Raw genomic sequence first — 72089 nt, 5'->3', positions numbered from 1 at the left:
ACTTGACGATCGGCTGAACTTCTCCGCTCACATCGCCGCAATGACCAGTTCCTGCAGATTCCTCCTGAGCAATGTCAGAAGGATCCGCCCCTTCCTGACAAAAGAAGCCACTCAACTCTTTGTCCAATCAACAGTCATGTCTCGCCTCGACTACTGCAATGCACTGCTCGCTGGTCTACCGGCCACCAAGCCTCTTCAACTCATCCAGAACGCAGCCCCCCGTCTGATCTCCACCTTACCAAAGTCAGCCCATGTTACCCCACTTCTTAGGGACCTGCTCCACATCGCGGCACAAATCCGCTTCAAGGTCCCCGACCTGGCATATCGCGCAGCGAAGGGAACGGCTCTCGCCTACCTCCAGTCAATGGTCTCTAACTACACATCCTCAAGACCCATCCACTCTACATCCTCTGGTCACCTCAGACACACTCATATCCAAGCTCTGGGAGGGTCATCAAAGAGAAGCCGTCTATTCTCGGTCCTCGCTCAACAATGGTGGAACAAACTTCTCACCAGTTAGGACAGCCGAAACCCGAGCTTGACTAAAAACACTCTTCTTCCATCTATATCTGAAAAAAATCCCAGCAACGACTGTATTTCCTAAGATAAGACGATTGAGAAAACTTGGCATGCCACCCAAAACTTGAGTGTCCTTACCAGCTCAATCACGGTCTGGTATGGAAACTGCACTGCTAAGGACAGGAAGGCACTCCAGCGAGTGATTAAAACTGCTCAGTACATACAGTATCAGTGACTCAACCGTACTTCTATAGAAGTTGCTGATAATTTTGGGTGGCATGCCAAGTTTTCTCAATCGTCTTATCTTAGGAAATACAGTCGTTGCTGGGATTTTTTTCAGATATAGATGGAAGAAGAGTGTTTTTAGTCAAGCTCGGGTTTCGGCTTGTATTTAAATTGTAAAACAAATTTGAATCACTCAGTATTGTGTGATTATGTGTGAAGGGCGGACTAGCAAAGTAAGATTTTCAATGTACGGCAAACTGTCTGTTTAACTGTGCACATGGCAATAAACCATCTTGAATCAAAGCAGGTGCAGGTGGTGAAAACCTTACTTACAGCAGCAGCGAAGAGAGTAGTGTGTCTGAATGTGGAGGTCTTCAAATAGAGCGCCAAATCAGTATACAATGTGATGATGGAGCATCAGCTGAACTGTCACGCAAGAGTGCTTCGCCCATTAATTGACAATATTCACAGGGCACCCATTTTGCTCTTATTTCATGCTCAGGTTGGAATTGACTGCATAATATGGTCAATTTCAGCTTTAGTGGACATTTCCTTCAAGAGACCCTGTTTTAAAACCAGAGCTGCAACATCTCCTTCCACGCTTGGTGTGGAAGGAGCCACAAAAAGGCCTCTCTGCATGCACCGGGTTTGCAAACCAAATGATTCAGCAGAAATCTTGTTTTATCATATCGCCCTCCAGTGGCTGTAGAGAGAACATGTGAAGGGTTTCACAATTTGCAATAGTGAAATGATTACAAAAATATATATATATATATATATATTTACAGTATATAATAAGGTTCGATTTTAGAAGATGTAATCAATTAAAACACTATGGAGTAAATATCTATATATATTATATATACATGTAAAGGTCTCAATTTAATCCAGTGTTTTAATTCCATGTTTTAATAATCAGTGATGCCACAGATTACTTGTAAAAATTATCTGATTACTCCTTTAAAAAAGTAATCTAGTTACTTTACTGATTACTTGATTATCGTAACTAGGTTACGAAGTCGTCGTCGTCGTCCCTGCTGCTGCCACAAGAATGACAACAGTTTTTATTTTTTTAAATAATGCTTTATTGAAAGTGCATAATGTCATAAATCATGATTGGCTGCTCAGACAGGTCATCATGAGACGTCATCAGCCATCAGGCCATACTCAGATCTAGCTGACTGTACCCCTGGCTCTCTTATCATCAGCATTATGAGATAGTAACTAAATAGTAACTCACAGCCACTTGTAAAAGTAACTGTAATCAGATTACTGGCTTGTAAAAAGTAACAAGTTAGATTACTATTTACTGAAAAAGTAATCAGATTACAGTAACTAGTTATGTTACAAAGGATCAGATTAAACCGAATATATATATTTATTGATTGATATATATTGCATAGTATTTGTATATCGTTTGATATGTCAAGATAGACTGCGCTCACAAATTATAACACTGGGTGCTGAAATCCCGTCGAGTATAATAGAAAGAAAGCAATACGCTTGGACCAGCACTCTCAGATTTTGGTAGATTTAATCGCAGCCTGAAACAAACATGTTTCGGAACTGTAATGTTCCTTCTTCAGCTAGCCATCAACACTGAAGAAGGAACATTACAGTTCCGAAACATGTTTGTTTCAGGCTGCGATTAAATCTACCAAAATCTGAGAGTGCTGGTCCAAGCGTATTGCTTTCTTTCTATTATATCGTTTGATATCCCTTGTATATTCCTTGTACATATACACGGAATATCCCTTTAGCCTAGTGCAGACCATGGTATTTCATTCTCCTATTGGACAGCGGTCCACAGGCGCCAGAGCCGTGCCTCCAGAGTCAGGTTCAAAGCCACCGTCAAGACATGTCTGTACATGCCCGGCCTTGCCCAGGGATACGAGACAGAAATGAGGTTGGCACTAGATTGTTCGCCGTGCATATAAATATGGCGCAGGTGAATACAGAAGTAGAGTTACCCAATAAGTTGAAGCCTCACCCACGATACAACGTGCGGTGAAGTATGGCCTGTTTGGCCCCGAATAGAGCATTGAGACCGCGTGCGAATTAATAACTGAATTGTCAGAGTTTGGCGCTATACCGTCGAGTGCAACATATTTCTATTAAGTCAGTAATAGTCTATTTGTGTATAGTGTATCGTGCGGCTAAAGTTCTACAGTGACCAGCATCACCAACGCTTCCTCGTATCAGCTAGAGTGCTTATCCAGGCTGGGCTGCTTTCATGGCGCTTTCACCCGAGGAGACCTAGACGAGAACCGTGTGGACATGTACACTGGATTAATCTACCCGACGACTACATAGCCCTTTGCGGCTGGATTATATTTGTTTTGGTCCTGTGATTTATGGAGCGGAGAATCGCCGACGCCTACACGTGTTGGATTTACCCTGTGAGGAGACCAGTCGAGTCTGCGCCTCAGAGAGCCTGAGGCCGGCTAGCTTTCTTCACTGTGGAGCTACAGTCTACGGAGAACAGCTGTATTCGTCTGTGGATCAAGAGACTATTGCACCGTCTCCTATACTTGGAGTCTCCTTAGTCATCGTTGACCAGACTCTCTACTACCGACAGATCCTCTACCCCTGCTGGCTTACAACCGGGGGGACCCTTCCAGTATCTCCCGCTATATATTACTAGTGTACCATAGATATAATTCCCTAAGATTCAGGTTGTATAATTACCTCCTGCGTAACCAGAGAATGGACATTCATTATTGATTTGCCTACGCACATTCCTTTGCCTTATAAGCGCATCCAAAGTATAATAGAGAAGTATATTATGTACCTTTTGCTGCAATAAATACTTGATTACACCTTGGTGTGGAACCGATTCATTGTGGGAAGTGTTCATCATATTTATATATCATGTACTGTATGGCCAGTAATTAAAGTACATAAAGCGGTAGTGGTTTAATGATACCATACTTATCAATACAGTCAGGGAATTGTACCCCTCAGTTACAATTGGTCCTTCGAGCCGGAGGGTAACCAGTGTAATATTAATATAGTGGTATTAATAGTGACATGGCCTATGATGAACACTCCACAAAACGGTTCTCCTAAAGTAGATCGCCCGCAGCGTAGACGGCAGACACCTCAGTACTTGGAGGATTACGTTGCCAATATACTACCTAGCTTTCTACAGACGGTAAACGCGGAAAAAGTAGATAGTAAAATTATGTCCGACCCTATCGACCAGGCTACCCCGCCAATAGAGGCCCTAGTGGGTTCTAACGTAACTGACCAAGCTCACGGTAGGGACCAGGAGGGACCCGACATGACTTTACCCCCCGCCAAGACCGAAGAAGTAGTCCCCGGAGAGCTCCAGGATAAAGACAGCTCTCCAGGGATGGAACTCTACCCGCTACAAGAAGAGGAGAGCACCCCGGAGATGGATCTCCAGGACTCGCCACAGGAGAACAGATCTCCAACGAGTACTGCCAGGAGCGGATCACCTCAACCAGCGTCTTCCCCCAGCGAGGCGGACAAGATGCTGGCACAGGCATTCCTCGCCAGCCTAGCAGCCTCAACAGAGCGCGATCAACTCCAAGCACAGACGCTTAGTGAGCGCGAACATTCTTCCATGGAAAGAGAACGCCTTCAAGCGCAGCAACGGAGCGACGAAGATCGTATACATCTAGAGATTAGACGCCTTCAGACGGAAGAGAATATGGTAAGGGACCGGGCCGAAGCCCAGCGCGCCGCCGCCGAAGCCCAGCGCGCCGCTGCCGGTGCCCAAAGAGAAGCAGAGCGCGACCTCGCTCTCACCAAGCGCGAAGCCGAGCGCGACCGATTACAAGCGCAGATAATGGAGCAGCTGATCACCAGGGCAACACCCCCTCCCTCCGCACGGGGTTCCAGGGCCTCGTCAAGACAAGGGTCAAGGGCACCCTCCCCTACCCGATCAAGCGACCCTGAGCCCGACCACCAGAGAGAGCCTATACCCCCCTCCGAACCCCTTCCCCGACCGGCCCAAGTGAGACCCAGCTACAAGGAAGAAACGGTCTACACCGCGGAGAGGCTAAATAGACGACTACAGGATCTAGAGGACCTGCCAGAGGAAGAAGAAGAGGGAGAGGAGGAGAGTCAAGCCCGACAGCAGCACAGTACTCCACAGGACCAGGAGGTCCAGTACAGCCCAGGCTCTACCCCCGCGGCTCTGCGCTACAGACCCCCGACTCAATTCACGGGTGAGCTTGACGCACGACCAGCCCCGAGGAACAGCACCTGGATACGCGGGCCATGGTACCCAGCAGGTACCAGCCCACCAAGAGGCGTAAGAGGAGACTCGCCTAGGAGGCCTCTCTTCCAACGCTCACCGATGTGCCAGCCATCCATGGCATCATACATTGGCACACCGACGTTTCCGGACTTCACCCACGAGAACAGAGCACAGTACACGGAGTTACGAATGTGCTTAGAGACAATGATGTCCGATGTAGCTGATGAACCGTACAAGTATGCTATCCTACTGAAGCACCTCAAGGTGCCCCGAGCGCACAATATAGCGCTGGCCTATGCCACCTCTACTACCCCATACACAGCGGCTCTAGCAGCACTCGACCAAAGATATGGACGCATATGGGACTACGTAATACAAGAGATAAGTCATATCGACCGCCTACCCCCAGCCACAGACAATCGCTCACTAGATGACCTGTCTATCAAGGTACAATCCCTGGTAGGGATGCTGGGGGCGCAAAGAGAAAAGGGTATGCACGAACTGTACGCGAACTCTAATGTCGAGAGGATTTTAGAGAAGCTTCCGCCCGCCCGACAAGAGCGCTTCAGGCGGCAAAGAGACCACCGTGATCCTAACGGTCCCGAGCCATCCCTCCTAGACCTAGCCGACTTCCTGGCGAGAGAAGTCAACAGCCTACGGTTGGATACGTTCATGCGGAGCACCCCAAGCTCCAGAGAGGGACCTAGGAGAGCAAACGATGGCCGAAGATTGGTGACCGTCATGCACCAATCAGAATCAGTACCGAGCAGCAAGAACCACAGTACCCCCTCGATGAAAGAGAAGTGGAAGATGGTGTGCCCGTACTGCGAAAAGGAACACTGGTTGTCACAATGTGACACGTTCAAGAAGATGACCGCCGACGAGGTGAGTCAATGGATAAAGTCCAACCGACGCTGTTACCGATGTGCGCGCAGTCACATGGCAGCCGATTGCCGCTTAAAGAAGAGGTGTAGTCGGTGTGACGGAGCCCACCTAGATGTCCTACACGACAGTAACAGAAGAAAGCCTGCACCCTCAAGCAGCACAAAGGCAAGTGTTATGTACATTGACCCCGCCAGCAGCGGGGGCGCCCGGGTGCTCTTAAAGGTGGTCCGCGTAACACTGAGTTACCAAGATAAGGTCATGGACACTTACGCCGTCCTTGACGACGGGTCAGAGAAGATCCTTCTCCTCGCGTCCGCTGCGGCCCAGCTGGGGCTGCGGGGGAGCGAAAACCAGATGACGATTCGGACAATAAGAAGAGATCTAAAGACGATAAAGGGCGAGAATGTCTCCTTCACTATCGCAGCAAGCGGGCAGCCAGAGAGACGGTATAGGATTACTAACGCTTTCACCAGCCAAGAAATAGGCCTGTCGCAGTACACCTACCCCATCGCCAAGCTGATGGATAAATATGTGCACCTGCGTCAACTACCTATACCGCTCATAGACGGTGCCACCCCGACCCTGCTGATAGGCTCCGACCATGCAGACCTCATCGTCCCGATTGACCGGGTCCACACAGGGCCCAGAGGCTGCCCTGCAGCAGTCGAGACCCGCCTAGGATGGACATTACAAGGCCCCCTCGCTAAGTCTCTTAACCGAACAGCAGCCACTAACTGCCTCCACTCCAGAGTGACAGAAGAAGACACCACCCTCCTACAGCATGTCGAGAAGCTATGGACACTAGAGACAATGCCCTTTAAGAACGAAAAGAAAGACATTCGTTCCAAGGAAGACATTTACGCTATAGCCCTCCTCGAGCAGGGGACAAAGAGAGTCAAAGTCAACGGAGTGATGAGATACGCAACTCCACTCCTGAGGCGAGAGGGTATGCCTACCTTCCACGCCCCAAAAGAAGCGACGGAGCGGTATCTATTGAACACAGAGCGGCGCCTAGCCAGAGACCCCGCTCAAGAGACTGTGTACCGCGCTGAGATTAACAAGCTAATCACAGCGGGACACATAAAGAAAATTGACATTAAAGAGGCCGATCAGACGACCGAATCATGGTACGTGCCGCACCACAAAGTCCACCACAACGGCAAGGATCGTATTGTGTTCAACTGCAGCTACCAGACCGGATCACAAAATCTGAATAAAGAGCTCTTGCCCGGCCCAACACTCGGCCCCTCTCTACTAGGCGTGTTACTACGTTTCCGCCAAGACAAGGTGGCCATCAGCGGCGACATCAAAGGGATGTTCCTGCAGGTGAGACTAGTGGAGGAGGACAAGCCCCTGCTGCGGTTCCTATGGAGAGAGAGGATCGGGGATGAGCAACCAGCCATCTATCAATGGGAAGTCCTCCCTTTCGGAACCACATGCAGCCCATGCTGTGCTACGTTTGCACTGCAAAAACACGTCGCAGAGGACCCAGCAGCTGATGAAGAGGTCCGACAAAGTGTAGGAAATAGTTTCTACGTGGACAACTGTCTGCAAAGCGTCTCGACGCCAGAAGAAGCCGAGGCCCTTCTACTCAAGCTCCGCGCCTCCCTGATCAAAGGCGGCTTTGATCTCAGGCAGTGGGCCAGCAGCGACCCGCAAGTATTGCGCAGCCTCTCCCCCGAGGACAAGGCAGCAAGCAGCGAGACCTGGATGGCGACCATCCCAGGAGAAGCCCAAGAAATGACATTAGGACTAGTCTGGCGCTTCAAAACAGACTCGCTCCATTATAAACACACACCCCTGACCAAGGAGCAGGGAAGGTCGACTGCACTACCGACCACCAGACGGAGTGTATACAGAACACTCGCCAGACAATATGACCCGTTGGGATGTATTCTACCTTACACCACCAGGGCAAAGATGATTGTAAGAGCGTTATGGGACAAGGACCAGGGCTGGGACGACCCCATACCCGAACACCTTGCATCCACATGGAGAGAGTGGGAGACGGAACTCAGCTCACTCCCAGGTGTCAACATACGCCGCAGCTACTTCCCACCCACAGTGAGGCCGGAGACGTGCCAGATGGACCTGCACGTCTTCAGCGACGCCTCCGAAGTAGCCTACGGTTCGGTGGCCTACTTGCGTGCCCGAGAGGAGGGAGGAGAAATACATACTGCTTTCATCCTGGCTCGCTCAAGAATAGCCCCACGAAAGCAACAATCTATCCCGCGTCTAGAGCTCTGCGCAGCCCTAGCAGGAGCGCAACTCGCCACGTTAATCCAACGTGAACTCACCATTCCGGTGCAAAGAACAATCTTGTGGTCAGACTCCACGACAGTACTCACATGGATCCGGTCTGATTCGTGCAGATACAAGGTCTTCGTGGGAGTCAGAGTCACAGAGATTCAAGATTTAACAGAAGTAGCAAGCTGGAGGTATGTGGACACAAAACACAACCCAGCTGACGTCATCACCCGGGGAATGTCCCTGGATGACCTCACCCGTCACAACCTATACAGTGACGGGCCAGAGTTCCTCAAGCTCCCGGAAGAAGAGTGGCCTACACCCACCCCACGGGAAGCGAGTAAAGAGGAGGCCGAAAACAAGAAATCTATGTTCTGTGGATTGAACACACTCGTCTCCACAGACCCCGACATAGACGATTGCCTCACCCTAGAGAGTGCGCAGCTAAAGACATTCCTGTGGCACCACCCAGAGGTTCAGCTCACTACTGACATTACAGCAGCTGACTACGAAGAAGCAGAACTTCTTCTACTACAACGAGCCCAGAGAGACTCGTTCCCCGATGAGCTAGACTGTCTACAGGGAGCAAAGCCCGTCCCATCAGACAGCAGACTGCTCCACCTAGCCCCCGAGAGCGACGCCCATGGTCTCATCAGAGTGGGTGGTCGTCTGCGGAGAGCTCCAGACTTACCGGATGACGTCAAGTACCCGATAGTCTTAAACAGCCGACACAAGGTCACAGAGCTGATCATAAAGAAATACGACGAGGATGTGCATCACGCCGGGGCAGAGAGAGTCTTCGCGGAGATCAGACGTCGTTATTGGATACTGCAAGGGAGAGAAGCAGTGCAGCGCTTCCAGCGAACCTGTCTAGACTGTCGTAAGTGGCGAGCGCAGCCCAGTATACCCCGGATGGCTGACCTACCTCCCTGTCGCCTCCGACTCGGCGACGAGCCTTTTCACTCCACCGGTATGGACTGTTTCGGCCCGCTGTATATAAAGAAAGGAAGAGGAACCGAGAAGCGGTGGGGTATTGTATTCAAATGCATGACCACCCGAGCGATGCATATAGAACTCCTTCCAACCATGAGCACAGACTCATTCCTTATGGCCTTCCGAAGATTCACATCGCGGAAAGGCAAACCGTCTATATTATTGTCTGATCACGGGACAAACTTCAAAGGCGGAGAAAGAGAGCTGAGAGAGAGCTTCCAAGCTATGGGCCCAGAACTTAAGACCCACCTCGCTCCATCCCAGATTGACTTCCAGTTTAATCCCCCGAACGCACCTCACTTCGGTGGAACTTGGGAACGAGAAGTACGTTCAATAAAGACAGCCCTGTACGCCGTGCTTGGGGCCCAGACCGTGGCGGAAGAAGTCCTAATGACAGTCCTCACGGAGATCGAGGGAGTATTGAACTCAAAGCCCCTCGGTTACGTCTCAAGTGATGTAGCAGATGTCGACCCAGTCACCCCCAACACACTCTTGATGGGGCGGCTGGACCCTGCGCTACCACAGACAATGTACAGGCCTGAAGAAGCGAACGGCCGAAGAATGTGGAGGTACAGTCAAGTATTGGCTGACAAGTTTTGGAACAGCTTCCTACTCCACTATCTACCGTCTCTACAGACCCGCCAGAAATGGGTGAAAGAGAGAGACAATTTGACAGAAGGAACAGTCGTCATGATTATCGACCAGTCACTACCCCGAGCTATGTGGCCGGCTGGCCACGTAAGCAAAGTGATCACCGGTGCCGACGGAAAGGTCCGAGCAGCCGAAGTGCTCGTCCAAGGACGGATCTACACCCGACCCGTGGCGAGGCTAATAGAACTGCCAAGGCTCCCCGATACTATCGATGACGACCATGACCCCATGACTTTGTGAACTGCCCGACCCCTCACAACAGACATTGAGTAGTGGACAGTGCGGTTAATCTGTCTCTGCTTAGCTAATTAGGTGGGACTAATTAGGAGGCGGCTGTTACAAAGGATCAGATTAAACCGAATATATATATTTATTGATTGATATATATTGCATAGTATTTGTATATCGTTTGATATCCCTTGTATATTCCTTGTACATATACACGGAATATCCCTTTAGCCTAGTGCAGACCATGGTATTTCATTCTCCTATTGGACAGCGGTCCACAGGCGCCAGAGCCGTGCCTCCAGAGTCAGGTTCAAAGCCACCGTCAAGACATGTCTGTACATGCCCGGCCTTGCCCAGGGATACGAGACAGAAATGAGGTTGGCACTAGATTGTTCGCCGTGCATATAAATATGGCGCAGGTGAATACAGAAGTAGAGTTACCCAATAAGTTGAAGCCTCACCCACGATACAACGTGCGGTGAAGTATGGCCTGTTTGGCCCCGAATAGAGCATTGAGACCGCGTGCGAATTAATAACTGAATTGTCAGAGTTTGGCGCTATACCGTCGAGTGCAACATATTTCTATTAAGTCAGTAATAGTCTATTTGTGTATAGTGTATCGTGCGGCTAAAGTTCTACAGTGACCAGCATCACCAACGCTTCCTCGTATCAGCTAGAGTGCTTATCCAGGCTGGGCTGCTTTCATGGCGCTTTCACCCGAGGAGACCTAGACGAGAACCGTGTGGACATGTACACTGGATTAATCTACCCGACGACTACATAGCCCTTTGCGGCTGGATTATATTTGTTTTGGTCCTGTGATTTATGGAGCGGAGAATCGCCGACGCCTACACGTGTTGGATTTACCCTGTGAGGAGACCAGTCGAGTCTGCGCCTCAGAGAGCCTGAGGCCGGCTAGCTTTCTTCACTGTGGAGCTACAGTCTACGGAGAACAGCTGTATTCGTCTGTGGATCAAGAGACTATTGCACCGTCTCCTGTACTTGGAGTCTCCTTAGTCATCGTTGACCAGACTCTCTACTACCGACAGATCCTCTACCCCTGCTGGCTTACAACCGGGGGGACCCTTCCAGTATCTCCCGCTATATATTACTAGTGTACCATAGATATAATTCCCTAAGATTCAGGTTGTATAATTACCTCCTGCGTAACCAGAGAATGGACATTCATTATTGATTTGCCTACGCACATTCCTTTGCCTTATAAGCGCATCCAAAGTATAATAGAGAAGTATATTATGTACCTTTTGCTGCAATAAATACTTGATTACACCTTGGTGTGGAACCGATTCATTGTGGGAAGTGTTCATCATATTTATATATCATGTACTGTATGGCCAGTAATTAAAGTACATAAAGCGGTAGTGGTTTAATGATACCATACTTATCAATACAGTCAGGGAATTGTACCCCTCAGTTACAAGTTACTTACTGGCATCACTGTTAATAATATATAATATATCCCTGTGACAGGGAATTTTACAAACACCTCTCTCTCTGTCTTTCTAAATGCACATGATACGTAGCCTTCACTCATATCTCTCCCCCTCTCTCTCTTTCTATCTACCACACACGCAGACATACTTTGTTAGGTCACCATTCTACAGAGGTCTAGGCTCCATTGTTGTATTAACAGTCTCTCCGTGTTGCAACATGTCATTCTGTCAGCAAACTCTATCCTTAATCAAAGACTCCATGGATAATCTGGTCAAATTATTCCAGTCAGTCTCAAATGGTGGATCTCTCATTTTGGAGTGAAAGTCTTCATGTCACACAGACAGGAATTTAACAAAAATTTGTCTTCTGCTGTGTGTCTATGTAGCGTATCTGCAAATCCAGGAAGTTATTCACAAGGTAAAAAGTAGAACGCTCGTCATGCTCTCATATAATGTATATGTAAAAAGCATATAATCATTTTTACATATCTGTAGATCATACTATATCTATATGCGTCTATGTTATGTATTATGTGATGTATTGTGATGTCATGTCTGTATGATGCATGTCTAAGCATTTCGTTCCCCTACCCCCCTACAAGGACCACAATGGAAATAAGCTGAGCTTTTTTTGTGTCCATCCTTGGCAGTATTTCCAGACTGTGCTTCTGCCACGTTATTTTATATATTGTCAAATAAAGTCATTCCTTCATTCATTATATCTGTACATATCCCTTAACTACTCTTACTAGTTGCGCTGCTGGCCAGTATGACTTACTACTAGGGGTGCTCGATATTGGCTTTTTTACCGATACCGATATACCGATATTGTCCAACTCTTAATTTCCGATACCGATATCAACCGATACCAATATATGCAGGGTTCCCCCCCCCCCCCCCCCCCAAAAAAACTGAATAATTTCAGGTAATTAACATTACATATCTCTTGTTGTGTAATTAACACAACATTATGCATACTTTGACAATAAATAAAATAATAATTTGTTCTTACTTGCCTGCCTGGGTAAATAAAGGTTAAATAAATGTAAAAAAAAAAAAAAAAAAAAATGAAAACCGATACCGATATTTTCCGATATCACATTTTTATGCCAATATCGGACGATAATATCGGTAGGCCGATAATATCGGACATCCCTACTTACTACCATAGTGTCTTTAATTTATACCTGTATTACTGTACATATTAATACTATACATCTGGTTAGCACTATTACTAGTAGTACTCATTTATATACGTTATACCCAGTTTAAAATACATGTATATATTGTATTGCACTTTATTTCCACATGCAAATCAATAAGAAAAATGTGCCAAGAACCAAAACTAAAATATTTGTGCATTTATTAGACAATGTAATCACTTGGTCACATACATCATGTTCTGTAGATGGAAGCATTAAGGAATGTCAAAATAATTTATAATTATTTCCAATTTTATCCAACCGTTTCTCAGTATATTAAATGTCACACTCAAAGACAACCCAACCAAATATACATAGAATTCAAGACATGGACAGGAATCAAACAACGCAAAAAACAAAGACAATAATTTCAAAATAAAAACCTCTTTGAATAAAGTGACAACATTTATGAAAGCAAGACCATCCTTTGACAGATATCAAGGTCATACGTACAGTAAATAAACATGTTTACTTTCAGTCGAGAGAATAGGTATTATGTTATGGAAGACAAACACTGATAGTCCAATACCACTGCCTTATGACAGCATAACATTTCATTTGACAGACCTATAAGATATCCTAACCACAAAACACTACACCTGGTCTTTGTCCTGTAAATAACACTTGCATTCACGTTTGGGCCACGCACACCAATAACTTTAAACCCCTTTCCTTTACACATAATTCTATTCAAACATTAAGCAGTGGGATAAGGATGAAAATACAGTACCCAACAGCAGAAAGCGAGGGATTGAGAAAAGATATGAATGTTTGTTAACCAACTGGAACAGACGCTGGGACGTATCAACCATTCTGACATGCAAAGATAATATATTACAGTTAGGGGAAATGTTGTTTATCACAGTTTATACGCAAGTAGAGGGATAGTAGGCAGTCGGAGGCTATTGACCACATTCACACGGCGGCCATTTTGCTCTTATGTCACGCTTGGGTTGGAATTTCGAACAGCGTGGAAAGAGATCCCAACCTGAGCACGACATAAGAGCAAAATGGCCACCGTGTGAATATGGTCAATTGGCTAGCTCCCTTCTTGGCTGTGAACAGTACAGTACAGTACAGTACAGTACATGGCCTCACAGGTATGCTCCATGTTAACAAGTCGTTTTCTGTCAAATTTTCTTTATACAAGTGAAAAAGATCTGCCCAAAACCAATGAGCATGTTTCAAGAATGTCCCTTAAAACATGGTAAATTATCTTGAAACAGGAGATACCTGCCTAATAGCAATCATCGACTTGTCTCAAGAAATTAGTGTATTTCTTGAATTACTCTCTTCTTTGTTGAAACAAGTTCCAAGTGAAATGAACTCACCTCATTAGCCGATTGTTAGGATGGAGATGTGTTTAGTTTGCAGTGTAAGGTATACAGTGGCCTGTGTTAACCTGGCCCGACCTCGCCACATGTGGTTGGTGCCAAGCTTGTTTATACCAGCTGGGAGCGAGAGCACAAACACTTTCAGCTGGCATGATGGTGTCATTTAGCGGAGATCAGTCACAGGACAAGACTTGCAGTACCCATGATACGAACACAGTACATGATCCATTCTGATACAAGAGGTAAAAGACAGACAGTCTATAGTTTGGAAATCCTGTGCACAGAATTGCAGTACATTGTCCATTCTAGCACTCCAGGAACAGTCCCACTGAAGTAAGGTGCCTTCTAATACCCACAACCACAATTTAGTCTTAAAGGGGAACTATCTTATAAATGGCCTTTTTGAGTGTTTAGCATTGTTTCCTAGCTATGTGAACTTATATTAATATGATCTATGTCTCAAAATTCTCATATTGGCGCATTCTTCCAATTCTCCTCTCACAATATTCACCCTCACTGAACTGAGTCGTTTGAAAATGTGCCCTATATGTGATGTCATATAGTCACTGCTGCATGTTAATGTTCAGGTGAACACGACGGTGCTGCGCAGTGGTTTAGGAGCCCAGGCTCAAAACAGCTCGAGATCTTGAGGTAGAAAAATGCTGTTTTTGAGGACTTGATTAGAAATACAAAACAATGAATAAAAAAAATATATATATTACAGAGGTGTTCCATAGACTCATAGGAATTGTGTAAAAGTGCCCAAATAGTGAAAGAAATAGTAAAATAGTTCCCCTTTAAGTTATTAGACCAGAATTTATTTAATGGAAAATAATCTAGGGCCCAGCTCCACAGACATTGGTTAGGCAAAAATAATCATTATATAAGATTCTCATTACTAGGACATTCCAAAGAGGTGTGGTGAATGTACAGTAGACATTGAGTTACTGTAGGTTCTAGGTACTAATTCAATACAGTATAATATATATAGTTTTTTTTAAAGTGTTTCGCTGCTGACAGTTCAGTGCCTTCTCCAATAACACAAGAGGGGGGGGGGGTAAAAAAGTAGATTGATGCATGACAAAATATGCATTACAAGTCCATAAACAAATAGCCTAATATCATGTATATATTTGTTTATATATATGAATATATTGAAAACGTTATTTGTACAACGTCCACATACTGTATATCTTGATGTTTCAAAAATAGGTTAAATAAAATAGGGAATGGTCACAATGTGTATTCAAAATACGGTCAATCTTAATACATTCTTGACATTTTCATTTTCGACTCTAATGTACGACTGCAACCCGGAGTGGAGTGAGTATTCAAGACCATGTCTTTGTTGTAAACATCTTCAGGACTGTAGAAGTCTTGGTTATATTCAGCTAGTTGCAATAGTACATCCACACATTGCAGAAAACAGGTGCCAGCTTCAAACAGCAGTATGGGATGAATGAGCTCAAAACATCCAACCAGTACTATGATGTGTACTTTTAATTGGACATTTTAGCTTATTTTTCTTCAACAGAAACCTGCCATATTGTGCAGCAAAAGGGGCTACATTTGTCCTTCCTTTTTGCTCGTTGGCCAGGACACTACCACAGCATGCCTGGAGAAGAGACATATCAAACTACATCCTAGGAACCAATCTAAGCCTTTGTTGAGTTCTCTACCAGATGCCCAAATCAAATGTAGCAACCAAGTTCATGTACATAAAGGACACCTGGTTATAGGTATGTTACGATTGATCTGTAGGTGTCACAGAATTGGAGATGAATACAGGATTTGTGGTCCGCCTACTTCGACACTCAAACCCAGGTTATTGAGGCAGAAAGGGCAACTCATTAGTTTAGGTATAAGATGTCCATCCAGTTCCACTCATATTAAAAACCCCATATGAGGCATAAAGAACATTTCTTCACACTAGGGCTGGTTTCGTGGACAAGATTTATCTTACCGTCTATATACTCCCTGGAAAATCCTAAAATGATGATTTCCCATCAAAGATGAGATTTGGTTGATGGCCTGTTTCTTGGGGCTGTTTTCCTGGACAAGTCAAAAGCAAGTGGGCACCCAAATAACAAAACCTCTCTACGGTGCTTGAGAATGAAGTGATATCTATAATCCGAATTAAACAATAGGATGATATGCAGATATGAATGAGATGTTGATGATGGAATACAATGATAAAATCATGCCATCTGGTTTTGGTATGTAGAAATCTTAGTCAATTTTGGAAAACTGAGATTTTGCACATGTCCTGGTATATATATGTATGTACATCCCTGTCAGGTTGGTACATTTGAGAGGGAAATGCACCACAGCCAATGCAAGGATTGTGTTAATTAACTCCCATGCGCACATCCATGCAGCGGTGGAAAGTAACCATTTAAGTGTTTTTACTCAAGTACTGTACTTAAGCTCAACTCTGAGGTACTTGTACTGTACTTGAGTATTTTCATTTTAAGGGAACTTTGTACTTTTACTCCACTACATTCATCTGAACCCATCAATTACTAGTTACTTTGAAGAAATGGATTTTGCATAGAAAACATGGCAAAATGTATGAAGATTATGTACTTTCAAATTTGATGCCTGACAACTTCAAGTGGATGTAATCAGAGCAGCATGTAGAATGCATACTTTTACTTTTGATACTTAAGTACATTCAACGTCAAACTGTGTACTTCCTCCACCACTGCATCCATGGCATGGCGAGTGCCATTGGAATTTCGGATGAATTTAGCATTTCGTTTTTGACGAACATTTGAAACAGATATGTTAGGATAGGATACCAACCACCAAATATTGGCTGTATTTTAGTAAGTGACCTCTATTTGAGGCATGACAGCTCCAGTGAGGGTAAAGTTAGAGTTAAGGCGAGGACATAAACAAACGTGTGTAAGATGTGGAGAATTTAATCAGATTAGGATATAAACCATCAAGTGTTCACTGTATCAGAGCCTTATTAACACAGCATTGGCCTCAGCAATCTCACATTTACCAACTTGAGGGGGAATGTGTATATATCGGGGGAAATGTGCAAAATCTGCGTATATCCACATTTACCATAACAGAAATACTTCAAAATATGAAATCATATTGCACAATCAGCAAATTACAGAATACATACAGTATAATACATAACAGCAGCTTGAAGGAAAAAAACAATCTTGCCCTAAGTATCTTTCGCTATCATGTTGGAAAAATACACAAGTTGTCTTGCGATTACAAAAGGCTTCTTTAGAACAAGATTTGCAGTGTTTAAGTAAAACTTTTCTTAAGGCATTGATATCAAACCAAAAGTAATTAAATCAATGAACAATTATTTTTTCCACGAACAGACTCTTTGAATCAATTATCACAAAACAGAAATAAATAAAAGCTTAACTAACTTTACTAAAACTGTGCCAAACATGACAAATAAACATAAAAAACACACATAATCACAGATTCCTTAAAAGGGAACAATGGCCATCTTTTGAAAATGTATATTATTTAGGGGGGGTAGTACCACATGTTAGAAAAAAGTCTGAAATGTAGTCATGCCTGTGCATTGATAGAGAAGGCGCTTGAAAGGGTAGAGCATACTTCATGCATGAGTACATTGCAGGCTTTCTTCTGACATGTTACATGTTACACTATCCCCTAAATAATACATCTAACTATAAAGGATAGAATCTCATTTCGTGTGCGAGTGTCTGTCCTTCGCATATCTCTAGAACCGCTCATCCCATCGACTCCACGTGTATTGCTGAGGACCCAAGGGAGTGCAGTGTCGAATTTGGTGGCATTTGGCCAGATGGTGGCGCTATAACAACAAACATTACGTTTGGTTGCAAGCGGCCATACGACAGGGCTCCACAACGCTGTAAGCAGTCATGTGGCAGGTCTCTACAAAGCTGCAGACATACCACAAAGCTACAAGGCTGCAAGCAACAATACTGCGAGCTAAGCAATTGGCCCCCTCCGAATGAGCACACGCTCCGAACGAGCACACGCTCCAAACGAGCACACGCTCCGAACGAGCACACGCTCCGAATGAGCACACGCTCCGAACGAGCACACGCTCCAAACGAGCACACGCTGCGAACGAGCACACGCTCCGAACGAGCACACGCTGCGAACGAGCACACGCTCCGAACGAGCACACGCTGCGAACGAGCACACGCTCCGAACGAGCACACGCTGCGAACGAGCACACGCTGCGAACGAGCACACGCTCCGAACGAGCACACGCTGCGAACGAGCACACGCTCCGAACGAGCACACGCTGCGAACGAGCACACGCTCCGAACGAGCACACGCTCCGAACGAGCACACGCTCCGAACGAGAACACGCTCCGAACAAGCACACGCTCCGAACGGGCATGGCCTATGTTCCCCTTTAAAGTGGTTTCACAAACATGGGGGCACCCAGGCCCGAATTAAACCTTCCATGACTTTTTGAAAGGCCTACTGTGACATTTAGAATTTTAGTTTTTGCTATTTTTCTTCACCAGCTACAGTAGTTGTGATGAAAATATTTCTGCACTGGCGCTTCATTTAACAAAAAAAACAGTTAGCTAGCATTGTTTCTACATCTAAGCCAAATCCAAGGTACAGCTAGCTAATGCTAATGAGCTAGCTCGCGTATGGCTCTACTCATTGGTTTGGATAGGGAAAGCTAACAACGCCCTTAGGGTAGCAGAAGGGCAAATGCTGAAACTTGAACAATAACAAACAACAATTCTAAACGTCAGGGTTTGCCTTTTAACGATGGATATCATGGAAACTGAATCCAGAAGAAAGACTGAATGGAATGATCACGCGTCGTATTCTTTTTAAACACAGGGAATTGCACGTAGCAGCTTTTGCCTTAGCGGCTAGCGGCTTCTTCCCGTCACTCACACTGTATGTTATTGGACAAGACGTGGTGGAGTGAGTGAGTGGTAACAGTTCATTCAATCCAGCCACACATGCATCCAAGAGTAATGTGACAAGACGATGAAAACCCCTTCCTGTTCCCTTTCCACAGCCTCCACCCACTACCCCCCCTAACCCCACCCTCCTCCCAAATACCTGCTACAGCTGCTTTTGGATGTACTGTCGTCTGTGTGAAGGTAGTGTGTTGTGTTCAGTGTTAAGAGGAAAAACGCTAAAACAATTAAAGTAAACCACAAATGTTGAAAACCAAAGCGTATAGGCACCACGATGTAATCGGAGGAGGAGTGGAGAGATGAGGAGTCCCTACTCTCGCAGTCGTCGGGTCATTCTGACATGAGATCGGCGCAAAGACTTAAAAATCCCTGATTGGACGGTTCTTAAAGCTCCTCGTAGTCCCCGCCCTCACCTTTCACAGAGCTGGCCCCGCCCCCCAGGAAGGACTCCAGGTCGTCCAAGTGGCTGGACCTCTTGGCCCTCGGCTTCCTCTTCTTCTTCTCTTTCTCGTCCCCGGTCCCAGACTCCTCTTTTTCTTTCTTCTTCGGTTTGTGCCGCTTTTTGCTGCTTTTCTCGTCCTCCTGGGGAGGGGAGGGGGGGGGGTAGGGATGGGCAAAACTCACTAAATTGCTATTCGATTGTCACGTTAACATGATTTAGTTTTTACATAGTGAACGTGAGGTAATGAAACAAGCGAGCTGGCTGGCTGCTGTCATTGATAACAGCTAATAATAATAATAATAATAATAATAATAACAGTGGCCCATGCTAGTGTTCTTTCCGGGAATAAAAGCATTCATTCTGAACGTTACAGCACTGATGCTTGAAATGTGTGAGCTTAGTGAAACATGGCAAATGTACAAAACATTGCTACAATGTAACATCTCCAGTCTCTCTTTCTTCATCTTTCTTTTCTGTTCTCCCAGCTGTTAAGACTGTTATGCTACCTGGCTAGCTAGCGAGCTGTACCCAGCATGCTGTTCAGCGGTGTAACAGTCAACAGGGTCCCCTCTCAATGAACTACACAGTGTAATTGCCGGTAAAAACAAGGGAAAATATAGATTTTTTTTGTTTAGACAAAACAATATAAACATTTTTTTAACACTTTGATCGCCATGGGATAAATTCATAATTTACCATCCCTCGCCAGCTCTATTTGTCTATGGAGAAGTTCCCCTTCTTTGCAGGGCTATAACTTTTTAAATTCTATTGCTACATTGCCATTATTATGGCCCATTCAATGTCCTATATGTATTGTTCAGGGTGTAGCAACGTTAAACTTTTTCATTCACATATTCATACTAAAATATGGTCTAAAGTATAAGTATGTTTTTATCGTTTTCTGCAGCTTTCTTCAGAACGTGATTTATAGCCCTAAATGCATTATATTGATGATGAAATACAGTTTGGTAGCGATCGGCGCGAGATGAAAAATTTCAACTGGACGTACTTCTAGAATGATCTACGTATGATCTGATGATGACCGGATGGGCGGGGGATCGTTTATAATTCCGTGGGCAACGTTAGATGATTCATCCAGAGTGGGTCATATGTTCATCATAGCAGTTTATATTGAACACGTTAGAATATAACGCTGAATCTTACCGTATGTTCCTCGCGCCGTTGGACGATCAGCGTGGAGTAGACCGTTTTCGATTATGGGATGTAGAAATGCCCGATCCATTTCCAGGTTGTATAATAGTATATACGTCCAAATAACGTTGTTTATTGAGTTAGGGCGAGCGATCTATTATCCAGTGTTTCAAGATGGAGTCGCGGGAGCTATAGAGAGTGGCCGGACCACATTTGCATGAGTACTACTGGTTCAAAGGTTAATATCCGGTTGGCGATCTGCCGATCGGTCACCAGATGGCGCTCTTGAACCGCTAGAGAGTTGAGAGGAGATCACACTTGTGTCTCAGGGCCCCGGAAAGGAAATATGATTTCGATGACAGATTTTTGAAATATTGACATCAAAGACAAGTTAAGGCGTCCTCGGCGGAATGAGCATGGCGGGGAATGACGAGTTCCGGCGTTTTCGGCGGTTAAAGTGTTAATATAATTTAACGACTATTGACATATTGGAAAATGGATGCCCATCCCTAGTAGGGAGGGCGGGTAGACGTGGTCTCATGTTACCCTCAGGAACGATGGGTATAGACAAGGTAACAAAGCGACTGACCTCTTTGCTCTTATTTTTCTTTTTCTTCTTCTCTTTTGTAGAGTGTCTGCTTTCTCCATCTGCAAGACCAAGTCCATGAAGAAGAATGTTTGAACAAAAAAACAAAACAACAAACTTTGGCCCAAGAAAGTCATACTAGAACATGAAAAGACTGGAAGGAAAGAAAGACACTAGAGATAGATATACACAAACTAAAACACACCACTTACTTTATAATACCATTATGTATGATACCAATATAGAGAGCCTGGAGATCAATAATAATAGAAATAATAATAATAAAATAATAAAGATTACAGATTGTTACAAATGTGTAAAAAAATCTAAATAAAGAGAATAGTGTGTTGCTTTCTTTTGTCCACTCAGATTCTGAACCTCACCGTCTTGGTCCTCGCTGCTGTCTTTGCTCTTGGGCACCACCTCCTGGTTTCCAAAGCCAAAAAGATCCAAGTCATTGTGCTGACCCTTGAAGGACAGGACGTTTGCCTTCAGAGGGTGTGGAGCCGCCCTCCTGGGTACAAAGCTATCGTCTGAGAGGTCGGACATATCCTCTGGTAATGCCGACGGCTCCTGTGGGTTGGAGAGAATTACGAAATTGGTTAAGATAAGATATTGCTTTATTGATCCCCTTGGGGAAATTCTGGCGTCATAGCAACATGGGGGAGGGGGGAGGGGAGGTACAGGTATGTGCAGGGTAATAGTAGATTAAATAAAAGGCAAAAAAAATTCATCTGAATATAAAAGAGAAAAAATAAACAGCGTAAATATATATAATTAACTCTGAATATAGAAATATGAGAAAAAAATATATAAAGGTGCAGATGATTCAGTAGTCCATATCAGATGCCCAAATAGAAACAGAAACGATCACATTAAACTAAAAACAGAGGTAGAAGAAACACTGAGCAGCCAACCTTCTTCTTCTTTGAGCAGCCAACCTTCTTCTTCTTGGGAGTATCAGACTCTTCTTCGCTTTCAAAGTCGTCCATGACAAAGGAGATCTGCTGTGGTACAGGGTCACTGTCCGAGGATCCGTCCCCTTTAGAGGCTCCCTTCTTCTTGCCCGTCCGCTTGGGCTGCACCGACACTGGGGGCGGATTCAGGAGAGACACAGGCTGCATCTTTAGGGCCGTGGGTTTCTTCATTTCAGCATTTCTTTTAGCCGGTTTCACCCCATTCGAAGTGGATCTATTCATGGACAAAAGTGTTAAATTAGAGAGGCAATTGGAGAGGCTACTGATTTACTGATTGATTGATTGGTTGCTTGGTTGATTGATTAATTAAATGTATCTGGATTTGTAAACGATTAATCTTTGGTGAGATAAGCAAACAGAATGTCATTATAACTACCAGGATAACAAGATGACAGTGAAGTCGCATCACTTATTTCAAAGGATAAATGATTGCAACAATTATATCATCTAATCATCATCCAATGTTCAAAATTGCAATTGGTTGTTGATAATTTAAATTCCATCAAGCACATCTGACCACGGCCACACCTGAAAGGCTACTGGTGAGAATTCCCTGTGTCTTTCCTGTAGGGCTGCAACTAATGATTATTTTGTTATCAATTAATCGGTTGATTCTTTTGTCGATTATCGATTTATCGATCGGTAGTTGATGAACCATGACGTTTATTTATGTCTGTAAATGCTGTGTAGTGTGTATTTCTACTGTACATGAGTAGGGTGAGTAACCTACATGACATTACTGCTTTTTATCTATTGACTCATTATAGCTACTTTATTATCTTGAAATAATATAACACCCTTGGGGCGCCCCAGTGGCGAACCACATAGCGTGCTCAGCCGCGACACGGCCGACCCGGGTTCGACTCCCGAACCCGTCGTTATTTGCCGAATGTCTTCCCCCCACTCTGTCTCCCATTCCTCCTCTGTCTCTCTCTACTGGACTGCCCAGTAGCAATAAAGCGATAAATGATTCCATGTTATTTTATTTTACCGTAATTGTCTGTCCGTTAACTCATTGAGTGCCTAGAGGTCGCTGTTTACCTTGTGGTAAGAAGGCCATCGCTTTAAATAATAGGGGTGGGTGCGGTGTTTGCAGGGCTAAAAACTATATTAAATATTATAGCTATGGATCTAATAAACACGTCGATTGTCAGTGAGTTTCTTCCGGTCAACATGCAAAAAACAGATAATTTTTTCATACATTTCCGTTTTATACCGTGGTGAATATGAATATAGTTTTAGAGTGATCCTGTCGAATCCCAATAAACTCCAGCAAACGGCGCTTCAATGCATTTCCTTAGAAATCGTGCCATTTGTCGCTTGATTTATGAATCGTTCTGATATAAACGCTAGATTATCGGTATTATGTTTCATCATGCACGCACGGAAGCGGGGGAGGAAAAGTCGCTCCTCCGTGCTTTGGTCGCAACCAACGGCAGGCACACACACACACACAGACACATTGTGTTCGCTGCGAAAAAAAACATCGAATCAACCCAAGATTGGTAACATAGAGTCCTTACCTCATATCTGATGTACTGCACAAAGAATAATCCAATTCCTGATCGCCATTCCAAATATTGATCGCGGTCGTCTTTCCAACGTTTATCAACCAAAACACATGAATCCACGGTGTCCAGTGTCCCCAAACTGTGTGTTATAACCGCTACCCATGCCCAAGAAGGAAAACCTGGACCGGACTTCGTAGATCGATGCACAGCCCAAACCATAGGGATTCCAATGATGTGCAATACCGGCCGCAAGGCGTTAGGCGGCAGTATTGGCCGTTTGCGATCTCAGAGCCATTCCCAATGATAACATCAGGCTGGATGGATGAATTATGAATGGATATAGCTAATAAAAGAAATAACGATTAAAACCCGACTTTTCTCGCGATTGGCGCTCAAGCGATGGCGAGTTAACCCGACTTATCTCGGGTCTGGCGTCCAATGTGTTAATGTCGCACCAAAAATGACCAAATCAAATTCCTTGTATGTGTAAACTACTTTCGGATTCTGAAATCATTGAACGTACAGAGAGAGAGAGAGAGAGAGAGAGAGCGAGAGAGAGGGGGGGAGAGAGAGAGAGAGGGGGGGGGGGCTCTCAGCGTATCAGGCTCAGCCCCACCCCTTCCTCACTGTTGCAGCTAGGGTTGACAAACACAGAAGTTATCAAATGCGAGCGAAACGCGCACCGTAGAGTCCTGGCTCTAAGCAGAATCACAAATAGTGGTTTAAGAGAAGTTATTCATAATTTGAACGTGATTAATTGTGCACTAGTTAGATTACACGTTGCGCAGGTTATGACTTTGAACGTCTGGCATTTCCACCGCAAAGCCGGCACATAAGTAACAAATGTATATGCACAACATTTCGTGGTCGACATCATCGGCGACGAATCGTTGCAGCCCTACATTCCTGTTACCTCAGTCCCAGGCCTCGACCCAGATCTCCATCATCCGTCGCTCCTTTAGAGGCCTTGGGCGGCTCCTCCTCTTCGTCACTGGTCAGGGTGATGCCCATACTGGGGACGATTGCTGCCTTGGTCTCAGACCGACACAGTTCCTCTGGGTCCAAGTCGTCCTGGAACCCAGACACCATTGGGTTCCCTCCTCTGCCCTCCCCGTCACTGGGGGACAAGAGGACATCATCTTGTCATATAATAATCTCACTTCCTATTGGTCCTCAGCAGTGGACTGAAGACTTACAACACTGTCACTCTTCATTCTCCCACTATCTTTGGTCAGTGTTCACATTCAGTCCCCCTGGGTGTTGAGCCCTGCTCGCCAGAACCCCAGGACTCAGTAAGCTAATAGCTTTACATCCACTACACTACTGGACAGTATTTCATACAACTTAATGTCCAAAAATCTGAACTATCCCTTTAAGTAATACACCTCTTTTATAAAGCAAAGTTTATGTCTGTATTGAATGTTTATATTAGCCCCCCCCCCATCCACAATGATGTCTCAAAATCCTCTATTAACTCTTGGTTTGACTAAATTACCCACAGGCCTGTGTGACATAAAGAGTTTTTTTTTTATCAGGTTTTCATTAACAATAATCTCACATGCGGCCCTCATCTGTGAGTTCACCTGTGAGTGCGCCACAAGGTCCTTCAGGCCCATTTCCTCCTGGGAAACGAAAAAAATATAACCCTTCATAATTCAATTGCATCTTCAACGTTCTATGTTCCATGTGGGCGATTCCCCTCGGTGCACATAGATTCCCTTCATCGCATGGGAAGGAAAAAATCTGTCAAATCCCTCATTGATATCCCCGGTCGCTCTTGACACTTCTATACCATACACTAAAATAAGGTGCAGTTATTTCCTTAAAGGGATACAGCCTTTAAGGATTCATTGAAGGGGCACTTGGCGCTCTGTTGTGAGGAGGACATGACGATATAGTGGGACATGTAGCTCACCAACGTGTTCCGTGTCTCGAGAGCTCAGCTGCATCGGCACCCTGAGAAATTCCTCTGGGTGACGTCACTGAGAGGAGAGTAGACATCTAGCGAAATTCAGACAATATTTCCTCTACACTACTGCAGTAGAAGCCCAACTCGAGGAAAGTTGAAGAAACGGTTGAGGAAATAAGAGTCTGCTCTCCTCTCTGTGACGTCACCTGGGGGAATTTCTCGAGGTGCCAGCGCGGCTGAGCTGTCGAGCTCTCGAGACATAGAACACGTTGGTCATGTCCTCCTCACAACAGAACCATAGGATTAAGGTTGAAAATCGGCAAAGTGCCCCTTTAAGGAGTTGGATGACCTAGATTCTAAGCAGAGGAATTCTAGTGAGACCGGGAAGTGAAACCAGGTCTCTCCCCTCTCTGCAACCCTTCAATCCTGCCACACGCAGAGATCCACCTTACAACATGTCTCTTCCTGTAGAGTGCGTGACGGCCTCCCGCCCAGCCGGTTCAACTTCCTGTTTAGTTCTTAGGAGTTGGGAGGGTCATCAAGCTGAAGCTCCATGCCTTTGTTTGTATATATATATATATATAATTTACAATATACGTTGTTAAACCTTGATTTATGCGCAGTCTCAAGTTTTTGTCATACTTTTGAGACAACCGCTTTATCAAACCGGTTCACTTAAAAATCATGTTGATTGTCTCAGAACAGGACTGGGTATCGGCACCGACAAGGTCCAGATTAAATTTAAATCTATTATAATCGATTCATGTGATGCCGATTTGATAATAGATTCAATGACATTGGCTTCAAGGGACCAGCACCTGCTGTTGCTGTCGAAACATGTCAACTGGTGAATTGAGTTTCCATAGTCATTCAGCAAGAAGTCAGCCGGATGGGAGACGCACTAGAAATAACATTTGGTGACTTTAAGGACCATAAGCCTCTCCGAAAACCCATAATATGCCTGACTCTACTATATCTTGACTGATTCAGTGGGATCCGCAACATTCATCCCACGGTTAGAATTGGACTGTGATATTCCTACAGCTCACTGTAAGCTGAGAAAAACTAGGGTGGTTTAGGTGAGAATGGACCGTCCATATTATAACCCAGTCCAACCAGTCACTGTCCATATTAGAACCCAGTCCAACCTGTCACTGTCCATATTATAACCCAGTCCAACCTGTCACTGTCCATATTAGAACCCAGTCCAACCTGTCACTGTCCATATTAGAACCCAGTCCAACCTGTCACTGTCCATATTAGAACCCAGTCCAACCTGCCACTGTCCATATTAGAACCCAGTCCAACCTGTCACTGTCCATATTAGCTGCCCTCCGACTCTTCTCCTTGGCTTTGGCTGCAGCAGCAGCTCCATCGTCCAGGAAACTCCTGTCCATTCCCACCTCTGGAACAAAGTCATCCAGGTTCTGGACATTTCCCCTGGGCTGGCTGCCATCTGGACCTGGGCCATCTATGGACAGAGGATGGGGGGAATTAAGGTGGTGCTGCTGGTGAAGATAGCTGCTACAAACATTACACTTTAAGCTCATTCTTAAATTAACTCAAATGTCCCCTTAAAAGGGATAGTCCACATTTATTAAAAGAAACATTGTACTGTGTACTTTGCTACTAAGGAATCTACCTTGCCTATAATACTACCTACCTACCTACTATGTTAATATGTCTATACTACTGTATGTGATGAGCCTGGTGGTGTTCAGACTCGTGACGGTTAAAAAACAAACAAATTCAACTGTCCACACAAGTGCAATTTCAATCAATAAAGGATATTTATTGAATAGGGCAGAATATAGTCCGATGGGCAATTAGAATGGTCGTAATACAGTCCAAGGTCAAAAACACAAAACAGGCTCTCGTACAAAATTGTTAGTCATCTTCCAGTCTAGGGTCAGTACACAAGGGGGTTTCTCAGCCAGTCTAGGGTCCAGTACACAATGAACACCTTCTCGCCTTCACCTCTCTCCACTACCTATCACCTCACAAAACTCCGTAATAACAATCTGTCTCTCCGTACTTCGCTCCTACCTCACCTCCTCTCAACTAAACTCTGTCTGTCCTAGTGTTTTATGTTACGTGTGTCTGGTGTGTGTGCGTGTGGGATGTGGGTAATCTCGTGGTGCACAGGTGTGTTCTATCAGTCCTAATCAGCTGCAATTGCTTCTCCTCTCCTCCCGTGGCAGTAGTATCTCCCATCCTTCACATAGCCATGGGATGGGGGATGATATCTGCTACAACTACTATACACTCAAGTTCAACACTGTTTGACAAACAGTGTTAGTTACCCTTAGCTGCCAGAGTTGTACTCTTCCTGCTGACTTGTTGTATAGAACTTGTAAGTCGCTTTGGATAAAGCGATTGATACGACACAAGTTGGATGGCCCTCTCTGACAGAGAAGCGCAACAAAGACTGGTATTTGTTCATTTTAAGGCCCTTATTGGTATTGAAATTGGTATCCATCTGGTATCTTCTTGTCTGACTCCCATGTCCCATAATGTTGGCGTGCTCCTTTAATATAGATTCAATATAGATGGTATAATTGTGACAGGAAAACAAGCAAACCAGCATTCTAGAATGGACTGCTTTTGAGTTCCTGTCAGTTGTGGGTATTAGCAAACACTGCAACACATCATTCCATTGCAATCACCATACTGCAGGTACTGTATGTGTGCCCATCTATCTATTAGTTTTACATGAAAGATAACTGCCCCCCCCCCCCCCCATTCCCCTCTCTTAACTCTGCAATGCAGTAGCAGCCAGTGGCGCAGAGCAAACCGTGGTGGTAGTGGTAGTAGTGATGGTGGTGGTAGTGGTAGTAGTGATGGTGATGGTAGTGGTAGTAGTGATGGTGATGGTAGTGGTAGTAGTGATGGTGGTGGTAGTGGTAGTAGTAATGGTGGTGGTAGTGGTAGTAGTGATGGTGGTAGTAGGGGTAGTAGTAATGGTGGTGGTAGTGGTAGTAGTGATGGTGGTGGTAGTGGTAGTAGTGATGGTGGTGGTAGTGGTAGTAATGGTGGTGGTAGTAGTAATGGTGGTGGTGGTAGTAGTAATGGTGGTGGTAGTGGTAGTAGTGATGGTGGTGGGAGTAGTAATGGTGGTGGTAGTGGTAGTAGTGATGGTGGTGGTGGTAGTAGTGATGGTGGTGGTAGTGGCGCTGTAGTAGTGATGGTGGTAGTAGTGATGGTGGTGGTGGTAGTGGTAGTAGTGATGGTGGTGGTGGTAATGGTAGTAGTGATGGTGGTGGTAGTTGTGATGGTGGTGATAGTAGTGATGGTAGTGGTAGTAGTGATGGTGGTAGTAATGGTAGTGGTAGTAGTAATGGTGGTAGTGATGATAAATTACCCACAGGCCTGAAGACATACTGTGTGACATAAAGAGTTTTTTTTATCAGGTTTTCATTAACAATAATCTCACATGCGGCCCTCATCTGCTCAGTTATCTAGTTCACCTGTGAGTGTGCCACAAGGTCCTTCAGGCCCATTTCCTCCTGGGAAACGAAAAAAATATAACCCTTCATAATTCAATTGCATCTTCAACGTTCTATGTTCCATGTGGGCGATTCCCCTCGTGCACATAGATTCCCTTAATCGCATGGGAAGGAAAAAATCTGTCAAATCCCTCATTGATATCCCTGGTCTCTCTTGACACTTCTATACCATACACTAAAATAAGGTGCAGTTATTTCCTTAAAGGGATACAGCCTTTAAGGATTCATTGAAGGGGCACTTGGCGCTCTGTTGTGAGGAGGACATGACGATATAGTGGGACAAGTAGCTCACCAACGTGTTCCGTGTCTCGAGAGCTCAGCTGCATCGGCACCCTGAGAAATTCCTCTGGGTGACGTCACTGAGAGGAGAGTAGACATCTAGCGAAATTCAGACAATATTTCCTCTACACTACTGCAGTAGAAGCCCAACTCGAGGAAAGTTGAAGAAACGGTTGAGGAAATAAGAGTCTGCTCTCCTCTCTGTGACGTCACCTGGGGGAATTTCTCGAGGTGCCAGCGCGGCTGAGCTGTCGAGCTGGTAGTGGTGCTGTAGTAGTGATGGTGGTGGTAGTAGTGATGGTGGTGGTGGTAGTGGTAGTAGTGATGGTGGTGGTGGTAATGGTAGTAGTGATGGTGGTGGTAGTTGTGATGGTGGTGATAGTAGTGATGGTAGTGATGGTGGTAGTAATGGTAGTGGTAGTAGTAATGGTGGTAGTGATGATGGTAGTGGTAGTAGTGATGGTGGTAGTGATGGTAGTGGTAGTAGTGATGGTGGTAATGATGGTAGTGGTAATGGTGATTGTTGTGAAGGATCAGATTAAACCGAATATATATATTTATTTATGGATATATATTTAATAGTATTTGTATATCGTTTGATATCCCTTGTATATTCCTTGTACATATACACTGAATATCCCTTCGGTCTACTAACAGCCCATAATAGTTTCATTCTCTCATTGGACAAGAACCTGGCGCCAGCAGCCAAGCCCCTTGGTTCAAGTTCAATCGTGCCGACGAACATGTCGTTACTAGCCCCGGTTCCGCGTAGGAATACGTCTGCCGAAATACGAATGGTACTATTTGTTCACAGCGCATATATATATGGCGCAAGTCAAGTAGAACTTTCTTTTAGTCCCTTAGCCCTTAGTTCTTTACCCTCCAACCTAGTGGCAAGACGTTAAGCCTCACCCACGATACACGTGTGGTGCAGTATGGTCAACTTGGCCTCAGAATGGCATTGAGACATCGTGTGGATTAATAGTTGAATTGTCATAGTTTGGCACTATACCGTCGAGTGGGACGTATTTCTATTAAGTTAATAATAGTCTATTATGTATGGTGCATCGTTCGGTTAGAGTTATAAAGTGAGCAGTACCCCCATCGTTTCCTCGCGTTATCTAGAGTCTTAACCAGGCTGGGCAGACCACGTGTGGTGCTTTCATCCGAGGAGTTCTGGGCTAGGACGAGTGGACCTGCACATTGGATTACCTTACCCGGACGACGGCGAGCCCTACACGGCTTGGATTATCTACTTGCTTTGGGTGCTTTGATTATGCCATGGATAACAGCCAACACTGGTAAGTGTTGGAACTACCCCCGAGAGGAGTCCAGGTGAGACGGCGCTCTAACCCGAGTGAGGTCGCCTTACGTCTCTTCGTTGTGGACCGGCAGCTACCGTCTACAAGAGGGCCCAACTGTATTCATCTGTGGACCAAGGTTCTGTGGGCACCGTGTTCAGCACTCTGAATTCTCCCAAGAAATCGTTGGCCAGATGGGATATCGCCAGCGGCTCTCCTAACCCCCCCCCCCCTACTGACTTACAACCAGCGGGACCCCCTTTGGTATATCCAGCTATAATTATTAAGTACCATCGCTATAGTTCCCTAAAGAACCAGGTTGTATACTTGCTTCCTGCGTAACCAGAGATTGGACATTCAATGTTGATTTGCCTACGAATACTAATTTGCCTTACAAGTGCATTCAAATCATAAATGTCATTAAGTGAACGTTGTATATACCCTTTGCTATATATTAAATATTCACATTTGTGTGGACTTGGTTTCATGGTGGGAAAGTGTTCATCATATCTATATCATGTACTGTGTGGCCAGTAGTTAAAGTACATAAAGCGGTAGTGGTTTAATGATACCATACTTATCAATACAGTCAGGGAATTGTACCCCTCAGTTACAATTGGTCCTTCGAGCCGGAGGGTAACTAGTGTAATATTAATATAGTGTTATTAATATTGAAATGGCCTATGATGAACACTCCACGAAACGGTCCTCCTAACGTAGAACGCCCGCGGCGCAGACGACAGCCACCTCCGTACTTAGAGGATTACGCTGTCAGTCAACTACCTAGCCTTCTACAGACGGTAAACGCGGTAAAAGTAGAAAGTAAAATTATGTCTGACCTTAACGACCAGGTTACCCCGACCACAGAGGCCCTAGTGGGTTCTAATGTAACTGACCAAGCTCACGGTGGGGACCAGGAGGGAGCTGACATGCCTTTACCCCCCGCCAATACCGAAGAAGTAGCCCCCGACCAGCCCCGGGAGGAAGACAACCCTACAGAGAGAGAACTCTGCACGGAAGAAGAGGAGGAGAGCGCCGAGGAAATAGAGCTCCAGGACTCCCCAACGAGTACAGCCAGGAGCGGCTCACCTCTACAACCGTCTTCCCCCAGCGAAGCGGAGAGGATGCTATCACAGGCGTTCCTCGTCAGCCTGACAGCCTCTACCGAACGCGATCGACTCCAGGGTGAACGCGATCGACTTCAGGGTGAACGCGATCGACTCCAGACACAGCAACGGAGCGAAGAAGAGCGCATACGCCTGGAGATGAGACGCCTTCAGACGGAAGAGAATATGGCAAGAGACCGAGCAGACACCCAGCGTGCCGCTGCCGGTGCCCAAAGAGAAGCAGAGCGCGACCTCGCTCTCATCCAGCGCGAAACCGAGCGCGACAGACTACAAGCCGAGCGCGACAAGCTACAAGCGCAACTAATGGAGCAGCTGATCCTCAAGGCAACACCCTCTCCCTCCGCCAGGGGTTCAAGGAACTCGTCGAGACAACAGTCAAGGGCAGCGTCTCCTAACCGAGCAAGCGACCCTGAACTTGACCAACAGACCAAGCCTATACCCCCCGCAGACCCCCTTCCCCGACCGGTCCAAGCGAGACCCAGCTACAAGGAAGGAGCAGCATACACTGCGGAGAAGCTAAATAAACGACTACAGGATCTAGAGGACCTGATAGAAGAAGAAGAGGGAGAGGAGGAGAACCAAGCCCGACGACAGCACAGTACTCCACCGGACCAGGAGGTCCAGTACAGCCCAGGCTATACCCCCGCGGCGCTGCGCTACAGACCCCCGACTCTATTCACGGGTGAGCATGACGCACGACCAGCCCCGAGGAATAGCACCTGGACCAGCGGGCCATGGTACCCTGCCGGTACCAGCCCACAGAGAGGCGCAAGAGGAGACTCGCCTAGGAGGCCTCTCCCCCAACGCTCGCCGATGTATCAGCCATCCACGGCGTCATACATTGGCACACCGACCATTCCAGACTTCACCCATGAGAATCGGGCACAGTACACGGAGCTCCGAATGTGCTTAGAGACAATGATGGTGGATGTCGTTGATGAACGCCACAAGTATGCAATATTACTGAAGCACCTGAAAGTACCCCGAGCGCACAATATAGCGCTAGCCTATGCCACCTCTACGACCCCATACACCGCGGCTCTAGCAGCGCTGGACCAGAGATATGGACGTATATGGGATTACGTAATCCAAGAGATAAGGCATATTGACCGCCTACCCCCAGCAACAGACAATCGCTCATTAGACGACCTGTCTATAAGAGTGCAGTCCCTGGTAGGGATGCTGGGAGCGCAACGAGAAAAGGGTATGCACGAGCTATACGCCAACTCTAACGTCGAGAGGATTTTAGAGAAGCTGCCACCCGCCAGACAAGAGCGCTTTAGGCGGCAGAGAGACCACCGTGATCCTAACGGTCCCGAACCATCCCTCCTCGATCTAGCCGACTTCCTGGCGAGAGAAGTCAGCAGCTTACGACTGGATACGTTCGTGCGGAGCACACCAAGCTCCAGAGAGGGACCCAGGAGAATAAACGATGGAAGAAGATCGGTGACTGTCATGCACCAATCAGAATCAGTACCGACCAGTAAGAACCACAGTACCCCCTCGAGGAAAGAGAAGTGGAAGATGGTGTGCCCGTACTGCGAGAAGGAACACTGGCTGTCACAATGTGACCTATTCACAAAGATGAATGCAGAAGAAGTGAGTCAATGGATAAAGTCCAACAGGCGCTGTTACCGATGTGCGCGCAGTCACATGGCAGCCGAGTGCCGCCTAAAGAAGAGGTGCAGTCGGTGTGACGGAGCCCACCTAGATGTCCTACACGACAGTAACAGAAGAAAGCCTGCACCTGCACCATCGAGCAGCACCAAGGCAAGTGTCATGTACATTGACCCCGCCAGCAGCAGCGGCGCCCAAGTGCTCTTAAAGGTAGTCCGTGTAACATTGAGCTACCAAGATAAAGTCATGGACACTTACGCCGTCCTTGATGACGGGTCAGAGAAGACCCTCCTGCTCGCGTCCGCCGCGGCCCAGCTGGGACTGCGGGGGAGCGAGAACCAAATGACGATTCGGACAATAAGAAAAGATTTAAAGACGATAAAGGGCGAGAATGTCTCCTTCACTATCGCAGCAAGCGGGCAGCCAGAGCGACGGTATAGGATTACAAATGCTTTCACCAGCCAAGAAATAGGACTATCACAGTACACCTACCCCATCGCCAAGCTGATGGATAATTATGTGCACCTGCGTCAACTACCTATCCCGCTCATAGACGGCGCCACCCCGACCCTGCTGATAGGCTCCGACCATGCAGACCTCATAGTCCCGATAGACCGGGTCCATACAGGACCCAGAGGCTGTCCTGCAGCAGTCGAGACCCGCCTAGGATGGACACTACAAGGCCCCCTCGCTAAATCTCTTAACCGAACAGCAGCCACTAGCTGCCTCCACTCCAGAGTGACAGAAGAAGACACCACTCTCCTGCAGCATGTCGAGAGGCTATGGACACTAGAGACAATGCCCTTTAAGAACGAAAAGAAAGACATTCGTTCTAAAGAAGACATTTACGCCATAAACCTCCTCGAGCAAGGGACAAAGAGAGTCACAGTCAGCGGAGTGATGAGATACGCAACTCCACTCCTGAGGCGAGAGGGAATGCCCACCTTTCACGCAAAGAAAGAAGCTACGGAGCGGTATCTATTGAACACAGAGCGGCGCCTAGCCAAAGACCCCGCTCAAGAGAGTGTGTACCGCGCTGAGATTGAGAAGCTAATCACAGCGAGACACGTAATGAAGATTGACATTAAAGAGGCCGATCAGACGACCGAATCATGGTACGTGCCGCACCACAAGGTCCACCACAACGGCAAGGATCGCATTGTGTTTAACTGCAGCTACCAGATCGGATCCCAGAATCTGAATAAAGAGCTCTTGCCCGGCCCCACACTCGGCCCCTCTCTACTAGGCGTGCTACTACGCTTCCGCCAGGACAAGGTGGCTATCAGCGGGGATATCAAAGGGATGTTCCTGCAGGTGAGACTAGTGGAGGAAGATAAGCCCCTACTGCGGTTCCTATGGAGAGAGAGGATCGGAGATGAGCACCCAGCCATCTACCAATGGGAAGTCCTCCCCTTCGGAACCACATGCAGCCCGTGCTGTGCTACATTTGCACTGCAGAAACACGTCGCAGAGGACCCAGCAGCAGATGAAGAGGTCCGACACAGTGTGAAGAACAGTTTCTACGTGGACAACTGTTTACAAAGCGTTTCGACCCAAGAAGAAGCCGAGGCTCTCCTACTCAAGCTACGCGCCTCCCTGATCAAAGGCGGCTTTGATCTCAGGCAGTGGGCCAGCAGCGACCCGCACGTATTGCGCAGCCTCTCCCCCGCGGACAAGGCTGCCAGCAGCGAGACCTGGATGGCGACAATCCCAGGAGAAGCCCAAGAAATGACACTAGGACTAGTCTGGCGCTTCAAAACAGACTCGCTCCACTATAGACACAAACCCCTGACCACGGAGCAGGGAAGGTCGACGGCGATACCGACCACCAGACGGAGTGTGTACAGAACACTCGCCAGACAATATGACCCGTTGGGATGTATTCTACCTTACACCACCAGGGCAAAGATGATTGTACGAGCACTATGGGACAAGGACCAGGGCTGGGACGACCCAATACCCGCACCCCTTGCCTCCACATGGAGAGAGTGGGAGACGGAGCTCCGCTCACTCCCAGGCGTTAATATACGCCGCAGCTACTTCCCACCCACAGTGAGGCCAGAGACATGCAAGATGGATCTACACGTCTTCAGCGACGCCTCCGAAGTGGCCTATGGATCAGTGGCCTACTTGCGTGCCCAAGAGAAGGGAGGAGAGATACACACCGCCTTCATCCTGGCTCGCTCAAGAATAGCCCCACGAAAGCAACAATCTATCCCGCGTCTAGAGCTCTGCGCAGCCCTAGCAGGAGCGCATCTAGCCACGTTAATCCAACGTGAACTCACCATTCCGGTGCACAGAACAATCTTGTGGTCAGATTCCACGACAGTACTCACATGGATCAAGTCTGATTCATGCAGATACAAGGTCTTCGTGGGAGTCAGAGTCACAGAGATTCAAGAGTTAACAGAAGCAGCGAGCTGGCGGTATGTGGACACCAAACACAACCCAGCTGACGTCATCACCCGGGGAATGTCCCTAGATGACCTCACCCGTCACAACATCTACAGTGACGGACCAGAGTTCCTCAAGCTCCCGGAAGAAGAGTGGCCTACGCCCACCCCACGGGAGGCGAGTAAAGAGGAGGCTGAGAACAAGAAACCTATGTTCTGTGGACTGAGCACAGTCGCCTCCACAGACCCCAACATAGATGATTGCCTCACCCTACAGAGTGCGCAACTAAAGACATTTCTGCGGCACCACCCAGAGATTCAGCCCACTGCCGACATTTCAGCAGCTGACTACGAAGAAGCAGAACTTCTTCTACTACAACGAGCCCAGAGAGACTCGTTCCCCGACGAGCTAGACTGTCTACAGGGAGGAAAGCCCGTCCCATCAGACAGCAGATTGCTCCACCTGGCACCCGAGAGCGACGCCCATAATCTCATCAGAGTGGGTGGTCGTCTGCGGAGGGCCTCCAATCTACCGGATGACGTTAAGTACCCGATAGTCTTGAACAGCCGACACAAGGTCACAGAGCTGATCATAAAGAAATACGACGAGGATGTACACCACGCAGGAGCAGAGAGAGTCTTCGCGGAGATCAGACGTCGCTATTGGATACTTCAAGGAAGAGAAGCAGTGCGACGCTTCCAGCGAACCTGTCTAGACTGCCGAAAGTGGCGCGCGCAGCCCAGCATACCCCGGATGGCTGACCTACCTCCCTGTCGCCTCCGACTCGGCGACAAGCCATTCCACTCCACAGGCATGGACTGTTTTGGCCCGTTGTATATAAAGAAAGGAAGAGGAACCGAGAAGCGGTGGGGTATTGTATTCAAATGCATGACCACCAGAGCGATACATATCGAACTCCTTCCAACCATGAGCACAGACTCATTCCTTATGGCCTTCCGAAGATTCACATCACGGAAAGGAAAACAGTCTACATTGTTGTCTGATCACGGGACAAACTTCAAAGGCGGAGAAAGAGAGCTGAGAGAGAGCTTCCAAGCTATGGGCCCAGAACTTAAGACCCACCTCGCTCCATCCCAGATTGACTTCCAGTTTAATCCCCCGAACGCACCCCACTTCGGTGGAACCTGGGAACGAGAAGTACGTTCTATAAAGACAGCCCTGTACGCCGTGCTTGGGGCCCAGACTGTAGCGGAAGAAGTCCTAATGACAGTCCTCACGGAGATCGAGGGAGTATTGAACTCCAAGCCCCTCGGCTACGTCTCCAGTGATATAGCAGATGTCGACCCAGTCACCCCCAACACACTCTTGATGGGGCGGCTGGACCCCGCGCTACCCCAGACAATGTACAGGCCTGAAGAAGCGAACGGCCGAAGAATGTGGAGGTACAGTCAAGTACTAGCTGACAAGTTTTGGAACAGCTTTCTACTCCACTACCTACCGTCTCTACAGACCCGCCAGAAGTGGGTAAAAGAGAGAGACAATTTGACAGAAGGAACAGTCGTCATGATTATCGACCAGTCACTACCCAGAGCTATGTGGCCGGCTGGCCGCGTAAGCAAAGTGATCACCGGTGCCGATGGCAAGGTCCGAGCAGCTGAGGTGCTCGTCCAAGGGCGAACTTACACACGACCCGTGGCGAGGCTAATAGAACTGCCCAGACTCCCAGACACTATCGATGACGACCATGACCCCACGACTTTGTGAGTTGACTGACCCTTACAGCGAACCTTGAGTGGTAGACAGTGCGGTTAATCTGTCTCTGCTTAGCTAATTAGGTGGGACTAATTAGGGGGCGGCTGTTGTGAAGGATCAGATTAAACCGAATATATATATTTATTTATGGATATATATTTAATAGTATTTGTATATCGTTTGATATCCCTTGTATATTCCTTGTACATATACACTGAATATCCCTTTGGTCTACTAACAGCCCATAATAGTTTCATTCTCTCATTGGACAAGAACCTGGCGCCAGCAGCCAAGCCCCTTGGTTCAAGTTCAATCGTGCCGACGAACATGTCGTTACTAGCCCCGGTTCCGCGTAGGAATACGTCTGCCGAAATACGAATGGTACTATTTGTTCACAGCGCATATATATATATATAGTAAAGTAGAACTTTCTTTTAGTCCCTTAGCCCTTAGTTCTTTACCCTCCAACCTAGTGGCAAGACGTTAAGCCTCACCCACGATACACGTGTGGTGCAGTATGGTCAACTTGGCCTCAGAATGGCATTGAGACATCGTGTGGATTAATAGTTGAATTGTCATAGTTTGGCACTATACCGTCGAGTGGGACGTATTTCTATTAAGTTAATAATAGTCTATTATGTATGGTGCATCGTTCGGTTAGAGTTATAAAGTGAGCAGTACCCCCATCGTTTCCTCGCGTTATCTAGAGTCTTAACCAGGCTGGGCAGACCACGTGTGGTGCTTTCATCCGAGGAGTTCTGGGCTAGGACGAGTGGACCTGCACATTGGATTACCTTACCCGGACGACGGCGAGCCCTACACGGCTTGGATTATCTACTTGCTTTGGGTGCTTTGATTATGCCATGGATAACAGCCAACACTGGTAAGTGTTGGAACTACCCCCGAGAGGAGTCCAGGTGAGACGGCGCTCTAACCCGAGTGAGGTCGCCTCACGTCTCTTCGTTGTGGACCGGCAGCTACCGTCTACAAGAGGGCCCAACTGTATTCATCTGTGGACCAAGGTTCTGTGGGCACCGTGTTCAGCACTCTGAATTCTCCCAAGAAATCGTTGGCCAGATGGGATATCGCCAGCGGCTCTCCTAACCCCCCCCCCCCCTACTGACTTACAACCAGCGGGACCCCCTTTAGTATATCCAGCTATAATTATTAAGTACCATCGCTATAGTTCCCTAAAGAACCAGGTTGTATACTTGCTTCCTGCGTAACCAGAGATTGGACATTCAATGTTGATTTGCCTACGAATACTCATTTGCCTTACAAGTGCATTCAAATCATAAATGTCATTAAGTGAACGTTGTATATACCCTTTGCTATATATTAAATATTCGATTTATACATTTGTGTGGACTTGGTTTCATGGTGGGAAAGTGTTCATCATATCTATATCATGTACTGTGTGGCCAGTAGTTAAAGTACATAAAGCGGTAGTGGTTTAATGATACCATACTTATCAATACAGTCAGGGAATTGTACCCCTCAGTTACAGTGATGGTAGTGGTAGTAGTGATGGTGGTGGTAGTAGTGATGGTGATGGTAGTGGTAGTAGTGATGGTAGTGGTGGTAGTGATGGTAGTAGTGATGGTGGTGATGGTAGTGGTAGCTGATAGAGTTGTACCCTTCCTGATGACCTGTCGTACAGAACTTGTAAGTCGCTTTGTATAAAAGCGTCAGCTAAATGTAAATGTAAATGTAGTAGTGATGGTGGTAGTGATGGTAGTGGTAGTAGTAATGGTGATGGTAGTGGTAGTAGTGATGGTGGTGATGGTAGTGGTAGTAGTGATGGTGATGGTAGTGGTAATAGTGATGGTGGTGGTGGTAGTGGTAGTAGTGATGGTAGTAGTGATGGTGGTAGTGATAGTAGTAATGGTGGTGGTAGTGGTAGTAGTGATGGTGGTGGTGATCCCTGTCCCCGATGCCACAATGCTGTGAACTAAACCTGGTCCCCTCCTCTCCCTCATCTGTATTCAGTCCTCACAGCTCTCCAGTCCTGAGTGCCAACGTCTGGAGCTATTTCAAGCTATGGCGCTTGATCCTGATCCGTTGAGAGCCCCCCCCCCCCCGATACATCCCCATATGGAAAGGGAATATATCTTCTGAATTGGGACAGATTTATATTGGAGTATTTCAACTAGGGCTGTACATTTTGGCTGTTAATAAAGCGTTAGTGTTTGAGATTTGTTTACAAAATCACATTATCCTTGAAAACAACACTGGAGATACTGTATCTTTTGCCAGCAAAGTAAAAATTTAAATTATAAAAATGTGGATTTGCAATAGCTGTGACCACATTCATGCACATACACAATCCCCTTATGGTGGGTGGTGGGTGTGGGTGTGGGTGTGTGTGTGTGTGTGTGTGTGTGTGTGTGTGTGTGTGTGTGTCCTTGCCCCATGATCAAGGTCATGTTACTAGAATCCATTTAGAAGTTCTGCACCTTTTTGTTCTAGGCCACTCCCACTGCCACTCCACTTGTTTGCCAATTGCCAACAGTTAATCAGCTGTCCTTTGGATCCTGACCAACCATTCCACAAACTCATGTGCAAGTCTGTGAATCCATTTGGAAGTTATGCCCCCTTTTAGCCAATTGGCATGAACACATTAGTAAACACGTACAGTACACACACACGCACGCACACACACAAACTTGACCTCCATGCAAAATGTCAGCGTCCTAGGGCTGGGGAATTATGTGGGACGACCAACGGACAGCGTGCCCTATAGAGCTGCTGGTCGCAGCTAAGTACTTAGCATGCCATTGCTTTCTTCACCCAGTGTCGACATTCACACTGTATACAGTTAAGTAGCTACTACCTACAGAATCCTGTTACTTAAGGGGATAGTTTGATTTTCTGAAATTTCGTTGTATAAAATACTTGTCAGTGTAGTGTGGATGTAAAGCTATCAGCTTACTTACCAAGTCCCGAGTTTTGGATGGGTTCTATTGTAAGTAAACCGGAAAGAAAACGGTGTTTTGAAACCAAAAGATTTGAATCCACACATGGAGGCAAAATGGTTACTTATTTCCAACACAAAACCATGGTCCTCTAGCATTCTGCTAGGGCTGCCCCCTGAAAGTCAACGATTAAAATAAACAGTCAGAGACTCCTCAGTCGACAGATTATTTTAGTCGAGCAGTCATTTATATATATATATATATATTTATATAATCCATTTAGTTCTAAGTATGTTATTAACACTTAGTCAGACAACATTATAAACCTAACGTGAGCAGACTTCACAGTACAGAACAGCTTAAGTTTCACTTTCACTTCTAGTAGTAGAGTAGATTTAACTTCACGTGAAGGAGAGAAAGAAGGGTCTAGAGGCGACACAAGGATTTAAACCCTGCATCAGTGAAAGCTTGACTGGAGAGGAGCTCAGAGGATTAGTCCAGACCAGCAAAAGTATGTTTGAGCGATGCACTAAATAACAACTACATTGAACTGTCAGAGAGAAAATTTACGGAAGGTATTACTGTCCGTTGGTTTCTTTTAAAATTAGAACCTAACATCAACTCTGTCTGTCCAACTATTGGATACTAGTAATTGAAAATGAATTAAAAACAGACTAAACACAGTGGATCAATGTAGCCTCACAATGTTATAGATCAAAGTACCGTAATTCCTCTAATAGTAACCCCGGCTTGTATTTGTTTCAACTGTAGCGGGTACCAGGCTTGTATTAGGAGGAGGCCTGTATAAGAGGGAGGCCTATATTTCAAATTTTCAAACGGATCATAATGAATAAATCAACATTTTGTGTCAGTTTGAACCCAGTAAAATGTACTGGGTTCATTTATTTAAACCAAGTACTGTATGAAATAGTAAACAGTGCAATTACAGGTGGTCACTGGTCATTTCAACGTTTTCAAAGTGAAATCAAGTAACTAGCTCAGTATGCAGCTCAGTATATTAGTAACCCGGCTTGTATTAGGAGGCCGGCTTATAATTGCTTAGCTCAAGAGCGCACCCGGCCATTAATAGAGACCCGGCTTGTATTTGAGACCCGGTTACTATTAGAGGAATTACGGTAAGCGCTCTACAGATACTGAGCATCATTTTGTAAAATGTCCAGTGTCACCAGTAATACTGGTGTTGTCGTGAGTTTATTAGTCATGGGAAATGTGACCACATTACCACCGCAACCCTAGTACTGTCTCGTTATTGTGACATGATTCCGACACACGCAGGCTAATGCATTGTTGGGAATCAGCCATTTGGCGTCATATGCAGTTGTCTTAACGGATTTATTCATTTAAAATGCTCCAAAAAAAAATAATGTCATATGACTCTGTTGCACTTGACTACGTATTGAAGGAAATCGATGATTTGCATTTGGTTTACAACCTATATAGAGATGAGTTTTAAGAGGATAATATCATCATCATCATCATCATCATCATCATCATCATCATCACCATCATCATTATCCTGTATGTGTGTTTCCAGTCAAGACTGTGCAGACAGGGCCATTATCAGCTGGGTGGAACAGAGAGAACTAGGGGGGGATAATATCAACAATTGAGCGGTTGCTATAGTGATCTGGGTCAAATAGCTGTGGTCGAAGACAACACTGCTTGTAGCCATCTGAGAGCAGCCAGGTCAGAGAGAGAGTGTGTGCATGCCAAGGTTTAAACATAAACACTGATAAGGACTGGGAACAGTGCAGATTTGGTCAGAGAGAACTATGCAGAGTTTGACATCAAACCATACTAAAGGTTAGAAGCAGTTGCCATGGCAACGTCACATGGTAACAAGAAGAGGGGTGGGGCCTGTCATTGCTATGGCAAAGATAATATAATAGTTTTCTTCCTGGTACAGTTAGAATGAGAAACGAACCACACCGAAGAGCGCACGTGTTGATCAGAGACTTTCATCCCTCTCCACCCTCGCTGGGTGGGGGAGGGGAGTAACACCTCATCATTAGCTTCGGCTAACAGAGAAGGGTTTTGGCTAACGACAAGGCCTGAGCCACCATTGGACTAACAGCAGACAAGACGATAGAATAATGAATTTAGTGTTCCATCAAAGACTTTTCAAGGACAATACGAGATGGGTAACATCTGAGGCTTTTGTTTATGTAATAAACGGGTTCCAAGAAAGGTAACATGTCTGACGGTGTGAATTATTATGATTACGGATTGCATTAAAGGGGAATGACCACGATGTACAGCCAGTATGAGGCTGCGGTTAGACTTTCGTTTCATTTTCGTTTCATTTTCAGATGAGTTTCGCCACAACGTAGCGGGAGGTGGGTCACACTTTCGTTTCGTCACCTGAGCACAGTGATGTAGTACACTGCCAAAGCAGTAGGTGGCAGTAGGTGGCGAACATGAAGGCAATTTTCAACCAATCAGAACTTGAATGTGCCAATACACTTCCTGCAAAGAAAATGTCAACAAGGCGGGCGCCGCCATCTTTGCCTATTTACCCAATGCAGCACTCCTTTTTCAGCAAAGTGTAATAAAAGTGCAATAAACAAACGGATACATTCACTGTGTGTTCTGCCTCTCATTTGTTGATGAAACAAAACTAACATCAACACAAGTGACCACCAAGAGCGGATAGTTTAGTCTCAAAAAAGATCGGTGAAGGGGGGCTCCAGTAGCTCACCGCATATCTCGGCGCTATTTCTGCGTCGGGGAAAACCGTGCTGCGTCACGGATCTGGTGGACTCCGAGTTCGATTCCCGGACCCGCCGTCATTTGCCAGAATGTCTTCCCCTGCTCTATATCCCGTTTCACCCTGTATCTGTCGGTCATGCTTGACCAGAAAAGTAATAAACGCTAAAAGAATAAAGTAAAAAAAAAAAAAAAAGATCGTGACTTTGTTAGCTACATTGTTAGCTGCATGCTAACGTGAATGGGATATGCCATTATAACAGTATAGCATTGTGGCTAGAAGCTAACGTTAGCTCACGCTAGTTAGCCAGCACCAAACTGATGATATCGGGAGCTATCAGTAGCTAGATAACATTAGAGACAACGCCGTGTGTATTAAACAAAAGGTGAATAGATGACTGGGCCATTTTGTTTAATGCTTGTTAAGATTGAAAGAGGAGCTCTAAGCTAACAGGGTCTGATAGCTAACGTTAGCCAGCTGCTCATGCAATCGGTAATGCTAGCAGAATGAATGGATGTAAACTTTATTTAACATATTGCATAATGGGTACAATACAATACGGCTCAATACAAACAATTGTTAAGGGAATGCAGACTGTTGTAGCTTGGACTGGGGTCCTTATAACAATAACTTGACAACACATGGTAGCTGCAGCTATTTGGGACAGCTCTGCTGTCACCGGAAGGGCACGCAGATGGTATCTACTGCGCATGGGCGTTTTCGCAACAACGGCTCCGTGCAAATTACACGACTGTTGTCGGCGAGTTTTGGCGCTACTCCAAAACGGAAAACACAATTTAGCGTTTTCAGTAGGGCCACAACGTATCCGCCAAAAAACGCATTTATGTGTAAAAGGGACAGCAAACGTATTCAAAAACGTATAAAAAACGAGCACAAAAACAGTCAGTGTAACAAGCGCCTGAGAAGACGTCGGAGAAATAAAACACAACGCAGAAACTACACGGGCCAACAGATGAAGAAGTGAGAACAGATGAAGAAGTGATAAGGGGCTGATTGTGGTTTGCCAGAATCCAACAGTATGTTAACGTATGCTAGCACAAAAATGCATGCCAATGTATTTAGCCAGAGCGTCTTATGAATTTTCTTATTTGAAACAAATCATCGAATCGTTGTATTGACCTGCCGAATCCGATTTGACTAAGAAAACTCTGAGTCGGGTACAGCCCTAGATTCTGCTGTCACTTGGCACTATTTTGTTTCTAGAAAAAAAATGATGTATTACTACATGGTGGAGCCTGTTCAAGAGGTACAGGTGTAAGACAAGATAAGATATTCCTCGAAAAAATAAAAATATATATGTTTTTGGTAGATTTTTTTATTTGTTTGTTCTACCGGGCAGTCCGGTAGAGAGAGAGGGAGAGGAAGAACGGGAGACAGAGCGGGGGGAAGACATTTGGCAAAGGACGCCGGATCCGGGAATCGAACCCGGGTCGGCCGCTTCGCGACGCAGCGCGTTACATGGGTCGCCACTTGGGTGCCCAAGATATTCCTTATCTTAATAAACTGTGTAAACAATATAATTAACTCTGAATATAGAAATATGAGAAAAATATAAACAGTTTACACAAGGTGCAGGTGAGGGTCTACTCTGTACCCTACCTGGCATGACATAATATGTCATACGTTATAGTCCATATGACAGTGTACAAGGCAAGTGTACAGTCTCCCAATCAAGTAATACAAATACAATAAAAGACAGTAAAAAAGTACAGAAAAAGATACTCAACAATAATGATAAATAATAAAGATATATTATATAATATATATAATAGACGTGTGTGAAGGGGCGTGTATGTTTGTGTGTGTGGAGGGGGGGGGTATGATTGGGGTCAGCAGGGTATCTCACTCCTATCTAATCTTTCGCAAGGTGTTGTCCGGTAGCTGTTGGGAATAAACTATTGTGGAAGCGCTTCCTGTTTGTCCTGATGCTCTTAGGTCTGTCGTGTCTTAGCTGGTGTCTGGAGCTTCTCCACCTAAACAGGGTATGTGTGTCTTTGAGAACAGCCTGCAGTCTGTTCCTGTAGCCATGGGTGAACAGAGTGTCCACGGAGGAGAGCGGTGTTCCTATGATCCTCTATGGCTCCTCCTCCTATCCTCTAGAGTCTATGCGGTCTTAATAGTCCTCTGGAGGGCTTTCCTCTCCCTAAGTGTGGTGTTTCTAAGGCTGAGACCACTTATCGATTTATCGATAACTGTGAAATCGATAAGTGGCGTCACTTATAAAAAAAAATGCATGTGTAAAAAAATTTATAATAATAATAATTAAAAAATAAAGTTTCAAATACTTTTTTCTTAAAAAAAAATATATATAGGGGAGCTCCAGTAGCTCACCACGTACCGCGAGTGCTATTTCAGCGCCGTGGACAACCGTGCTCGTCACGGATCTGGGGCTGAGCGAGTTCGAATCCCGGACTGCAGCCGTGCCTTTCCCAGAGTGTCTTCCCCCCCATCTGAACCCTTTCAGCCTGCTTCTGTCGGTCGAACTTGACCAAGTATAAATGCGATAAACGTATAAAAGAGCCAGGGAAATGTCCAAAGTTTAAAAAAAAAAATATATATATATATATATATATAATACATAATTTAACGTTAGTGTGTGTGTGTGTGTGTGTCACGTGCACTCACTGTAGTTTTCGCGATGCTGTAGTTGGCCCACGACAGCGAGTCGTGCTGAGCACGCTGCCAGTAGCTATCAGGAAGATGCCGTAATAATAATAATAATAATAAATTATAATAATTCAAACAATAATAATAAAATTAATTATATTTATCGATAATTTTGTCCCGATTTATCGATTCTTCCAAATGGCATATCGTCTCAGCCTTAGGTGTTTCCAAGCCAAACGGTGATACCTCTGGTGAGGACGCTCTCCACAAGACTTCTGTAGGCCTGGGTAAGAGGCCTGGGTAAGAGGCCAGCTTGCTTGAGTGACCTGATGAAATAGCCTTCTCGACAGCGGCCGAGGCCCAGAACCCTGAAGCTGTAGACACGTTCCACCTTGATGCCTTTAATCCACAGAGGTTGCAGAAGGGGAGCTTTCTTCCTGAAATCCACCGTTAGCTTCTTGGTCCAGTGTTGTTTTCCTCCCCATTAGGCGAGTGTGTCATCCACCAGCTGCATGTAGTGCAATTCATTGTTTCCCTCGATAAGTCCTAGGATGGTTGTGTCAACTACAAATTCGAAAATGCATCTAATGGTCAGATATTCCACATTTGATGAAGATAAACCGGCTAAAACCTTGATGTCTGTACACCATGACTGCTTGACGAGGCCTGCTGTAGAGCGTGCGGTCTGCCGGTGTAATAGCCTCGTCGGGCCTGTATGTTGCTTTGTGGATTAAACCCTTTTTGGTTTCATGACCCTGTTTCTGCCGTTTGCTGCCCGTCTAAAGCTTCCCGGTTCACCTCGGAACCCGGCCAGAACACAGACCACAGGATAATAATAGCTTTGCAAGTATTTCATACAACTTAATGTCCAAATGTCTGGACTATCCCTTTAATAGACTGCACCGTGAATGTAGAGATTGCATCCGAGGGTGAAATAACACCTCCAAAATCACCCCAATAATACTACACCTATACCAAAACCTCTTACCAATACCCGCTTATTTCTGCATGCAAGAAAACTAAAAATATCCTCAAAAGCACCCACATAGGTGTTATTTAACTCTGAAAGTGCATATTTGATGTTTTCGCTAACATTGTCCTATTGAATATTAGCTGGGGAGAGGTGCAGCCAACTCCAGCGCCCAGAAGAACACAACTACCGTACTTTTCGCACTATAAGCCGCACCTGACTATAAGCCGCAGCACCTAAATTGAATGATGTGTACATACCGGACTATAAGCCGCAGGTGTTTTAATGTTTAATTACCATATGTAATTAGCATTGGGACACAATACTGTCGGACAAATAACAAGAATTAACTCATTTACAAGTTGTATTAAGTTTAGCAAATAAAGGAACAGATAAATAACATTTCAATGCAGTCAAAAAAGCAATATTTTGATTTTTACATTTTCGGGTTTGGTCACGTCGAGTCACATATAAGCCGCACCGTTATATAAGCCGCAGGGCCGAAAAATGGGGGGGAAAAGCCGCGGCTTATAGTCCGAAAAGTACGGTAATGATTCAATTGGTCCAATTGACAATTTGGGGGAGGACATGATTGGCATGATGCCAGATCGTAAAAAAACACTGTTGTAAATAACTAGAATGATCCTTTTTTTCTTTTCTTTTTTAAATAAAGACAATTCCTCACCAGGTTTCACCGCAGGTGTCTCAGGGGTTGATCCAAAGAGCCTGGAGATGAAGCCCCTCTTCTGGGGCGCAGGGGCCTGGCCTACGCTGGGCGACTGAGACCCTCCCTCTTGCTGCTGCTGCTGCTGCTGCTGGGAAGGTGGTGGCTGACTGGTGGGGGGCATTGCAGCCTGCAGCGGGGCGTTGGTTGGCGTAGGCACCTGGACTGTGGCTGGGGTGGAGAGGGGTTGTGGTGGGAATGGGGGGGGCTGGGGGGGACTGGAGCCAGCCCCCGGCGTGGAGGGGCCACTCTGAGGAACGATGGGCGACTGGGAGCCCGATGAGGGGCTCTGCCCGTTGGGAGAGTTGAAGCCTTTCCCCCTGGCTTCCTTCATCTCCAAGAAACTAGGATTCCATAGGATAAGGTAGGATTACACTTGGAGCAAAAGGACAGTGAATGCTTTTAGACTATTATCAAACTATAATACACTATGTGTGTGTACCTGTGTCTCACTTAAAACCTTTTTTTTTTCATGTGATCTTCAGATGGTTGTTTGTGCGGTGAGTAGTCTAACGACCAGAGGAACCCAAAATGCATGGTTTGGTTCTATTTGCAATCAACACATAGACATGGTGGGAGTTATGACATGTTAGCCTAGCTTAGCACAATGAATGGAAGCGGACATGTTCGCTTCCATTCATTGTGCTAAGCTAGGCTAACACATGCAGCCAGATAGCTTTCTACTGAACACAGAGAGGAAACTGGTATCCATCTTCTTGTCTCTCTCTGGAGAAGATGGTAAGCTAATTTCCCAAAATGTTGACATGTTCCTTTAAAATTTTTGGTTAAATTATCCTTATTTAGCATAATAAAACACCATGTTTTTGTGGATGATTTTAGATGATGTAGCCAAGAATGACTGTATGAAACACGCCGTGCGGAGAATAAATGTAGCGGATGTTTGTGTCATTACACAAAATGACGAGAACCAAACCACGTATTCCAGTTCCACCTGGTTCTTAGAACACTCTCAGGTCAAAGAACTATCTGAAAATCACTTGGGAAAAACAAACAAATAATAAACAAACAAACAACATGAATTATCCTTTAAATTAACTGTTGTCCTTGTGTAGAAGCTTACATGTCATAATTCTGGTCTTCTGTCTCCTGTTGGATATTGAGCTCCTCCAGAGTGGCATCTATGTCCAGCTGGTTTGTCTCTAGCTGTCTGAGAAGGGTTTCCCTCTGCAAACAGGAGTGTACTGTCAATTCAATGTAATACAGTCAACAACCTTTTACTATAAACAAGTTCCTACCTATTGTGTTTTTTAAACTGTGTATCACAATGATTAGAGCATGGCTCGAACAGCGCTTTCACAGCCGAGACGGTTTACCCCTGTCAGATCAGTTACTAGGAGGCGAGAACAGCTTGGACCGGCACCAATCGCACCCTGGCCCCCCTGTATGAGGTGGTCTCAGCCCACTTCTAAGTGAACGCTGGAGCTTGGTTTGTTTGAAGTGAGTTTTGTTGGAAGTCAGAATGTAATCAGACTGAAGACAAGGAAATAGCACCAAAGAAACTCTCAGAAGTGTCTTCAATGTGTCAAGATCATCAATGTAACCTTAAAGTGGGTTCTAAATAACCAACTAACATCATCATATAAGCATGTACACAATACACATTAATGCATACATTATCTATCACAAACGGTGAAGTGGATAACCTAAATAGTATTTTGTAACATTTGTGCAAATTAAAGTAGAAATTACAGGATCCTGTTTGCTCGCACACATTTGTTTAAATTCCATATTTTGTACAATAAATCTGACCTCTATGATGACACGGGTTAATTTAAAAAATATGGTTCACTGTCGATCGGCAATGCAAACAAAGCAGGATCAATGACAAGGCCATTCAATCTAAACCAATATTACATAACCTTTGTAAGAAATGTATCTAATGCTTTGGACAGATTCACAAAAAGAGCAGCGCAGTGTTGAGTTGATAATAGTATTTGTATCTAATGTAATGGCTGGAATAGTGCCGTGATTGGCTCTGAAACCAGATTGATGCAGACTTATAACAGAGTGACTAGAAAGACATTCCAGATGTACAGTGTAAAATGTACATCTGTGGTTTAAAACATGTGGTTTTAAAGATTTGTCTTTAATGAGAATTAGTCCACATGTGAATTTGTCTTGTTAATCCGAGTGTCTCTACTGACGGGGCGATGATAAAAAACTAGGTCTGATGTTGGTGATTATAACGCAAACTTTCAAATGAACAAGACACCTAAGATGAGAACTATTTTTAGATTAGCACTAGCTAATAGCACAGTAGCACTACTGAACTTTCAGTGCAAGAAATTCAAAACATTTTGGTAGGGTGACAGCATTCAAAATAGTTAGAGAAACAGATTTAACATAAATACCAACCCCTGCCAACTCTGCCTACCCTATAATCCAAAAGAGCTAATAGAGCTACCTCCAAGTCATTAACACTTTTAAACCAAGTTTCACTCAACACCATATATATATGAGAGAGAGAGCGAGAGAGAGAGCGAGAGATGGTAGAGAGCGGGCAACCCCCTTGCTGGAGAGAGAGAGCAGGAAATGGAGCGCATGGCCGACAATAATGAGACAGACGGATGGATATTTTCTTTGTTTCTTAACCTTTTCCTTTTAAAGACTTTCAATTAGTTCATTCTGTACGAGAACTTTTGTTTATGCAAATAAACCATCCTTTTCTGATACAACCGGGACTTTCAACATACGTCATTTCCAATGCAACAGGGAGAACAGTGGGCTTAGACTGTCATGGAAGATGAAAAGCTATATACAGTACTTGATAACATTTGAAACCAGTTATCTGGTCCCATTCCTATTTGTATGTAAGCCATCATTTTATTTACATTTATCCAAAGCTAATTACAAAACAAGTGGTATTGTTCGTCAAACAGGGTCGAACTTGAGTGTTACACTCAAGAGTGCATAGTAGTATAGACGTATTAGCATGATAGGTAGTAGTAAGGATAGTAACATAGTACATAGTAGATAGTGGTAAAGTACATAATAGATAGTGGTAAAGTACATAATAGTAAAAGACAGTAAGAAGTGTAGTTTATTATCATCAGATTAGTCACATTTGGTCCAAAATGAATCGAAATGGCTGACAAATCCTGTGCAGAACTTTTGCAACCACTAATGGGAGTCTGTAGGATGGATCCCCAGAGGAAAAGGAGGAGTGATGGGTCTAGCGCTGAAACGTTCACGAGTATCCATCCAGAGTATGTGCCGAGCTAACTATTCCAAAGACACACCACATTCACCTTCCTGTTCAGTTTCAGACACATTAATAAGAAAGAAAACACCAGTACGCAAGAAGGAATGTGCTGTTAGGGAAACGGGTTTGGCACCCTATTGTGAAACTTGCCAGGCTTGAATTACTGTATGTACAGCCACTGAATGAACAATGACTCTGTACATTTTTAATCGTGGGTCAGAGAGGGTCACGCGGGTATCTTACTGGAGTGAAGTTACATCGCTGCACCCTTAAGACTGAGGCATGTGGATGTTAACCTCCACAATGTATTATTTCTCTCTAGTCCGTTAGCGTGTCTTACCGGGTGGTCAGCAGCCCTGTGATGAGCTAACAATTAGCTTACCTGCATCGACAAAAACCACTCCCAACCTTCTGAAATATAACCTATAGTAGCTACCTATACTGTAGCTATTTGAATATTAAAATAGCCATACAATTATGAAACATTCAATAGTTTATGCGAATATCGTTTTGTCAAAACATAAAAAATAAAAAAAAGATTTCCCCTTGTTTTTACTGGCAACTACACTTTGTAGTTCATTGAGAGGGGACCTTATTAACTGTTACACAGCTGAACGGCATGCTGGTTACCGCTCGCTAGCTAGCCAGGTAGCATAAACAGTCTGTTACAGCTGGGAGAACAGAAAAGAAGAGATGTTACATGGTAGCAATGTTTTGTACGTTTGCCATGTTGTTTCACTAAGTTCACACATTTCAAGCATCAGTGATGTAACTTTCAGAATTAATTATTTTGTTCCCGGAAATATGCCAGCTTGGTCCGCTAGCGTTAGCTGTTAGCAGTGACAGCAGCCAGCTAGCTCGCTTGATGGATTATCTCACGTTTGCTATTAAGTAAACGCAAAACCATACGTTAATGTGGAAGCTCAGACATTTCAAGCATCAACGATGTAATGAATGATTTGGAATTAATGATTTTGTTCCTGGAAATAACGTTAGCCTGCTGCGACTCGCAAATATTTAGCTGTTAGCGATTTTCGATTAGTATTCGAATAGTTCCCAATGACAATCGACTAATTTTGTGAGTTTTGCCCATCCCTAACCCATATACAAATACATCCTATCAGTACTAAAATCACAAGGTGATAAGCTCAATGATGAATGCTTTGTTGTTGCATATAAAAAGAGGCAGTATTATAATAACGCTGTTTTTGGCTACGTTCACACTGCAAGCCTTAGTGCTCAAATATTACTCAGATCCAATTTCTTTGTTTGGCTCTTCACATTATTTTTAAAATCAGATTCCAGTGTGAACTGGTCACTTCTCCTGAACACTGACCAGCATGCGCAAATGAACAATAACGAAGACGGACATAAACATGGAGGACACTGGAGTCACAGTTTATGGTTTAATTTTGAAGTTGAATGCAGTGGAGGCCAGCTAAATAAAAAAATCAGACCAGTTTCTGATTTAGGACAACATATGAAAGTGCCCCAAATCAGAATTGAAAAGATCAGATTCCATGTGATTTGTGCTGTTCACACTGTTGTGAAAAAACCCTGATCTGAGTCTATGAGCAAAAGAAAATCTGATTTGGGCCACTTCTGCCTGCAGTGTGAACATAGCCTTCATTTGTTTCTTAGTTTGATTCTGACCTGTAGTTGCAGGAAGGGGATGTTGATGAAGCGGTGGAGGTATTTCAGGCCAAAGCCGTTCTTCATGGAAGACTCTGCATAGTGGATGTAAGAGGAACCTGGAGGTCTGCGGAACAGAAGCGAAATCTTATAATATACAATTATATTTTGACAATAATTTTACTTTTAATTAATAGTTGTAAGGTGTACATATTTGTGTTGTTTTCATATTTGTACGCTGTTATTTTATATTTCATATTTAACCCTTTCACCGCCGCACTACCAAACGGTTAACCCTTTCACTGCGACAATACACAGAAGGTTAACCCTTTCACTGCCACAGGACAGCCGGTTAACCCTTTCACTTCCACTACGGCGACCGTCGGTTGTGTGATAGTAAAGGTTTAACCTTCTGTCGTGTGGCAGTGAAAGGGTTAATACTAGGGTATCCATGGTAACGATGCAGCTATAAAGCCCATCACTGGGGGGAACAAGTCAAACTGGTTTGTATCCCCCAGCTGAGTGTGTGACTGTAAATGAAAACCTGAAAATATTCATGTATACCCTATCAGAGAGACAGTAACTATATTGATATCCAGAGTGATTATCTACACAGTATGTGCACTGATCTATCTGTATCAGTAGTGTCTTGTGTAATAGTAAAATAAAGAAAGAAAGAAAGAAAGAAAGAAAGAAAGAAAGAAAGAAAGAAAGAAAGAAAGAAAGAAAGAAAGAAAGAAAGAAAGAAAGAAAGAAAGAAAGAAAGAAAGAAAGAAAGAAAGAAAGAAAGAAAGAAAGAAAGAAAGAAAGAAAGAAAGAAAGAAAGAAAGAAAGAAAGAAGGCTCAGCCCCTCCCATTCTTCACTTGGAAAACAAAACTTATCTTCACCCAGAGACTCTGCTGAGCGGCTCCAGGATTAACTGTTTTGCGACCAGCTTGGCTGACATTAGCAGTTAACGTTAGTTTAGGTCATCGAACTGTCAGCTTGATATAATCTTTAAGATTTGCGAGTGAAATGCTCACACTATCGAGTCGTGGCTTTAGGCAGAATCCCGAACGGACAATGTGGAAAATGCTTTGGTGTGTGTTCAGCAGACACTGTTGCCCACTATGCAAAGTTTGCGCGTTCACACAAACACTGCTCTGGTCACGCAACTCATAGAAAATACGGGATCAGGCTATTATTCTAAAAGTATTGATAATAATAAAATTGACCTTTTTTAACAGCTGGGTATCTCAATACCTTATTACCTTAGTATTGTGTTTCGTGCAACCCTACTTGATGTAAATTTGGAGTTGACTTTGGTCACTATTCGAATGTCGTATCATTACATCAAAGTTCAAACTATCACTACCTGTTCAGACTGTTGATGAACTCTCGGATGTCATCGGGCAGAATGACGCGGTGTTCACCCATATCCCTCTGGTTGCCAAGCACACAGACGGGCACATGAGTGGGCACCTTGGGCAACTCCCTCACGATATAGTTGAAGGTCCTGCAAAAGAGACAGCAAAAGTCCACAATTGAACATATTCACATGGGAGGGCCATTTCGCTCTTATGGTCATTGGTTGAGCAGGGTGGAAACTAAGGAACCCAACCTGAGCATGACATGAGAGCAAAATGGCCCACCATGTGAATATGGTCAGCAATACAAAATGCAGAGGAAGGTCCATGGATGAAGTGGAGAATTGAGTTGCACATGAGGAAGAGCAATGCTTCAATTCAGGATGATCAGGGTGCCCTTTTCCACAACCGAAAAACAATGCCGATTTATTTTGCACATAATCTCACACATATCCCAAGGCTTTAAACAGTTTTGCACAAATTAATTTAGTTTGACAGTAATTGAGAGTTTAGATATGGCCACCGGTGATTCCAAATACCGGTATGTAATATCGATTTCTTAGCAGTTTTCCATGACAGCCGAAATGTGCAATAGATTAATTAACATTTACATTATACATTTTTGAACTGTTCCAACAGAAATGTAAACCATCTAACTGAACTCTTACAACCATTGTGTAGATGCTTACTGCGGGGACGAAATATATCATTATAACAAGGAGCAGTTTAAAACCAGGCTATCAAGTTACGGTTCTTCAAATGTACATGAACAGTCTCCCAGCTACTTCCATAGACCTGGCTCTGGGTACTTTTATGGTACAACTGAGACTGTCTCTCTCTGACGCACTTGTAACCCGACGCTAACCCTGTCCTGTGTTCAGAGTCCTATTACACATGAGCACCAGGAGAAATAAAAGAGAATGAAGGTGAAACCTGACAGAAGACGAGAGGATGATTTGGGATGGATTTGGTATGAATAAAAACAGAAGATATACCATACAGTATATACAGTTTTTTTTATTATCTTTTGTATATGTCAAATGAACAGATATATTTTTGTTTTTATACTTGTTCGAAAATAAAAATCTTTTTCATTCATTCATTCAATGTTACCCAAAAACAGGCACAGGAATAACTCACCACTGTTTGGTGATGTCGAACATCATGATGACACCGTTGCAGTTCTTGTACACGTCGAGGAATTCAGCGTCCAGAGCAATCTCTGTATCAGTCTGAAAATACACAAATGAGCAGCGATATTCACGTCTGAAGTGAACACTTCAAACTAGTGAGCTCTAATTTAACCAAAAATACTTGGATGGTATCCTTTAAGCCTTTGAGACCAGCCAACTGTAGTACGTTTGTTTTTCAAAAGTTAGGCTAAAGTTTGGGGCCCTTGACCAATATATCTGAATGAAAATGGGTTCTATGGGCAGCCACGAGTCTCCCATTTACAGACGTGCCCACTTTATGCTAATCCCATGCAGATTTGGGCAAGAACCATGCAGTTCTTTGCATGCAGTACAGACAGTGTTGTTTTCGCCTATTCTAAAAATGCTGTATTTGATTATTTCTGCATACTGGGGTCCCTGAACAGGGATCTGAGCCCAGCTGTATTCATGTCTGACGACGTTAGTCCCCACAGCAGCCATGTCATTGTGGTGAGACCTACAGTAGTAGAAGCAGGGAAGAGAGCTCTTTTGAAACTGGGACGTTAGTCCCCACAGCAGCCATGTCATTGTGGTGAGACCTACAGTAGTAGAAGCAGGGAAGAGAGCTCTTTTGAAACTGGACCTCGCTGTATAAAATTACCTATTGTGACCACTAGCTTTATTCATTTCCTCGCCATTCAATCACAGAAAAATGCAATTCTTACAGAAATCTTTTTAAATCATTTAATAAAAATGTCTGAGGTGTTCCTCAAGGTCTTGGTGTCCCAAACGTTGCTGCAATAACTTATGAGACATAACTGAGCATGGTAATGGCCACCATACACTTCAATCATAATGTTCTAAGACCTTATACACAAAACTTTCAAAATTGTAATAGGTGCCTAACCAAAACACAATGTTTATTACAGATGTATGACTATTGACTATACATACTTGACACAGAGTGCTGAGCTGCATCTCAAATTAATCTTCAACTTTCAGATGATGTACCACTTCTACTGTATGTGGCATCTACTGCTGACCTGCTATCTCCCCCTATCTCAAATAACGACTGCAATTTGTTTTAGTTTTTTTTGGGAAGGGGGGGGCTGTGCCAATACAAAATGTATAATAAAGAAAATAAATAAACATCAGTGGCCAGTAAAATGTTGTAGTTATTTAACAATAAAAGATGTAAGACATAATGAGATTACAGCAACGCTTGCTTAGAACTCTTTAGGTGACTGCAAACAACTGTGCTCTGAGAAAGTGAAGGTCATTTGGAAAAACCATTATGATAAAAAAAAATTCATAAAGAAAATTAAATAAACAACAATGTGACCGTTTACCTCCTGGGGTTCATTTTCCAGTTTCAGATTTTCTCCTCGCTTTTTACCTTTCCCTGCAGTGGTTGGCAACAGGAGAAATTACAATTAGTGAGGCAGAAAAGCAATTAACAAAAGCCAATTAGCATGGCTTTACACCAGGGAAGCATGTCACAAAAGTAGAGGGCTATTTTTAAAAAGAAAACGGGTTATGACACTTAATGTATTTGTTTATTAACAGTTAAAAATATCAGAATATCTTATCTTAAAAACCCATACCCCATCCAACTTCATTTTGTTGGTTCATCTGACAACAAATTAACTCTGAAACAACACACGTGAAAACTGTTGACAACTGTAGATCATGTCATGTCAGGCAGTACAACCCACTCTCTCAAACCATGTGACTGACTTACCTGAACTACCACATGTAGCAAGAAGGTAAACCCAGAATAGTAGGATCAATTGTTCCAAACAAATAAACACACACACTAAAAAACAAGGGCTGAGCAATATATATTCATATTTCATCAGCTATGGAAAATCGCATGCTAGATAATCCAATCCATGTCCTTAGGAATGGCACATGGGATACAACGTCAAACTGAAAAAAAAATTCCAATAACATTCTCAAATATTTCAGAAATAATTTTGTGAGAAATGTGACTTATATTTAATATTTGCTTTTCATAATTCATTTACCGTAGATAACAAAATTGTTTACCAAAATTCACAATATCAAAGAGATGTGATCACACTGATAGAAGATAAATGATAATATTGATATATTGCCCAGCCCCCAAAAAAGAAAAAAAATCATCTTAAATCGCATATAATAAAGAAAGAAGAATAAACACCTTTCACTCCAAACGCTTCATGATGACCTCTTGCAAACATGAAGGAACATGTTTGGTGGGCAAGTGCTACTCTAGCCGCCAATCGTCCATGATATGGCACACCAGCCTGGGTGTTGATTAGTGATTTCTCAGTCAGTGAGAGATCACAGCACACAAGACAGGAGGACGGGTAGCATAAAGTTTAACTAGAATAAAGCAACACCACAAGCTAAGGCCAACTCTCACCTAAGGCCTCGGGGAGAGGCTCCTTGTGGCCTTTAGGAGCATGAGAAGAACAGCGGAAGAACACACATAGATGGACGTGTCAGTAGATGAAAACCGAGGTGGGGAAATAAAATATATAAATAAATGTATTCCCAGGTTCACTCTGGTTCTAGCTACTTATCTATCTACTTTCTGGTTGATATTCAGACAAACATGGAAGTTTGGATTTAGATTTTATTTTTTTTTCTTATGAGTTTTGAATACGGAATTTTAAGAAGAAAAATACAATCCTATGACATCACCAGATTGTTTAGCCTTTTATGATATGTATATTTGTATTGCCTATATTTATTGTAATGTATCTGCACCCTTGTCTGTTTAATTTTCTCATATTCTGATTTAATTGTATTGTCTATATTAATCTTTCTTCTATTACCCTGCCCATAGCTGTACCTCCCCTCCCCCATGCTGCTATAATGCCTGCATTTCCCCAAAGGGATCAATAAAGGAATATCTTATCTTAAAATGTTGTCGGAAACATATTTTAGTAAACCATTTAGGTGGAAAAAGAGAAAGAAAAGAGTTTACCAGCGCTCATCATGACAAACAGACACATGAGTCAGGAGACCAGACTTTCTTTCAATAATAACATCAATATCATCATATATGCCAAGAGTAGACGGTTGTGTTACAAATGTACATAGAAATTAACGGAAGAAAAGGCTGGACTAAAAACAAGGCATTTCAAGCAGTTCAAGAAACAGTGATTTCTGTAGGAGAGTCCTTTGACGTGGACTTTGGATTTTGTAACTCTGCAGACGTTCTACATGCACCTCCAGCTATACAACACAAGGTAAGGGGGAAACACAAAGAGCATAATATGGCCTCTTAAAATTTGGTGGAACTCCCATTTAATAAATGTATTGAAAAAACAGTAGTGACTATTATCGGGCACGCCTACCGCTCTGCGCTCTCACATTTCAAAATCCTCAAGGCAGTGTTGTAGTCGAGTCACTAAATCTCGAGTCTGAGTCGAGTCTCGAGTCCCCAGTGTTCAAGTCCGAGTCCAAGTCAGAGTCACCTTATGCCAAATGATTAGGGCCTATTACAAAAAGATTTTTTTATAAATAACTGTATTTATCCATTAACAAGTCAGAGTCCTTGTCTGCACCTTCCGAGTCCGAATACAAGTCAATGCTCGAGTCCAAGTCGAGTCATCAGTGCTCAAGTGCAAGTCGAGTCACGAGTCCTGAAAATCAGTCCTTGATTTTTGCCTCAAGGGAAAATATGACAACTGCCCCAAAAATTTCAAATGAGTGCAACAATCCCTCCTGCAAGGCTGTTGGAGAGGGCAGATAAAACATAAGAGACAGACAGAGATATAACAGAAACTATCAAGGCTCACCTTTGTCCACCACATCCCAAACCTCCACCTTGACGATATCATCCGTCGCTGCAAGAGGGAAAGAGTATGTTTAACAGTGTGTAAATACATTCTGCTGAATTCCTGCACAGTGACCCATTTGTAAATATGTTGGAAATGAATCCCCTGAATTAATTTGAGTAGAATTCCTGTGAAATTGTAAAATCGATATAAAAAAATATATATTATAAATCTTTTTTTTTAAGCTCGACATTATCGTATTAGATAAAACAGATATATATATATATCATTGCAGATATTAACAAAGGTTTCCCTTGGGGACATAATTTGCAGTTGAAAAAAGGTAAAAAGAAAATTGCAATATATCGCAATAATGCTATATCGTGACTCTAGTATTGTGATAATAACGTATAGTGGGGCCTCTGGTGATTCCCACCCATATGCCAATGCAAGAATCCCATGCCCAGTAAGAACCCCAGTGTTTACTTTTGTAGTTCCAGTGGATGCTGGTGGCCTGGATCTCCTGCGTGGGGATGTATTCCTCGAGGAACTTCTTCCCTTGGAGACGATGCCACAGGGCGCTCTTCCCTGTGTTCCGATCTCCACGAATGACAATCTTCACTGCGAGGAGAGAAACGAGAGGGGAGGACGGTACATGATCATCTTAGTTATTGCACAGATTCTTAGCTAGATTCAACACTAGCTGCGTTTACAGCATACTTGTTTGCAAAACCTGTTGGGTGCTGCAGTCGCCTAAAGGTAAGAGATATGAACTAGGGCTGTAACTTTTTTTGCGATCGAAGATAATAATAAAAAAATAAAAAATAAGAAAATTGTGTCTCATTTGTCATTATGAAATTGTTGTATTTTATCAGATGCGAAGCCGAAAAGATATATGGAGTCTAGGGCTGCAACTAATGATTATTTTGGTAGTCGACTAATCTATCGATTATTTTTTCGATTAGTCGACTAATCTAACAATTATTTCTGTCACACCCTCCATCTCTGCTTCCTGTGGGCGCGGCTCCTTTTCCGGGCTCTTAGCAGACTTCTTAGCTTAACATAACAGACCGACAGTAAGTTTGGGGGAACTAATGGGATAACTGGGGTTGCAACAAAAGTGCAACTAGGGCTAAAAACACAATGAAATCAAATAATAATAATAATAATAATAATAATAATAATAATAATAATAATAATAATAATAATAATAATAATAATAATAATAATAATAATAATAATAATAATAATAAATAATATATCGACGGGCGTATTAGACACAGCCATAATTTAAGATATAATTTATGCGTTCGCAAATGTGCTCGCCCTCTCATTGAATAGAGCGTTGGCACTCAAGCGCTAAATCGTGCGCCCCCTGCTGGCACTCAAAGTGTTAAGGGGGGGCAAAAAAGCCCCTGACAGTTTACCAATTATATATATATATATATATATATATATATATATATATATATATATATATATATTATACAGGGAACAAAATAAGCACCCGCAAAGCGCCAATGGCGGGCAGATTTGAACAAAATAGTAATGTAAAATAAAGGACAGTCGCCTTTTTTGCAGCCCTCAATCTCTCCTCGCGCATCAATCTCTCCTTGTTTACACTGCTTGCACTGTAACGTTACGCCCAATTAGCCAACGTTAGCTTAATAACGTTAATGGGTTATAAATATGTGGAACCATATGGAAGGAGTAAGCCGGCTGCTAAAATGAAAACCCACCGCCGCTTTCTCAGACGAAAAGGATGAGCTGGACCCACCTGACAAAAGAAAGTTTCCAGAGAAGTGGAAGTTTGAAGATAGTTTCAAGAGACTGGCTAGGCTACAGTATGATACAGGGGCTTTAGACAGTGGTGAGTTGTTAACTTGTTCCGTGTGCCGCGAGTATGTCAAAAACAAAAACAGAAACAACACGTTTGTCATTGTCGTGTTACTTCACAGTACAAATATGTGAGTCCTCTGCTGTGGTTGCGAGTATCCTTTATTAGCTTAACTCCGTAGCAACATCACACAGGTGTATCTCTCTCGACCCTCCCGTACCTGCCCCTTGACCGCGAGTACGGTGGCCTGTACACTCTGTCGTATAACGCAAACGCGCCCACATTAACATAACTACCAAAGGACCTAGCATGTCCTCCATGCTCTGTAAATAACTTATGTACAAATACCGAGATGCCCCACTATGTTACCTGTTTATTGCACAATGTTGTTTTATTGGATTCCATTATGTTGTACTACTGTATTGCACATCGTTGCGGGCAAGACCACCCGCATTTCATTGTATACTTGTATGCCGTGAGGCCCGTGACGGCGTGACAAATAAAACTCTTGACTTGACTTGACTTGACAGTCATCGGTAGTAAATCAATGAGATTGTGGACTCTGATGAGGACATGATTGAGGAGGTTTAAGTTAGGTTTACAAAACCTTCACATTTTATTATGTTCTGTTAAATCCTGCAAAGAGGCTAGAGTGAGGAGTCTGATGATTAGGTTAGGTTACAATTTAAGCTTAACACATTGGGCGCCGGGTAGGCCTGCCACGATAACACATTTTGCTGGGCGATTAATTGCCCCCGAAAATATCGCGATAAGCGATATTATTGCGACCGGTTAGAGAATTTTTTTTTGGATAAATTTATTTCCCAAAACTTTTATTTTGAAGCCCACCGCTCCGTCTTTTCCGGTGTTTTAGACTTTTATTTTGAAGCCCACCGACCGGACCGGAAGTATTGTTGTGATTATCAGGTACTTTTTGGGTACTTTTTTAGTCCCTGCTCTGTCGTGGTTCCAAGCGAGTAGAAGTGGTACCAGAAAAGTCACGTGAAACACTGCAGACCACTGATTGGTCAGAATAGAGACGCGTCACTCGTTGGAGAGTCTGAGGGAGTCTGAACGAAAACAGAAAGCCGCCATCTTTAATGTCTCGCATAGGATTTCATAATCATTATGTTTGCAGCAGGCACAAGTGCAATAAACAAAGGATACAGTCACTGTGTATTCTGCCTCATTTATTGATTAAACAAAACCGACATCAACACAATTTGCCACCGAGCGGAGAGTTTAGTCTCGCAAAAAGATCGCTGACTTGTTAAGGCTTGTTGTTAGGTTAGGTGCTAATGTTGTGCTAGCGTTTTAGCATGGCTATCGTACATAGCGTGATCAATATAACTCGCTATTGATTGTTTGTATGAGTAACGTTAATGCTAGTAGAATAGACACAATGAGGGGTAACGTTAGCCCCACGGAGCTCCTGTGCTGTGCTCTGTAGTAAAGCCAGCGGCCCGCCTCCCAACACGGACAGTGTCTGACAAGGGGCACTGGTTCCGCCTCATTAAAACAAACGCGCAAATAGCAATTAATCGCGCCCGTCAAAATCATTGCATTCATTTTAATTATGGCGGCAATTAATCGATTTATTGCTTATCGCGGCAGGCCTAGCGCCGGGCATTGTGCCCATCATTATACCCAGTCTGCCAGCACTGTAACCCTATGGAGATGTTTACCTTCTTTGCAGGGCTATAACTTTTTAAATATTATAGCTATATTGACATTACTATGGCCCATTCAACATCGATTATCTATCGTTCCGGATGTGGGAACGTTATATTTTTTCATTCATACATTGTTGTGTTAATACCTTCGAGAATATAAGTATGTTTTTAAGCTTTTCTGCTGTAATTCCAAAAACGCTAGTTATAGGCCCTGACGCATATGATAGATTATCGATTGGGGTTTCTTTCCTATACACGCTATATTAAAAAATTCAAATGGATATGATCGGTATACATTATGCTTCATCATGCGTGAAGGAAAGGGGGGGGGGGGGTTTCGTTTATAATTCCTTGATCGTCAGTAACGGCTTTATTTAGTATGGGTTGATATATTGATCAGACTGATTGCAAACAAAGAAATGTACAATCGGGCTGAAAATAACGTTAGTGTCCTCTTACCATTCGCCGATGAGACTGGAGGAAAAAGATCCCAATTATTTGACGTCGATCTCCTAGATCCATTTCCGGTTTCTATGGCGCAATAAACGCCAAAATCATATTGATTATTGCGTTTCGAAAGCGATCCAAATGCACTCGAGTGTTTGTCTGGACCCACGTAACAAGATAGGACTGCCGGAGGGATTTCCTCGATGCACTGATCGCCACTTCCGGTTTGACGTGAGTGTAACTCGCCCGACCATCCACCAGGCGGCGGTATTGAGGCGTTGCAATCTCAGACAGGGTGCTGCTGCAGTCCGGAGGGAGGCTGGATGAATTATGAATGCCATGTCGAAAAAATGAAATATTGATCCCAAAAACGATTTACGCCGTTGTTGGCGTTCAACGCATGGCGGGCAATAACGACGTACGCCGTTTATGGCGCACAATGTGTTAAGATTGACTTGTATTGATTAATCAATCATCAATCAATATATTAAAATAATTTGCTTAAAATGTTACTCTGGCCTCTTATTTAAGTGTGTATTCTTTATCTACTTGAACGTAATACCTTATCTACCTGAAATGTACTGACATTTTTTATATATATGAGACACAAATTCGTTTTAGAATTTTTGGCTGGTAAAAAATCTGCCTGGCTGGTAGTGTGCAATGAGCAGTTTGCGTGGATGTTTTTGTCGGCGGGACAAAGACTAAAGAAATACAGCGCTTTGCACCACCAGGACAGCCGCAGCCACAAAATGGTCATTAATTGAGTTGTATTTTTTAAATGATAAGGATGTTTAATAACCTTTTTCATCATAAAAGTTCAGTGCCCCCGAAATCCAAAAAAAGCCCCCGAAAATCAATTAAGGGGGCAAAAAAAGCCCTGAAAAAAAAAAAAAGTTTATTTCTAACCCTGGTCCAGAGTTAACCCTTTCACTGCCGCACTACCAAGCGGTTAACCTTTTCACTGCGACAATACACAGAAAGTTAACCCTTTCACTGCCACACAACAGCCGGTTAACCCTTTCAGTAAATGGTTAACCTTCTGTAGTGTGGCAGTAAAAGGGTTAATTATGTTATGTTAATTATATTGATTTGTTATATTGTTTACACTGCTTTTTACTACCTGTACCTCCCCTCCCCCCTCCCCCATGCTGCCTGAATTTCCCCAAGGGGATCAATAAAGGAATATCTTATCTTATCTTATCTTATATCAGTATTGGCATTATATCAGCCACCCTGCTCTCTAAATATCGGCATCGGCCATTGAAAACCCCATATCGGTCAACCATTAAATAAAATGATGTCCGTCATCTGTAATAGAGGATTCTAATGACAAAAAGCTCTTTAAATTGTGGATTCGTTCAAACCATTTAAACCTGATATATGGGGGGAAAGTGACAGCTCTCTGCCCTGATGTGAGCTTGTGACCTGGAAGGTCACTGGTTTGAGTCCCCAAACCGGCAGGGAAAGGTGAAGGAGTAACGCTCTTCCAACAACTCGTTCAACAACAATAACCGAGGTACCCTTGAGCAAGGCACTCCACTGGAGCCAAGGATACTCCAGTGGAGGCGCTAAGCGGCCAATGAAGAATAACGTGGTTGTACGTGGGCAGATCCCAGAAGTGAATGTGTGTGTACTGTGTAATATTAACAGTGGGAGTGTGAAGCACCCTTCCCAGGGGCAATTAAAATAGAAAAGACAAATGAAAGGAATGACTGCGAGGTCTCGTTCATTCAGTGGTTCACTGTCGGCTTAGGCTACATCTGTTACACACAAGGTCGGTTTTGTTTTTGAAATGTGAGACACCGCAAACAAGTCTAACTACTGTGTACAGCCTACAAAATAGGTCAGTCTGTAGGTAGACGATCAGGTTATCTGTCATCAATTTTTCATCAAACCCAGTCCCAGACTGGAGCGACAGAACGCACCGTGGGATATCTCTGCAAGTTAACGATATCTGGTGGAATGCAAATACCGAATGAGAGAGTACGCAAACAGACAGTAACCAAGCCAAGTTGTAGCCAAGCCAAAAGTCACAGGTGCATGCAAGAAGATAGAAAGGGCTGAATAACATTTGTTTAATGGAAATGGGCCTGCGAATTTTAACTCTTTCAATTCATGCAGAATCAGGTAGTTGACACTTTGGACCAATCCAATGAAGAGCAACAGAGTTTAGCTAATTGCCCTTAACCCTTCCCACTACCACGCTACAGAAGGTTAACCATTTCACTACCTTCGGGGTCAAGTCAAGTCAAGAGTTTTAATTGTCACGGCATACAGGTATACAATGAAATGCGGGTGGTCTTGCCCGCAACGATGTGCAATACAGTGGTACAACATATAATAGAATCAAAAAATTTAAAACAACATTGTGCAGTAACAGGTAACATGGAGTGACATCTCGGTATCTGTACATAGTTATTTACAGAGCATATGGGACATGCTAGTTAGCTTTTGTAGTGCAATACACTGTTCCTGTTATTCTAATTCAAATCCGCTCTAAAAACACACCTCTTCACCAAGGCTTTCCCCATCAGTTAGTTTTAGATTAAATTAGGTCCATTATCCCCTACTTTCCCTCATCCCCTCTTCCCCCTCCCCCCCCCTACTTTCCTTGCCCTATTTTTTGTCCTGATTGTAAAGCGACCTTGGGTTCTATGAAAGGCGCTATATAAATTTGATTTATTATTATTATTAATTCTAATTTAAAGTAGTGTGGTAGTGTGGTAGTGAAAGTGTTAACCCTTTGTAGTGTGGTAGTGAAAGGGTTAACCCTTTGTAGTGTGGTAGTGAAAGGGTTAAATTAAGGCCACATACTGTAAGTCTGTCTTGTCAGTTAATAAAGGCAACACTTTTCAGCTAAGAAGAAAGCGAATGCAGACTACTAATCTGAAGAGAACAATTTATAGATTAGATTAGATTAGGGGCATTTCACAGATGTTTAACCTGAATCCTACCGTTATGTTGTGAGAGAACATGTGGTAATTGGACATAAGACCCACCAAGAATGTATGCTGCGTCTCACGAGCTCGGCTGCATCACATGACAGAGAGGGAGAGCAGACGGACCTCTAGTGACCTGCTGACACCGTGACCATTTCATCAACTACTTCTTCAGTTTTGCTCAAGTTGTGCCGACTACAGTTGAGAATAGCTTGAATACAGTGACCGTCCAGCTTAGACCATGTGTAGCGCCGGTTTGGCTGAAAATAAATCTGAAATATGATATCAGACACATTATCACACGTCTTACTCAGTGATTCCACCCTTTGTTCAGTATTTCCTGAGTCTCCAGCTTTTGTTTTTCAGAATAGGGCATCGACACTAGTATGAATCACTATGAATTGAAAATGGGGGACCCTGATGTAAACAAGACAAACGGCTTTCTCTGGTCTGCATCCCCTTAACAATTGTGTGTAAATTTGAGCCGTACTGTATTGTACCCATTCTGCAATCTGTTAAATAAAGTTTAATTCATTCATTCACACTCAAAGACAGCCTGGTGAGGACCTACCCTCTTAAGGCTCCAAACTAACACCACTGTTCCAAAAAGTATTTTAATTGTCACAAAATATGTATTTTTTCTGCATTTATATAGCGCTTTTATCCAAAGCGCTTTACAATTTGTTCCTCACATTTTACCCATTCAATCACACATTCACACCGACGGCGGCGGGCAAACCATGCAAGTGCCAACCTGCTCATCGGGAGCAATTTGGGGTTAAGTGTCTTGCTCAAGGACACATCGACACGCTGCCCGGGAGGAGCGGGAATCGAACCGGGAACCTCCAGATTGCCAGACGAGTCGACTGCATTACCTACCAAGCCACTGTCGCCCCAAACTAGACTTGACAACTATGTTTGTCCACCACTAATGTCTTTAGTGGTGGACAGCCCTATGCTAAACAGCAGAAGCTGTACTGAAGCAAGAAAACAGCAGAGTGACTTACTATTGTATTGCACTCCCTTGGCAAACCTCCTCTGTAGACTCTGGTTCATGGACTGCAGGCCGGCCGGGATGTTCTTGTCCCTCAACTGGCCAGGCTCCGAGCCCACCAGCTTCTTCAGGGCCGAAAACATGTCGGAAGGCCCCCTTACTGAGGTTTCAATAACAACTTGTCCTCAGGTGTCGTCACAGAGTATATTGGCGTCGTCGAGAGGTCACGCTGAGTCATGGATTGTCCAGTAGTCTGTCAGATTGACAGCGAAGCAGTGGCCATGGTTCACAGGGTGGACGTTCTCCCAAGTTGGTCTTCTTGACAAATGAGGCGACTTTTAAAAGATGTCATTCCAGAGAGGACCTACGAAACAGTGCTGGGTGTGGACTGGTGCTCTCTCTTTTGATCATGATCCCTACTGTAGGTATCTACAGGTAGTCGTAATGTCTGCAAAAGAAAAAAATATATATACTGTGTATATAGGTTTAATCGTGACACAATGGTAAATTGACTGCATGTATACAGTATAGTGCTTTCATCCAAAGCACTTTGCAACTTAATTCACCCATTCACTCACAGGCAACCATACAAGGTGCCACCCTGCTCATCGGGTGCAGTTAGGGGTTAAGCGTCTTGCTCAAGGACACTTCAATACACTGCATGGCAGGAGCCGGAATAGAACCAGGAACCTTCTGATTACCAGACGATTGCTTTACCTCCTGAGCCTCTGTCGCCCGACAATATAATTATTCATCATGATATAGGCTATCTCTCAATTTTCAGATGAAGACCGATATTCTGATTCCAGTTGAGACGAGCAGTGTTTTCAAACCTATCTAATTATCTAAAGATGGTTGAAATTATCTAAAGTGGGCGTAGCCACTAGCCAGGTACAGAGGTTGAGTACTTTAGGGTGAGATAGCTATCACGTTTTTTTGTCTCAAGGGTTAAATTGATTGATTGGGAGTCTGATTGTCCCAATGGCAACTCATAACATTAAGTATATAGATTAAACACATTCAGACGAAGTCCTTCTCACGCAGAGCGGGTGGAACCAGCTAGCCAAGATAACCATGTATATACTCTCTTTTCTGGACTCTTTTTGTATCACAAACAGTACTACTGTATTTGCAAATCTGGTATGTCATAAATGTATAGATGTAGCAGTACTGTCTATCTGTATGTCGTGTGTGTCATATATGTTATGATGAATTGAAAATGGGGGACCCTGATGTAAAGTTGTAAACAAGACGAAAGTCTTTCCCTGGTCTGCATCCCCTTAACAATTGTATGTATTGAGCTGTGCTGTGCTGTACCCATTCTGCAATCTGACGTTTTCAATCAATCAATCAATCAACCAAACGAGCACCATAACGTTACATAGAAATGATTAAACAATGTCAGTGTAAAACCTAGGATAAGTCTGCTAATTGAATTCATTGACTGACGTTCATCATTGGTGCAGAGGCATAACTATTATTAATGCAATGGATAATAGCGCCTACAGTAGCATTACTAGTACTGTCTCTGCAGAGTCTGCTGTCAGTGTGTTTGTGTTTACGTGTCAAGTGACTACAGCCCACGTCCATTGCATTAACGTTAGCCACCCTAGCATACGCTCACTAGCTAACGTTACTGTAGCTTCTATAAACACAATAGCAGTCTTTTCATTTTCGACGTATGAAACGTAACGTTACCTGGCAGTTACCTCATCATGACTGACACGTAGCCTACAAGGTGAGATATTTGAAGTGCATCCTTTCTTCCCGAAGCAGGACAGCCAGTTCCTTGCTACCCGCTCATAGCGACAAGCCCACATCATCCGGACCATACCAATAGGGGATATCTGCAGAGCCGCAAGCCCAACGTCTGGGCGGGGCTTCGGGGCTTGTACTAGGTTTGCCCCGCCCAGACGGCGTGTACCTGTTCCGCAACAGTAAGTGACTTCCGGGGTAGGCCTGATTGGCCCCGACAGGCACGTGACGCGGCAAACTCAGGACGCGCAACGAGGCTGCTGAGAGCTGTCGCGCGGAAATAGGCTGTCTATTGCCATTCTCTAACACAAACTCTAACCTTAACCAGCTCCTTAACAGCGCCTAAACTTAACCGTTCTAACCTTAACCAACTCCGAAACAATGCCTAACCTTAACCTTAACCTTAACCATGCCTAACCTTAACCATAGAAAGAATATTGCCATTCTCTAAGACAAACTCTAACCTTAACCAGCTCCTTAACAGCGCCTAAACTTAACCGTTCTAACCTTAACCAACTCCGAAACAATGCCTAACCTTAACCTTAACCTTAACCATGCCTAACCTTAACCGGCGAAAGAATACACGTTAAAAAAAAAATCACGTTAAAAAAAAAAGATTTGATGGGATTCGAACTCACCAACAACGGACCGCAGGATCGCAGGACCGCTGCTCTGTGCCGCGCGGCAAAGAAAGTTGCGCGTCACGTGCCTGTCGGGGCCAATCAGGCCTACCCCGAAAGTCACTTACTGTTGCGGAACAGTTACACGCGCCCAGACGTTGGGCATGCGGCTCTGCAGATATCCCCTATTGGAACCATACGGCGACTAGTGCAAAGCGTGAAGAGGAGAAGAGACTAACCTCGTTCCCAGCTTTATCTCGACAGAAGGTGATTCCTGCAGGGAAACCCTCACATCACAGCAGACGCAGCGCCCCCGGTGGACAAAATGGGTTATGGCGATTATATTTGATTAGATTCAAATGTATTGTCATTATACACAGCACAAGTACAGTACAGTACAACGAAAATAAATGTGTCATCCAACCAGAGTGCACATGTAACATTAAAGTGCAATGTACAATGTACAGGTGATTAAACTGGGCATAAAATATCTAAATGAGTACAGTACTGAGTGATAGCGCTAATCAGATGTATGTACAGAGTTGTAGCATTAATATGTTACTATTAAAATTAATATTATATGTACAGTGATACAGGTATAAAGATGTAGATATAGTATCTACAGATATGTAAAAAGGGTTATATGCAAGTATGTACAGACAGATGTGTGTCAGTGTGTGTATATTATATATATATATATTAGGGCTGTCAAAATTAATGCTTTAACTTTGGAGATTAATTTAAATTATTTAAAGCATTAAAATAAATTCATCTAGATTAATCTATGGAGTGAAAAATCTTCAATCTTAGCGCTGCGGTTATATAAGAAAGCGGTCTAGCTGAGTCAATGTTGATGGTTTTGTTGAACATTTGTATTTCACAGGAGAGAAACTGTATTCAAAGAAAGCTATTAAAATAGTATTTGAATATAAATATACTTTCTTTGTGTTGATTTTACATTAATTCCATGATTTTACTCAAGTAAATATCTGTTACAAGCTTCTGTTTTATGTAGAAAAATGCTATTTTTAATCTAGATTAATTACAGAAAATTGTGAGATTAATTAGTAAAAAAAATTTAATCTGTTGACAGCACTAATATATATATATACACACACACATCTGTCTGTACATACTTGCATTATACTGCATGTATAGAGTATATCATCTTGAGACCCAGGGAAAAAGTGTTGTCATTTGTATTTTTGGGGGGATAAGTGTTTGGGTGGTAAAGAAGACATTTCAAAGATTTACCTTTTTAAACGTAACTCTATTAATATTTTACAAAACGTGCACTGTAGTGCACAACTGGACTTCATTGATCATAAAACAATAAGACGCATAAGAATCTTTTGGAATGCCCAGCGCTCCACATTGCTTTCAGTTTAGCTGGTCGTCCGTACTACTACACATTGGCCGTATTAGGGGGTGGGAAACTGATGGGTGGGGATCGGGCGTTGTGGACAGCGACTCCTACAGGTCGGTTGGTGCGCCTGCGCAGTAGAATCAGGAAGCGATGGGGGCGGCGCCCCTCCAAAGCGCAGACCCCTGACGCTGAAAGATCGCGCAGCGCAGGTGAAAAGATGTGACTGCTGTTACCTCAAGTACCGGAGGGGACTTGTGCTATGTATGACTTAGTCCACATTGCAGCCGGCTTGTGGGAGGCAAGAAACAGCGTTCGTGACAGGGGAGGGTTGAATTGGATGATACAAAATTGGGATGGGAGAAAAAATAGAAAATGGGAGAAAAAGTGGATACAAAAAATGAATCTTTTGGAATTATGAAAATTGCATCCACATTCACATTCTCTTTTCACTGGCCAAAAGGGTGTGTGACAAAGAAGAAAAGAAAACGTAAAATTAGATTATTCTAAATTGTTTCTGTAGCAGGCAGGCCCCTTTTCTGAAGAGCATCCAGAAGACTGATGGTGAAATACCGGTCAAAGTAGACCAGTGTTCCTCTGAGAACCGTATCAGTCAAGTGCATGACTGAATTACCACCTATTCCTGTCTGTTCATCTGTGTCATTCTTCCATGTTTGCTCCGATTAAAAACCTCAGATCCCTACAGTACGTGTTGGTTTTGGCCCATAGAGGACAATGGTGCACTTCAGCTGGCCCTTTGTCTTTATCGATCTCAGCTGGCCCTTTGTCTTTATCGACCTCAGCTGGCCCTTTGTCTTTACCGACCTCAGCTGGCCCTTTGTCTTTACCGACCTCATCTGGCCCTTTGTCTTTATCGACCTCAGCTGGCCCTTTGTCTTTATCGACCTCATCTGGCTCTTCATCTTTATCAACCTCATCTGGCTCTTCATCTTTATCAACCTCATCTGGCCCTTTGTCTTTATCGACCTCATCTGGCCCTTTGTCTTTACCGACCTCATCTGGCCCTTTGTCTTTATCGACCTCAGCTGGCCCTTTGTCTTTATCGACCTCATCTGGCTCTTCATCTTTATCAACCTCATCTGGCTCTTCATCTTTATCAACCTCATCTGGCTCTTCATCTTTATCAACCTCATCTGGCTCTTCATCTTTATCAACCTCATCTGGCTCTTCATCTTTATCGACCTCATCTGGCCCTTTATCTTTATCGACCTCAGCTGGCCCTTTGTCTTTATCGACCTCATCTGGCTCTTCATCTTTATCGACCTCATCTGGCCCTTTGTCTTTATCGACCTCATCTGGCCCTTTGTCTTTATCAACCTCATCTGGCTCTTCATCTTTATCGACCTCATCTGGCCCTTTGTCTTTATCGACCTCATCTGGCCCTTTGTCTTTATCGACCTCATCTGGCCCTTTGTCTTTATCGACCTCATCTGGCCCTTTGTCTTTATCGACCTCATCTGGCTCTTCATCTTTATCGACCTCATCTGGCTCTTCATCTTTATCGACCTCATCTGGCTCTTCATCTTTATCAACCTCATCTGGCCCTTTGTCTTTATCGACCTCATCTGGCTCTTCATCTTTATCGACCTCATCTGGCTCTTCATCTTTATCGACCTCATCTGGCTCTTCATCTTTATCGACCTCATCTGGCTCTTCATCTTTATCAACCTCATCTGGCCCTTTGTCTTTATCGACCTCATCTCGCCCATTGTCTTTATCGACCTCATCTGGCCCTTTGTCTTTATCGACCTCATCTGGCCCATTGTCTTTATCGACCTCATCTGGCCCATTGTCTTTATCGACCTCATCTGGCTCTTCATCTTTATCGACCTCATCTGGCTCTTCATCTTTATCGACCTCATCTGGCTCTTCATCTTTATCAACCTCATCTGGCTCTTCGTCTTTATCAACCTCATCTGGCTCTTCATCTTTATCAACCTGATC

At 44.1% G+C, this 72089-nt stretch overlaps 1 protein-coding gene across 1 annotated transcript; it reads right to left on the bottom strand.

Moving 5' to 3' along the window:
- Positions 1–18349: 18349 nt before the first annotated feature.
- Positions 18350–68204, bottom strand: rabl6a (RAB, member RAS oncogene family-like 6a). Its single transcript, XM_084324732.1, has 16 exons — positions 68085–68204; positions 66400–66834; positions 58980–59114; positions 58515–58562; positions 56073–56125; positions 54713–54804; positions 53581–53721; positions 52247–52352; positions 48452–48555; positions 47332–47714; positions 26777–26939; positions 24473–24676; positions 21989–22262; positions 21455–21644; positions 21075–21133; positions 18350–19473 (listed from the first exon to the last, which is right to left on the bottom strand). The coding sequence occupies exons 2-16, from the start codon at positions 66527–66529 to the stop codon at positions 19276–19278; spliced, it is 2280 nt and encodes a 759-aa protein (XP_084180858.1). The 5' UTR covers positions 66530–66834; positions 68085–68204; the 3' UTR covers positions 18350–19275.
- Positions 68205–72089: the final 3885 nt, after the last annotated feature.

Source organism: Notolepis coatsorum, assembly GCF_963971535.1.
Source record: "Notolepis coatsorum genome assembly, chromosome: 11".
Lineage (NCBI taxonomy): Eukaryota > Metazoa > Chordata > Actinopteri > Aulopiformes > Paralepididae > Notolepis > Notolepis coatsorum.
Note: the sequence above shows the minus strand (reverse complement) of the source record. Positions and strands in the feature narration are given on the sequence as shown.

Bases quoted from the DNA above. Each gene is read 5' to 3' on its own strand.
- rabl6a (XM_084324732.1), bottom strand. From the start codon at position 66,529: ATGTTTTCGGCCCTGAAGAAGCTGGTGGGCTCGGAGCCTGGCCAGTTG. The intron at 58,563-58,979 runs GTAAACACTGGG...TCCCTCTTGCAG, and splicing joins CATCCACTGGAACTACAAAA to CGACGGATGATATCGTCAAG. The intron at 21,134-21,454 runs GTGAGGTTCAGA...TTGGTCTTGCAG, and splicing joins CAGCAGCGAGGACCAAGACG to ATGGAGAAAGCAGACACTCT.